Genomic DNA, 72,089 nt, shown 5'->3' on the forward strand with positions numbered 1-72,089 from the left:
CGTAACAAGAAACAAACTAAACAACATGACGAACCTAGACTAACATAATACATGAAAAGACAATACGTGACTAAGGCAAAATGAATAAACATAAAACATGGCAAGACAGACCTGAAACGTGACAGGACCCCCCCCTTAACGACCGACTCCTGGCGGTCCTTTGAATTTGTGAGGGTGGTCACGATGGAAGTCCTTAATGAGTGAATTGTCCAGAATGAGACTGGGAGTGACCCAGGAACGCTCCTCAGGACCATAACCCTCCCAGTCTACCAAGTATTGCACCCCACGGCCCCTCTTACAAATGTTCAAGAGTCTTTTAACAGGGTGGTTGTCAATAATGCGCGGGGGAGGTGGTGGGGGATCCGGGGGACATATGGGGTGAGAGGATACAGGCTTAATACAAGAAACATGGTGGGGTGAATCTTAAGGGAAGCAGGGAGTGACAATTTTACAGAGGAAGGGTTGATGATACTGTGGATCTTAAAGGGGCCAATAAAGCGGGGTTGCAGTTTGTGGGAAGTGGCTTGGAGGGGAATGTCCTTAGTGGACAGCCAGACGGAGTCACCTAGTTTGTAGGCAGGAGCTGGAGTGCGGTGGCGATCAGCAAAACGCAGATTACGGTCTGCCGTGCTTAACAGCGCGGCCTTGGCATCCCTCCAAACCTTGGCGCACCGTTTCATGTGGATGGCGAGGGAGGGAACAGCTTCCTGGTCAGGGAACAGTGGAGGTTGGTAGCCCAGGGAGACCTCAAAAGGCGATTTCCCGGTGGCGGCGCAGGGTAAGGTGTTGTGTGCGTATTCCACCCAGGTAAGCATCTTGCTCCAGGTGGCTGGATTTTTGGCCGATCCGCAGCGTAGAGCGGCCCCCAGGTCCTGATTGGCCCTCTCAGTTTGGCCATTGGACTGAGGGTGGTAGCCCGAAGAGAGGCTAGCTGTGGCCTCGAGGGCCTTCCAAACTTGAGAGATGAATTGGGGGCCGCGGTCTGAAACGATGTCTGAGGGAAGTCCGTGGATGCAGAAAACCTCTCTCACCAGAACATCAGCGGTCTCTTGGGCGGTGGGCAATCCAGCCAGGGGGATGAAGTGTGCCGCTTTGCTGAATCAGTCCACCACAGTCAGGATGGTGGTGTTACCCTCGGAAAGGGGAAGTCCCGTCACAAAGTCCACTCCGATGTGGCTCCAGGGTCGGCTGGGCACCGGCAGTGGTTGAAGCAGTCCAGCAGGGGCCTGGTGGAATGCCTTGCCTCTGGCGCATGTGGTGCAAGCCTTGATGAAGCATCTGGTGTCGGGGATCATGGAAACCCACCAGAATTTTCGCTTGAGCACCGCCAAGGTGCTGGTAAAGCCGGGATGGCAGGAAAGGAGGGATGAATGGGCCCATTGCAGCACCTGTGTCCGAGCGGCTGAGGGAACGTATAGGCATAATCCGGGGTTGGGCCTGGGATCGGGTTCCCTCCGTAGAACCTTCTGGATCACTGACTCGATTCTCCATGTGACGGACCCCATGGTGCAGGAGGCCGGAAAGGATGGTCTCAGGAACCTCACGCTCAGGACAGGTGTTAAATTGGCGAGACAGGGCGTCAGGCTTAACGTTCTTAGAACCCGGGCGGTAGGTGAGTGAAAAGTTGAACCTCCCGAAGAACAGTGCCCATCTGGCCTGTCGGGAATTCAGCCTCTCGACTGTCTGGAGGTATGCCAGGTTCTTGTGGTCGGTCCAAATGATGAACGGCTTCTTGGCCCCCTCCAGCCAATGTCTCCACTCCTCCAGCGCCAGTTTGACTGCCAGCAGTTCACGATTACCAACATCATAATTCCTCTCCACCGGGGACAGCTTCTTGGAGAAGAAGGCGCAGGGGTGTAGTCGGTTGTCCGCGGCCACCACCTGAGAGAGCACCGCTCCCACCCCCGTGTCGGAAGCATCTGTCTCAACCACAAACTGGCGGATAGGGTCGGGGTGTACCAGGATGGGAGCGGAAGAGAACAGTCTTTTGACCTTGGTGAAGGCCGTCTCAGCTTCGGGACTCCACCGGAATGGCACCACAGTGGACGTGAGCCTGGTTAGCGGAGAGACCACTTGACTGGAGGATCGGATGAACCTTCGGTAGAAGTTGGCGAATCCCAAGAAGCGCTGGAATTGCTTAAGTGAGGTGGGTGTGGGCCAGTCGGTGACTGCCAGAATCTTCTTGGGATCTGCCCTGATCCGTCCCCTCTCAAGGATGAATCCAAGGAACTCAACTGTGTCAGAGTGGAAGACCAAAGTGTCCGAGAGAGGTGTTGAAGGCGGTCTTCCATTCATCGCCCTCACGGATACGGACCAGGTGGTAAGCGTTGCGGAGATCTAACTTGGTGAAGATGGAGGCCTCGTGAAGAGGGTGGAACGCAGAGTCCATCAAGGGCAGAGGATACTTGTTCCTCACCGTCCTTCCATCCAGCGACCGCGCGTTCTCAGGGTGGGGTAGAGGGAGGGTGGGAATGTTCAGTTCAGACACCCAAACTTTGTCAATGAGGTTGGCGTCCGCTCCAGAATCCACCAACGCGTTAACCCGGGTTGTACGGTCGGGAAGAATGAACAGGGTGGTGAGCGGGGACAATGGTTGTCTCTATTAGAACCCTCATGTCTGTCGAAAGCTCTCACCTCCACTGGTCTCTTGGTCTTGAAGGGGCACTGAGCCTGGGTGTGACCCGGCCTCCCACAGTAGAAGCACAAACCGGTGGTTCTGCGGCGTGCTCGTTCCTCGGTAGAGATCCTCGTACCGGCCTGGGACAGGTCCATGGGTTCGGACCTCTCAGACTGCTGCTCCTCTAGTCGAGGACTTGGCCCCTGCCTGGGGTACGGGTTGCCGGGAAGGATCGGTCTCTCCGACTGACGTTGTCTGGCACGGTTGTCCAGGCGGATCGTGGTGCACACGAGCTGGTCGAACTGGGTGATGGGGTCCAGTCGCGCTAACTCGTCCTGGAGCGTCTCACTCAGGCTGGCCAGGAAGAGATTTGCCAACGCTGCATCGTTCCAGCTAGTAGTCGCCGCGAGGGTGCGGAAGTCGATGGAGTGGTCTGCCGCGGTCTTCCGTCCCTGGCGCAGAGTAATCAGTCTCTGGGATGGCTCCTGGTCGTTGGATGCGTGTTGGAAGACCTTCCGAACCTCATCGGCGAAGACTGGGTAACGAGGAGGGAATGAATCCCCGGACCACACCGCCGTAGCCCAGTCCAACGCCCTCTCCTTGAGTAGCCCCATTACATAGCCAATCCGACGGTCGTCGCTGTTGTAGGCCTGGGGCTGCTTGAACACGAAGTCGCATTGGAGTAGGAAAGCCTTGCACCTCTCAGGTTCTCCACCGAACCTCTCCAGGGGGGGGTTGTTGGGGCTCCCGGAATTGCCAGGTTTCCATGGGGTTGAACGCTGGGGATGCGGGTGGGTGGGTAGGCTCCTCCCATGGTTGTGGCAGGACTGCGACGGCGAGCCTCTTCATCTCCGCACACAGTTCACGAATCTCCAGGTGAAGCTCGGAGATTCCTTGTGAATGCTGCCAGACGATGGCTCCTTGTTCCTGGAGGGCGTGGAACATGGCAGTAGAGTCAGCACGGTCCATAGTGGCGAAATTGTTCTGAGACGGGTGCGTGGGGGTTGGACCCAAAATGCACGACTCAGAAAGAATAGTTAGATAAAGTCCCGTCAGGGCTTTATTCGGGACGAATTCCAGGAGCATAGTCAAAACAAGCAAAGTCCATACACGTAGATCCAGCCAAACAAACAATAAACAAACAAAAAGCATGGTGCCGAGGGAAGAGGCAGACTTGTAGTCGGTAGACGTGCAGGGAGGTCCGGTAGCAGGAGAGCTGTCAGCGGGGCAGAAGTACAGGCGGACGGCAGGCAGGGTCGTAGTCGAGGGCGATGCGGGAGTCGAAACCATAAAACAATCAGCGAGGCAAAGGTACAAAGACGGTAGGCGAGGACGTGGTCAAAAAAACAAACGATGGTCAATGAAACAGAAATCAATAAACAGTGGTCGGTAAACAGGCTTGGATCTTAACGAGTAATCAATGACAGTAATGCTCAAGAGTTGCTTTGACGTACAAGAGGCAGACAATTTCGCAACGAACAGTAGCGCGACTGGGCTATAAATGCAGGTGTAGACAGGTGTAGACAATTAGAGCACAGCAAGGAAATGGAAAACAGGTGCGATGGATGACAAGTTTAACAAGGTAATTAGTAATCATTAGTAATAAACCTATCCTGCCCTAGCATTAGTAAATTAGTAAATGACATGCACGAGAAACGTAAGGTAACATGAACACATGATTAGATTGTTAGTTCTACCCAATCCTGATCTAGCGTTAGTAGTTTTAGTAAATAGACAAATAGAAACAATTAGGGTGTGAATGACAGAAAGAGAGAGAGAGAAAGGCGGAACGCAAGGTTTGCGGAAAGACATGTAAAAGTGTATGTTTAACCAATGACCAGTCTTGCGTAACAATAAACATAAATCAAAACATAACACTAAATGAACTAAGACGATAACCACTCAACATAACAAGGTAAAATAATCGTAACTAAACATAACTAGACATGACAAGAAAATAAATCGTAACAAGAAACAAACTAAACAACATGACGAACCTAGACTAACATAATACATGAAAAGACAATATGTGACTAAGGCAAAATGAATAAACATAAAACATGGCAAGACAGACCTGAAACGTGACAGATTGACAATTTTCACCCATAAAAACGTCTACAGTGGTTGTGGACAAATGGCATCTTATTCAAGCTCTAAACCTGTCTGCTAATAGATATTAATTGGCTATGAGCGTTCAGTTGCCTACCACAGTGGAGACAATAATAAAACTGTCATAGCTTTCAGCTCGCCTTCAGTCATGACTTGACACAAAGAAAGAGCTGTTGACACCCCAGGTCAGCGTTCTGACATTCTGATTTAAGATCAAGGGCAGGGCTGGGACCCACTTATCTTCACTTTTCAAAGTAGTACATTGAGTTCTGCTGTGAGGACCCTTGGGGCTACCATGTGTCACTGAAATTAGTTCTTACATTCTGTCAAGCCACCTTAAGGTTATTACCGTTAGAGTGGCATTCTTTCAAGATTTTTGTAGTGATATATGTGATATATTTTTGTTGTGATATATGTGAAACCAGTGAAAGTAGTGGCGACTTTGGCTCAGGCAGTAAGAGCAGTCGTCTGGCAGTCGGAGGGTTGCCGGCTCGATCCCCGCCCGGGCTGTGTCGAAGTGTCCCTGAGCAAGACACCTAACCCCCAAATGCTCCTGACGAGCTGGTCGGGGCCTTGCATGGCAGCCAATCGCCGTTTGTGTGTGAGTGTGTGTATGAATGGGTGAATGGAGAAGCATCAATTGTACGGCGCTATATAAATGCCTGCCATTTACCATTTACCAGTTTGGTTGAAAACTGGAGGAAACAGAAAAACAAAAATTCCAAGTAAAGAGATTTAGCCATGTCATGCGTTGTATGTGTTTTTTTAATCAATATGGGCCTGTGCAATGCTAAGAATCTACAATACAACTCTGCAAAGCTGGTTTAAATGTGGAACACTGTGAACTAGTTAAATATTGTGCATTATGTTCACACTCATTCACACTATGTCAGCGCAGGTTGTAGCAATGACTTATTTTGCTGTCCTTTGCTGAGAGAAAACCTTAGTATGTGAACAAAACTTCAGTATTAGGTAAGGTAGGACCATTGTTTGCTCTGCAACTGCAAACTACATTACAGAGTTTTTGCTAGAAATATGGGAAACTTAAATAAGTAAGTGATTAATATTCTATGGAATATTTCATAGACTAATAATTTGTTCGCATCAGTCATCCATCAGCTGCTAGATGCTATAATGTTGCATTCTCTTTTTCCCTGGAATGCTGAGGAAGGTTTTCTCCATCCTTATGAAAAACATGAATTGGATTGACAAAATGAATGAGTAACCTCAATTAAAAGTATTTTAAACTGGCATTTAATAGCAAAATGAATGGCATAATCTGGTTCAAGGGACATCAAAAAAACTGAACAAATCTACATTTTGGGAACATTTACTCTATGTGCAGATTAAATTGCTAATTCATCTAGGAAAACAAGACAAAACATGTTCACATGCTCACACACTGTGTTCAACCTACACAGTGGCAAAACAACCATATTCAAGGCATAGTCTCAGTCACCGAGCACTCTATTAGGTATTTATTAGACTCATTAGACTTTTTAGACTTAGGATATTAACCAACCAATGAATACAATAAGAAGCATGATAAACAAAATACAACAAAAAGCAAAACCATTAATACATTGAGAAGATCTTAAGTAAATCTCATTACTGAACTCAACATTATTCACCCATTCATTTGCCTTTTGCAAATGTATTTTTGTCCTGCTAACAAACATTCACTATAATCCAATTGGCCTTTCTGAGGAAAGTAAATTCTTCCCTAAAATACATGCAAAGGCTGAGGATTGAGTCGTACATGCTTCGCCCTGATTTGTTTCATGTCCTAGGTCTTCAGGGTTTTACTTAAGCAGATTAATGACTTGCTTCTGAGAAGCCAACAATTCTATTCTATCTAATTAGTAAGGCCTTGGGAAACAAAGGTCTGTTTGAGTTCCACAGTAACTGCTGGAGGAGGGGGGGAGCACTAATGTGTGTGTGACTGCCGCACATGATAAGCCCTGCTGATGTGGCTTCATGAGACCAGAGCCAGCCTTAGGGTTTCGGTGGCTCCAAAGTGCTCCAACATAAATCAGACCCTCTATTTAACTTGAATTGTGTGGTTCAGAGATAGCTGTGGCCCTAAACGACTGCATGTCAGCAGCCCGCTCTCTATGAGATCTCAGTTGTGCCCAAGAGTCATTTATATGCTACTGTACATGACTGTCAGTTGGTGACTTTTTTTACTTGTCCAAGGCAAGCTATACCATCTCCATACTCCTGATAATACTGAACAGAAATGAATGAACCCTCAGTTTTTCAATAAGTCTCCAACACAAAATGTCAATTATCCAGTATTTTGTAATTATATGTTTGCATTGGTCATTGGTTGGCTCTTCCATTGAAAATAGCAAAATTTGAACCTCCATATCTTGCTTGTTTTTAAACCAATATCAATGCCATTTCGCAGGTTTACTACAATGGCAACGGGCTCACCAACTACTGATTTTTGTATGGCTATGTTTCTGTGTCAGGAATAACCCTAAAAAAAAAATAAACTCAATTTAAATCCAAGGAAACCCATCACAAGACCACTTATTCTGTCGGTAATTCAGAGGCATTATACATGCTTTTTCTAATTTAAATGATCTCTGCTTAAATCTAACTTGCATCTATTTTTAGCACTGTTTTCTCTTTGGTTTTTTTTTTCTTTTTTTTACTTTGAGATATTTATCAGCTTATTTTTTTATTTTTTTGCATTTGACTTGGTGCTATGTCTAGCAGCACTGTTTTTAGAGCTGTTTTAGTATTTTCTCCCTGTTTTCTATATAGCGTTCTGTTATTTGTTTGTTGGTTATAGTTTGGACAGTACATATTCCCACAATCAGTGTCATCTCACTTCAGGGAGGCACAGGGGAAATGCCCCAAAGTGTTTGTCTTGTCTTGTCATTTGTTTGTTGGTTGTTGTTTGGAATTACAGTACATTTTCCCACAATCAGTGTCATCCCACTTAAAGGACACACAGGGGAAAGGCCCCAAAGTAATTGTCTTGTCTTGTTGTTTGTTTGTTGTGTGGATATATTTCCACAATCACTGTGTTTATTATTTTATTTCTGTATTCTGTTATCTGAAATGTGTTGGCTTTATAATTATTTGTCATTGGAAAACGGAAATCTAATTTGCTGTTCTGCAATACATGCAGAACTGGCAAACTAAATGTGTAATTGTTTAGTAAATCAATACAAATTGGATTCATCCAGGTGTTGCTCACATAAACTATTAGCAATTTATTAAAATTATTCTGATCTGGGCCCAAGCAACACAATTCTTGTCCATTGGACACTTAACTTGATGTCATTTGCTCTGGCTTTTGAAACAAAAGACACTAGATTCAGGCAGTGTCAGAGTCACTTGGCTTGGAAAACACCACCTGTGTGCATGCGTCTATGGATGTCACACACTAATCTGAAAAGTTGTCATATCATACAAGTCTTGTCACTGCATGCCAGTCCTTGGCTCAGGCAGCCAAGCTCATGGCAACTTGTAACACATGGACATCTATTGAATATAGATGAATTAATAGAAGGTCACTGAAGAGGACTTATAAGAGGACACTGTTGGTCTGGTAATTCTTTGATGACTCAAACAGAGAAAGAGTGTCTTGTATGGTCTTTATTTGTAAGCAGTACAATGAAGGAAATTGGCAAATGAAAGGACAATGAAGAGAGCAACAATCATGCCTTAGCCAATAAGCATTAAGGGATTATTGCTGTTGGCATAAAACACATCTCATGTGCTAACAATAACGCCATGTAACACACAGTAATGGATATCCCATAGCAACTGTTGATTTATAAAAAATAAACATTCATAAACAACACCTTTTACCCTATCACATATGGTATGTTTGTCTCTTAAAAAAAGCTAAACAAAACTAAACAAACTCAGTGAAAATGAACAGTATTACATAGTACAACATGTACGTTCTAGCCAGCCATCTGGCCGACCTCATTTCTGAAGTGACGTCACAACATCAACTTTCTGAGATTCAGCTCTGCTGGATATAGGACCGCCTAATATGATGGGAATATTTCCTCAATGTGGTTTACCACATGCTTCCCTGTGGGGCTAGAAATGGCAAGACACCGATTGATGCAGTGATCTTATCTGTAATAATCCCAACTCAATTACAGTGCCTTCAAATAAGAGTTGATTCATGGTCAGTATCCAAGCTGGTTCCCAGCAGTCAGTCAGGTTACCACCCATGCTGATAGGTGCTAAATGTAGGGGGGGATTCAATATTATGTCAAGGATATTTGGTGATCCGCAATTTCACCTAGAGCAGCCGGTGCTTCAGCCTTGTCTGGTCAATATCTAAATGTTAACTGGCTACAAATTATTCAGATATTTTTTATATTTGACTTACATTAAAACTAAGAATAGGCATCTTTAAAAAAAGTGTAATGTAAACATTATTTTCTTGTTTAAATATTCCTGGAAGCAAAAAGAACCAATAGGTGCAGCATTTGAATGATAATAGATTATGCATTGTATTTAATCGGGTCAAATTAATTAAAAACATAATATACTGTAAATACTATCTAAGCAAGCCACAAGTTGTTTTCTCTCATGATTTATTACAACTCATGATCATTTTCAATTGGAACAGGGAGTATAGTTATTAAACTTCCAATCAAAACTTATAGTAGAAACAGTTTAAATGAAAAACTATGTGCTGTGTGGTCGATAGTTGTGTTCTTTGCCTTGGGTTACAGTATACTCATTCTGAATTAGAATTTTATATTGGTGGATGTGTGGCGGCACGGATGGTGCAGTGGGTAGCACTGCCGCCTCACAGCAAGGAGGTCCTGGGTTCGAATCCCCGTCGGCCGGGGCCTCTCTGTGCGGAGTTTGCATGTTCTCCCCGTGTCTGCGTGGGTTTTCTCCGGGTACTCTGGTTTCCTCCCACAGTCCAAAGACATGCATGTTAGGCTGATTGGAGAGTCTAAATTGCCCGTAGGTATGAGTGTGTGAGTGAATGGTGTGTGTGCCCTGCGATGGACTGGCGACCTGTCCAGGGTGTATTCCTGCCTTTCGCCCAATGTATGCTGGGATAGGCTCCAGCCCCCCTGCAACCCTGTTCAGGATAAGCGGGTTCAGATAATGGATGGATTGGTGGATGTGATGTGCCTTGGTGTTTTCTTTGTATTTATCTTAAAAATATGAACTCAGCTTTGTTCATATAAACAAAACATTGAATTGCATGGCTCACATTTTGGGCTATGTAGCATTCAGAGACTTACCGTATGGCCATTGAATACTGGAAATAACCTGATTAAACAAAAAATCGAACAGTAATACCTGGGTCATACTTCTCTAGAGACCTATAAAAGGTTTCAATTGATCAGGTGGAAGGGGAGACCAGGGATGGTTGTAACATTGGGTTAGTTCATCAATTTGACCAATCAATTGAAAAATAAAATTACAAAAAGTATATTATTTCAGCATCTGAAATCGGCACTGCTTTTTTCTTCAATGACAAAATAGTTGTTGCACAGTCAATAGGCTAATATGCCTTACACAGTGATGCCTCTGTGATTGAATATGCACTTGAACAGGTTGTTCAAACTGCATCTTGTTGTTCAACTCATCATTTTACTTCTGTTAGTGTAAAGGAAAAAACCAAAAATGCTATCTTTTTAACAATTAACACAGTCAGAATAGTCCTGATGTGAAAGCTACACCTTCTTTGTACCAATGTCACGTTGACAATACTTAATGTTTATTCCTGGAATGTGTAGTAATTACCATTAAGTGAACACTGAAAACCCTACAATTACAGGACTAAATAAGCCCATAGTTCTGTTCCTGAATGTGAACTGTGACATTTGACTGAAGCTAAAAGCTTCTCCAACTAAAAAAACAGAATTACAAGCAATAAAATTATAATAGATGTAATTGGAGTGTCAGTACAGTTTTAGGGAACTAATACGAAATGCCAAAGGGCCAGCTGGTCTACAGATAGATAAGGAGCAAGGCCATGTGAGGTGTAAATGTGTCTGTGTGTGTCTGTGTGTGTGTGTGTGTGTGTGTCAATGGGGGTGGCCTAGCAGACCTCCTGACATCCTTCTTTAAGACCCTAACTGATCTGGCTTTTAACTTTTTGATTTGAATTGGAAGTCAGCATCTAAGTCCTGCACCACGGTCTGATGTTATAGTTTTCAGCACTGGTCTTTTTGGAATTTTGACTGTCTTCAGGTACCTTGAGCATTTTTGGAGGAAACAAGCTGAGTTTGGTATTTTCATTCATCCATTTCCATTGTGTCTGTTACGTGTCTGTGTTTGTAACCTTCATCGTCTTAAGGTAGATGAACCACATCTGTAGATTAGACTTGCATATCTTTTGTACAAATAAAATCTCTTGAATTTGACCTGGTTGCAAGTTGTGCATTTTAATAAAGGTTGACCCAACAGGATCACTGAATTTGGTGATTCAATCGATAATTTATATATTTCATAATAATTACCAAATTAAATCAAATAAACATATTTTACATGTTTGTGAAGTGAGTGTTTTAACTGATGACACATTTGTGTTCGGTATTCAGAGTGCTGGATATTTAAACAAGGGTGTTGACCATTAAAACTGCTGGATTCATAAATTGCTGTTTTTAACACATTTTACATAATCCTCCCTTCCCCGATAGCCGTGTGAGTTAGTCAGCAGTAGTTTTTTCTTCTCCAAATAAAGTTGTAACCTACTCCTTTCACCATAAAATACAGGGGCAAACATCCTAGCTACAGTATGATCAAAATACAGAAAATATACAGTGCTAAAGCTAAACAAAGCATGTTATGTGTAGCAAACGAAACAGAAAGATGTGTGCTTCAGTTTGCTAGCTAATGAAGCAGGGAAGAAAATAATTTATTTCAACTAATTCTCTCCCAGCCTTCATAAGAGCCAGCACTGTTTTGATACCCTCGCTTTGTCTAAAAGGTTTTGCTTTTTAGGTAATTTTATTTGTAACAAGGCTAAACAAAGACACACACACACGTACACACACACAAACATGCAATGGGGTAATACATGCTTAATTACTTGGAATTAGAGATCATTTTAGCATAAAAGGATTTACAGTATATGTTATGTTACAGTACATTACTCACATTTTGGCAGATGCTCTTATCCAGAGTGACGTACAGTTGACTAGATTAAGCAGGAGACAATCCTCCCCTGGAGCAATGCAGGGTTATGGGCCCGGCTCAAGGGCCCAACGGCTGTGCGGATCTTATTGTGGCTACACCGGGGATCAAACCATTGACCTTGCGGGTCCCAGTCATGTACCTTAACTATGCTCTTAAAAGTGTTACAACCAAAGGGCATGTTGTGCTTTTGATATGGCATCTGATCATCACCAATATATCCAAATGCATTTGTTCAATCTGAGGATGTATGCTGAATACACCATTTCCAATTTCCTTATTGGTCTCATCCTGAAGCAGATTCTCCAGAGTTTCCTGTACTAATTTCAACGAAATAAGCTGACATGTGTTGGTTAGTATGAAGTATGAAGTTCATCCGTATGAAGAAAGAACTTATGAGTCTGCTTTCAAGAAAAACAGACAGAATGTACACTCGCTTATCACTTTATTAGGTTTACCTCAATGTGATTCTATAAATCTCACTCTCAGAATCGGTAGAGTGTGTCGCTCTCTTGGGACCACACCTATAGGGAGGTAAAGCGGAAGTCTCCCTGAATTGCATTTCTGGTATAGTATTGTGCTAGTAGATTATAGCATAGACGGCAACTACAACAGCTTCATATAAGCAAATGAAGCATTGAATCTACAAACACAAAAAAGGCTCCAGATCATCCGGAAATTATCGCTATGCAGCTTTCCGGTGCTTTTGAAAAATCTTTGTAGTTACAAATTTGTGTACCAAATGCAACTACAAAGATGACTATATCTATCCTGGGATGGCCAGTTTAACAGGACGTACCAACACATTCACACCCATGGGGTTTTGTTTGGGCAGAACTCCAAGCACTATGTCTAGCGAACACCAGGCATTGCTTATCACCTGGCTATTGCCATCCCTACAGTGAAGCATGATGTTGACAGCATCATGCTAGGGGGTGCTTATCAGTGGCAGGGACAGGGAGACTGGTCAGAATTGAGGGAAGGATGAATGCAGCCAAATACAGAGAGGTCCTTGAAGAACTTTGTGTAGCCCACTAAATGCAAAGAACATACAGTACAGTATATTGTTGTTCTGCGTTCTCGGTTATTTTGGCCCAACTCCCAATATATAAAACAAATGGAAGAGCCTTGGAGGTTATAAAGACAAAGATTTTGAGCCTGTGATGTCTCTGGGCAAGAAGCTTTCAGGATAAACAAAGTCAAAAAGAGAAGAATTTGAATCCTAGCCAAAGCTGAATTGCCATTGTTTCCTGAGACTATTTTATTTTGATTGCAAGGAATGAGCAACAGAGTTTCAGGATAGTATACATCGATAAGTCATCAGAGACTCAAGGCCAGGCCAAGAACGGCTCCAGGCACTACAGCAGGACCTTTCATGTACAGTATCTTTGCTCCATGCCTCCTCTCTGTGTCATACTCCAGGGACTATTCTCCACAGGCAAACACTACACAAACAAATCTCATCTAATTCCTTTTTTAAATTCAGTGCCTGGACCAAGAACTAGTTTGGATGATGTTATTCATTATGACATCATGATCCTATAGGATGATCACACTTTAGACATGAGTATGATCAATAGTGTAAGAATGTCCAGAAGGTAAAATTACAATCAGGTACTGAACCAGTTTCTTGCAAATCAATTTCTAAACTTCAGTATGTTTTGTCCTGCATATGTTCCTGTACCAGGAATAACACATAGCCCATGTTATGTAGAACGATATACACCCATCCATCCATCCATCCATTATCCTAACCCGCTTTATCCTTAACAGGGTCGCAGCATACATTGGGCGAAAGGCAGGAATACACCCCGGACAGGTCGCCAGTCCATCGCAGGGCACACACACCATTCACTCACACACTCATACCTACAGGGCAATTTAGACTCTCCAATCAGCCTAACCTGCATGTCTTTGGACTGTGGGAGGAAACCGGAGTACCCGGAGGAAACCCACGCAGACACGGGGAGAACATGCAAACTCCACACAGAGAGGCCCCGGCCGACGGGGATTCGAACCCAGGACCTCCTTGCTGTGAGGCGGCAGTGCTACCCACTGCACTATCCGTGCCACCCGATATACACCCATAGATTGATATTTTATCCTGTTGAACTCAATAGAAAAAGTATTCATGATAATTATTTTTGTATCTACTGCATATCCGGCAGCAGCATGGTGGTTTGATACCTTGGACCCTTGATGACTTAAATGCATTAACCCAACAAATATTTTCTATACTGTATCAGCCATGGGTGGTATTCAGCCATGGTTCTCCGCCAAAGGGTTCCCAGGAGCATGAGTGTATTACTTTACCAGGTCAATCCAGACAGAGGGGTCAGCCCATTTAAAGCTTGGTGGGCCTGAAGCAGGAATTTTCTGTCACTCCTGAATCTTACAGGGAGCTGTGCATAGCCTAGGGTTCCAGACTGTAAAGTATTGGGGTCAGGTGTTCCCTGGATCTGCTAGGTGTGTTAGTCCAGGCTGTAACATTATCTTAAAAGCATGGATGACAGTTTCAGAACCAGTAAAGGTGGTAGAGTATAATGAGTCCCTTTCTTTAGTCCATTGTAACACATATCAAAGGAAAGGGTAGGGCAATACATCACAGCAATACGATTGATGCCCAGGCTGAGGTTAACAGCTATATATATGCCCGATTCTTTATAACCCTCCTGTTATATTTGTGGATCAGTCACATCAGTTATGTTCCCTGGTTCATTTGAGCCAGTGTGTGGTTCAACCACCTCCTAGTTGTCATAACAGGTATGTTACCTGCCAGGTGTATTTTACCTTACTTACCACCAAGTCAGTCATCTACAACGATGAGATTGACAAGTTATTCATACTTTACAATCCACAAAGACCTTATTTATGATGACATAGCAATCATTTTCACAAAGCACACATTTTCCTCCATATTATTTAGCCCATTTGGCATAATGGTAGGATGCATCTGTTTTGTCTATCTCTTTTTAGCACTTTATTGGCTTGCCACATATATTGTTATTTGTATTTCATACACCCAACCTGCAGTCACATTTGGTTCTTTGTAATCACTGAACAGCACCAGTCTATGGATGGATGGTGGGGCTGTGTGTGTGTGTGTGTGTGTGTGTGTGTGTGTGTCTGTCTGTCTGTCTTTGCGTGTACGCATGTGTATATATGTGTTGGGAAGAAAGTCATTAATTTGATTTGTACACTGTTCTTGCACTCGCCTGCAATTATAACCATTCAGTACTGCCACGTCAAATTTGTACTGGAACTGTATCTGTGTGCCCAAATGGTGTATCAACTTTATAAAAACTTCGATTTGGTCATCATCGGGTTTACATCATCAGTTTTTGGGTCCCAAACACAGGCACCCAAGAACAAGGAGAATGGTGGCTGTGCGTTTCAGAAGTATATGAGATAACATGCTACAATTCAATTCTATACAATAATTACAGGTGGAAAAGAGGGAACATACGATTAATACAATTAGTAAAACCAAAAAAAAGGTGGTTGTTTTTTTGGTCAATTGCAAGAAACTATGATTGTTATTAATATTGAGTTATTGGGTAACATAGGATCTTTTTCATAACTATTATCATCATAAAGGTAGTAATGTTGTAATTACATAATTCGGGAAACTGATCCTGATAGGACTTTTGACTACAATCAACAGGCACCCAATCTACCAGCAGAGGTCAGTAGATGGCGATGAACGCTGAACCATATCCTGCTGAACTCTCCCATTCCATTCTCCCATTCAATGGCTAATTGCGCATTGCTCTCTGGAGCTACCAGCCACAGATACCACGGGCATCATGGTCCGGATTCGATCCAAGGCCATTTAGCATGTTGGTCATCCAGTAGCCCAACCGTAGTATTGTACATTCCTCAAAACATTCCCATGAGTCCTCATGCTCCATGCTTCAAGAAAGAGGAATTTACAGGACATATTAAGAGCTGTACAAAAGTGCATGTTAAATCTCTAGAAAAGTAATTTTTCTAAATAAAACTCTAAAAATTGTTTTCTCAAGAGACTATCTTCATTTTGTCTGTATAAAATTTTACAAAAGGTAAAAATATGATTTCCAGACCAACATCTCTGAATTACTAAAACTGTGACAGTTAATGAAGGGCCCATTTCACAGAAACAGATTAAGCTTAGTTCCAGGTCATAACAAACCGTATTGCTTTGGCAATTTATTTGCTAATTGTGCAGAGAAAAGTCAGATGCTTTGATCGAAATATCAAGTTGACACATGAATTTACAATTTTATTGAATTGTGCAGTTTAACAAATATGAATGCTAGCTGCATATTGCACTGTATCTAAGCGCAAAACAACTGTTTTATTTGAAACCGTAAACCTGAAATTCAGCTCAGCTGCACTTCCCTGTGGTGAGAACACATGAGATTCAATGTGACCAGTGTGTTTATCATGCAGGCCTTTCCAGCCTTCGAGCTGCTATTGGATAAAAGTAGGTCAATCCGGCCCCCTCACGTGACCTAGGTATCACTCCCGCTTCAAGTGCAAAGAGTGACAAACCTCTAGACCACAGATCTGCACATCAACTGGTATAGCTAGATTTTGGTCCACAGCTTTGGATATCTGCTCCATTTGGTTTACAGATATATGGTCTCGAGGTTTAAACTCCAGCTAAGCGCACTGCAATTTATCCATTTTAACTGTCTGTAAAAATAAAGAAAGTACATAAAGCTTATTTCGAAATGTATGTTTTAGCTCCTGAAAAATATGAAATGCCTGGAATTTTGACACACGAAGAAATTAAACGCATTTAACTGTGATTGAACCAGCCGTTGCACATAATTATAGTAGCCAAATGCCAGACACTTATTCTTTGATTAAAAGAGAAACTGGGCGAACCATTCTGACAACTTGCTGAATTCTGAAGCAATTTGCGACGAGTATTTAAATTGCATGAATAATAATAATTGCAATTGTAATAATGCTCAATCTAAATACGACTACAACTACTACTACTAATAATAATAATAATAATAATAATAAGAAGAAGAAGAAGAAGAAGAAGAAGAAGAAGAAAAAGAAGAAGAATACAACAACATATTAATACTACTTTATTATTAACTAATCAATTGATATTTCGTGACGCGTTGACGTTTTGTTCTATTTCCCAAACTCAGGGGGCGGTGTTTCAAGACTGCTCCCGCCCCTAGAATTTGACGTCAGGGCTGTCAGTACCCACACATGGAATTGCTAGCCCTTTCAGAATAGCTGCAGTCAAGATTGCTCTGTCTGAATAAGTAGTCGAAAGTAAATATCGTCATTAAAAAAAAATAGTAGTTTGAGGACAGTAATCTGATCGCGGGTTCAATCGCAGTCTAAGCAAAACCTTGTCGGTGATCATTCCCTTTTGTTTTTGGGGATTTTTATTTTTTTTTGCATTTATTTTTATGCCATTCGCTAATTCTTTCGAATACGAAGTTGTGCTGTAGAGAAGATGGCAAGACCTCTCCCCTTAAATCCAGCATTTTTACCTCCAACTCATGGCGTTCTTAAATCCTTGCTGGAAAATCCAGTGAAATTGCCACTTCACCACGAAGAAGGTAAGGAATAATGATGTGCATTAGCAAGGCAATCAATTCGCTGTCTGTTTAAAGTAAGTTAAGACAGCAAGCATCCGATGTGTCAAGAATATGTTTTCATCGGTAATCTTAGTACTAGCTCTAGTTACAGCTACTTCAAACAGCGTTTTACCCCTTTTATATTATGTACAACATAGTTTGGTTTATATAATTTATGTCGTTGCATGTCACTTAGTATATTGATGACTAGAATGCTGATTATATAGTGTCGGAAATGCATATTAAGCTAGGTCTATTCATTTTTTTTTGTTGTTGTGATTTTTACGTAATTGAAGTTTAAACTGTCAACAGCGCGAAGCACTCATCTACAGTAGCTATGACTGCCTTTTCAGGATTGTAGATGTCCAAAAGCGTTTGTGTCCTAGCTAGCTGTTCGACTGATTTGTACTTGAATTCGAGCATTTGTCTCTGATGGAACATAGGTATAGATTCGAACATTTGTATGTTGCCAACTCGCTTTATTGCTGTTTATTACGTTACACTTGAAAACATTTAATCATCTCAACTTGATAATAATTTAACTAGCTATTTGTTAAAAAAATGATTGCTGTTGCTGTGGTCTAAGGGTGTGAGGATCTTGAATCGCCAGCTGTGATTTGGTTATATTTATTTATTTAATGAGAAATTATAACAACAGGAACAAGTAGTCACTTATATGGAAGTAGCCTCTATAACAAACAAAAGAACAAAACAAGTAGTGGTTTCTGGATTGTCATGCAATTCCTTTGTGACAGGACTTTTAAATTTTTTAGGTTTTGGGAAAGAAAAAGAGAAGAAGTTAGATGATGATGGAAATGCACCACAGTCAGCTTTTCTGGGCCCAACACTGTGGGACAAGACTTTGCCTTACGATGAAGACAACTTTCAGTTGGAATACATGGACCTTGAGGAGTTTCTGTCTGAAAATGGAATCCCTTCGAGTCCCTCTCGGCATGACCAAAACCAGCACCAGCACCAACACCAGCACCAACACCAGCACCAGCAGCCATCCCTGCAGCAGGTGCCACCTCAAGCTGTCCCTTCCGTCATGGACCTCAGCAATCGTGCCACCACATCCGTTCACCCAGCCATGGTCGCTCAGAACTGTATGCACAACACAGGCCGATCAGGTAACCCACCCTTCTCAAACAAAACATTCCATTGCCTAGGAAGTCCCCTCAACAGTAACAACCAGGCAGATGCAGTGTCTTTGATTGTCCGGAGAAAAGCACACAAAACACATTGGAAAATGTATGCATAAACAGTAGATGTCTGTCCCAGGGGGCATGAATGCTGCATTAATTTGAGCATTTACTGTAAAATAATAGCTACTGCTTTAATAATGATGACTTGCAACTGTTGTCTGCCTGAAACAAGATTATGATTGATATAAATTCATATCCGGACATACCCTGTCCAGTGACACACAAAGAATTAGGCTACTGACACAAAGCATTTAATAAAGGAAAAATGGACTGCTGTGGTATTTTCTCGCATACATGCGCTGTCCAATATCATCTTGTTTGCTGAAGTGTAAAAATAATGTGTGTGCAGAAGTACATCTCCTTTAGGCAAAGGCAACATGTTGTGGCATGTAGTCTGAGAAAACGTTTGTTATGATTGATGCTGTGTTCAATTTAGAGGTTCACTGCTGATAAGTACAGTGAGAAAATGTGCTAACAGCCAGAGGTCTTCTTCCAAACTTGGCATGCATCAGACTTATTTTTGGCACAGCCTGACCTTTGCTTCCTGCTAATTATTTTCAAATTTAAAATAATTTTACAAAGGTCAGATATGAAAGAACACATGAACCTATATTTAATTTCTTATCATTAGAAAGTTGTATGGGACCCTTTTTTAGTTCATAGTACATACTTTATGGAAATTAATTTAATAGGATTATGTTGTTTTCACCGTAAATATTGCCATGCCTTTATGTTCATTTATGAAATTAATAACCAAGTCTCATGAAATTCAGTGCATGAATATAAGAAAGGAAACTGAGTGTGTGCTGGTGAACTGAATTGCATAGCTACCAATTGAGAATGTTCTGTAGCATGTCCTAATGAACAAGCAAAAATACTTCTCAATGCATATAGTTATATGTACGGTCATAACTTTACTGTGAAAACTCTGAGCGAGCTTGGCAGAGATGGGCAAGCAGGACTGGAGTTGTGTTGTGACAGATGCGTCTGCCTGCTCAGGGGTGTTTGTGTTCCCTGGTCTGGTGTAGCTTCGCGGCTCAGCCTCTCCTCCGTAGCACATTATTCCTCACGTGAATCAGGCTGGGGTTGTTTCAGCCTTCAGGAGCACGTGACAGACACATGGAGGCGCCGTGTGCAGCGCGCACAGCAGACTCTGCCTGTCTCAGCATGCGATCTCTGCTCTAGGTACATACTGTACTTTGGCAGGCGGTCACATTCCTGGTGCTCTCACGTGAATGCAGGGCTACTCCAGCAGCTTTAACTCCTGGCTATAGCTTACAAGTGCTCCATACGTGACACACACAGCGCTAGAATGACGTTACGGCACTGCAGTATGCAGTATGCGGTGTGCATGGAAGAGTATTGTACATTTAAAAAGTCATTGTTAACTATTACGTGTTATTTTACATTTAGCCAAGCTTTATTGGCTCTTTTGTGCCATTACTTACAATTATGGCACATTTCAGTCTTACGTTCAGGCAGGGGTGGATGTCAGGTTTTACTAAATATATCCTCGATAATTATCTACATTCTTGTAATTGCATGTATTTCTTCCTAATCATTTTTAAATGTTAAATATAGCCTACTCTTAGGTTTAGGGTGTGAGCATTCAGGCTATTTTTCCTGAAGGCTTTGCATTCCTTCACCTGGTACTCAGCGAGTGAGCTGAATATGGTTATAGGTCACGTTTTCAAGCACGCTGTGCAAAACATGTTTTGATCCATCTGCCTGGCTTCCGTCACATTTAAATGGGCGTGCAGTGGACTGACTTTCATTGGAGGGCCAGCCAATTTGACACCAGCTGGAGGGAGGAAAACAAATGTGTTTGGCTGTAGGGCTGCTCGCCAGTCACACTGAATATTCATGCTTAAAACCAGCTGACATTTAAATGAACAGCCATCTAGTCTCCTCTGAAGAAAATTGAATTACCAATTATTTGAATTGCATTCAGCTTTCCTTCAGTCCAACACAAAATAATAAAAAGTCAATGTTGGGTTATTGAGTGTTGTATTGTGTTGTGTTGTATATTTTAAGTTAAATAAAAATAGTACGTATTTTAATGGATTTTATTTTAAGTGTTTGCGAGAGACATAATTTCGACCTCTCATCCTAATTTTTGTTCATTTGCTTGAAATAGTTTACAAATATATGTACTATTATTGCGTGATATATGTCCGAATGGTTATTATTTAAAAGACTGTTTTAAAACAGATGACAATGGGTGCCGCAGAACAGTGACATGATGAATAGGCTTCACTGATAAATCCATGTGATAAAAGCAAAGACATTAACCTCCCGATTAAAATAAATCCTTTCCCTGGTATTTTGCTTGTCTGAAAACAAACGGAGACATTTGTGAGAGGGAGTTGCTATATTCACACACAACTATGCTTGTACAGACTAGCCAAATGTGTGGTTAATAGACTTATCCAACATACTGGCTTGTTTTCTGGCACAAGTTGGTTCACTTTTGTGTAGTTGCTGGAAACTTTCATGGTCTATTTGAGATTTCAAAAAGTGACATCATGCTTCTTGAGTCTAAATCAGTTTTCAGAGCAGGAACTAGCCTGAATGCCTTGAATATGTAAAGCTTCTCAAGGCTGGGTTTGGGAAAAATAATAGGGAGAAACACTATGATTTTGTAATGCCTTGTTATGCAATTAAAACTAATCTTCAATCTGCAGGGGAATTAAGTGTTTGGGAGGAATTTATGTTTTTTATTTTCTCACACAAACTGCAAACATATATACATTTGATCGTGTCTAATGATATAATTTGTATTCAATGGTAAAATGACTATAGTTATACTGTATTTTTTAGACCTCTGTGCAATGTTGTTGCGTGACCGATAATGAAAATCAACCACAGGGCTGAGATCTGAGAAGGGAACACAATGAGGAATGTGAAAAGTGCGCTAACGCCCTGAAAATGTTTGATTGAATCAGCTCAGTGGCTGAAAAACATTTCCTTGGATGAACCACCTCTGCTTTCAAGTAACCCTGTTGTGTATATTTAAGAGTGACATCATTTTGAACCAGTACAGCCTTTTTTTCAAGATCCTGTTTAAAAGTTCCTATGCCTGATTTAAATTTCATTTCAGACCTTAATACAGTTCTCTCTTATGCCCAAAAGTGATTCATAGCTGAGAATCTATGGATGTGCTTATACTGAGGTTCTGGTATGGAGTGAAATATAAATTAAAAATTCAAACATCAAGGGAAGAGGATGACTGATTATTCTTCTTCTTATTATTAATATTATGATGATGGTGATTGATTATTATTATTACTATAGTGGATTGTAGTTTGCGTGGCTGCTTATGTTGCGTGTGCTGCATGCAGCAGTAAAAATGAATGGGTTTGGCTGCACTGAATCCCACAGGAGGAAAGCTGGGTTTCCTGTTGGGAGTTCATGCACAGGTCACTCCTCAGTGCACACCAGAACCATATTGCCGGGCAGCACTGCAGATTGCTCAAAAGGAATTAATAAGCTCTTTAGGTCAGGTAACTAAGCCTTCTGTTGTAGCCTGTCGCATTCAGACTGCAACGCTTATAAGCACTGCCTCAGCCTACGCAATGCAAATGACTGAACTCCCACACTGGAGAAAAGAGGGAATATGATAGGATGATGTGTTTTTGATGTGTTTTTCTTTTTGAACAATTGGCCCCATTAGCTAAGGTGTAAATAAGGCCAGATAAATTAAATCCTTGTTAGTAAAAATCTAGTGGTGTTAGCTTGTCCTCGGTTCAGTTGACTGGGCCCTTTCGGAAACCGGGGTTGATTAGGCAGGAAGGAGGCACTTGAGCTCCCACGTAGCGGTAGCCTGTAGCGGGTCTGCGGTTTCCCCAGCGCTGCAGGTGGAGTGAGGCGAGGGGCCTCGACCCCTGGCAGCCTGCCCACTCCCTGCACTGCGTCAGCCTGTGGAGCTCTAGCGCTGAGGCGCCCTGCCCTGGGCCTCTCGCTCTGCGGCTCATCCTGCCTGCGCACCGGGGGTCAGCTTTGGCTTTTGGACATGTTGTTTTCTTCTGCGCTGTTCCCCCCTCAGTAACTGAGACACTTCTCCTCAGATTGCTCCTATCCTGCCCTAGTCCTCTGAGGGTCACCTATTTGTCATAAAAGCATAACCGTTGTGAGGTTTAGGCCAGGGACTCTGAGGAGTGCTAAACTTCTTCTGGAAGTTCAGTATGACTCCTACCTTGAATCATAAATTGAGTCTAAATTTCAGACCTTTTCTCTCTTAATGGATTATGCCTTTCAAAATGATACTGCAAGGATGTCTGCCTTTGGCTCACTGTGCCGACAGTGCCCATCAAACAAGAGCCACTCACAAAATGTTGCTTCCATGGAGACCGATTCATTTTATATGAAAGCCAGTCTACAAATCCATGACCTGAAGTTCTCCTTTTAATATTGAGCACTCACATTGTACTGTAGGTAATGTGAGTAATAACCTTTTTTATGCTGAATATGTTTGTTTTAGTTTTTGAGCTGGCTGGAGTTTTTCTGATATACACCAAGAGCTGGAGGCAGACAAGGGGTCGATCTGACTGTCTTCAGACTTCTTCCCTCAACTTGATTGATTTCTTTAAGAGAAATTGTTTTTTGGAAATGGCTAGAATGTGATTTTTTATGTAGCATTGGCACTTATTCACCTGTTATATTTGTTTGCACAAACCTTTCTTCTCAGATCTATTTGTCTGATATATTTCTGAAATAAGGCTTTTAAATGTGGCTGTATTCCAATGAGTGTACATACTATTCCTTCCCATCCAATATAATTTGACTCATTGTATATATATATTTTTTTTTTCATTATGAAGGGGGAATTGGAATTAGATCGGTCCAATGCAAATGCTGAAGTCTTGAAATATAATTAGTGAACATCTGTAAGGGATATCAAGGTTAAATAAAGCAGGCTTGTGCAAAATGCTCAGCACAATTTCTGTTAAAGCAATCATTGGCTTTGGCTCCCAGTGGAGCAGCAATAGAGAGGTTGGAGCAAAAACGGACATTATATTGAGTATTAACTGTGTGTAACTGTGATTAACTCGAGCAAACTGTATGGCCACCAATTAACATGAGAACAGGCAATTCAGCCCAGATATGTTTGCAGTTTCCTACCACTAATCTCTGTAATATACTTCTTAATCTCTGCGCAGAATTTATTTGATGTGTTGAGCAGCATACCAACCGCAGTGCATATCCTGGCACAGTTATCTCTGAATGATTGTCCTTGATTTGCATGGCAAAATTAATTATTGTATGTAACTCAAGATTTGGTTTCTTGAACACACATCATTCACAGAAACATTAATTGTCCTAAGTCTTTTTTTTTCACAGAACTATAAAGTAATCATATTTTTATAATCATAGTGAAATTAATTATCACTTTTAGGCTGCAAACAAATCTTCCAAATCTTCACCGGTCTCAGAAACAGTGCGGCCGTATTTTGCGCGTGTCTTGTGTGGCCTCTAGTGGACACTATTTTATTCAGCCTTCCCTGCTTGCGCCTGCCTCAGAACTCAGTTGAGTTTAGTGATGTTGTATTGCCCTGATGCACCTGACGAAACCTGACTCTGGACTTAATTAAACTCAATTGCTTAATTACTCAACCAATTCCGGACCAATCGTCATAACTGACAAAACGAGGTCTGTGGAGTCAGTATTGCCGGCAAGGAAGAAAATGTTAACTTTGAAAAAGAACAGCTCACAATCAGGAGATGGTAAACCCAGATGGAATAAGGGAAACGGCCCATAACCGGTGTGTTCATGTCTGCCCCTCCTGCAGTACTGCCATCATCTCGCAATACCCCCAGCCCCATCGACCCGGAGAGTATCCAGGTGGCGATGAGCTACGAGCCCGACCCGGCCGATCTGGCCCTGTCCAGCATCCCCGGGCAGGAGATGTTCGACCCCCGCAAGCGCAAGTTTTCCGAGGAGGAGCTGAAGCCTCAGCCCATGATCAAAAAGGCACGCAAGGTCTTCATCCCCGACGAAATGAAGGTAATTTGGAGCTGGTTATGACGCGTGCGAACGAATAAGGCACCTTATATAAACCTGATATGTATAATGTAATGTTCATTACCTGGCCCTTAGCTGGCAATGCATGAGCATTACTTTATTCAAAAGTTTGATTCATTTTAACGGCCAGACTTCAGATTTGTGTCTTTATCTGATTTAAAAAATGAATTATTCTTGGTGTGTGAAAGTGCATTCAATCCTAGCGAATTGATGATTACTCTGTTAATCAGAGGACTCACAACCATTTTCATTTTAAGTAAATGTATGGCATGGGAAATAGCTTCATCATAGGTTTATTACAGATAATGATCCTGATGGTCCTTATAAATATAATAATAACTGTAATGGCTTTAAAGATGAGTGCATAAAATTGTCAAAGTAAGAGATATTACTTTAAAAGAGAGCATGAAAAGTGTGAAATGTAACAGAACACCTCTCTATGTAACCAGCCTCCCTTCAGTTCCTCCATTGAGCCTGACCTGCTTTACACACTTTCCCATTGGCCAGAGAGGCCACGAGATAGGGCTAAGAGGCTTAAACCCAACCATTCATCTTCATTCTGACCATGTAACTCTCCCATTTCCTGCTATCGCTCCATTCTGCAGGCTCAGGGATTAAGGGATTTGCCATTACGGTTCGTTCAAATAAAGGTGAATTTATGCTGGGGTTTGTGGTGTAATACATTGCTCAGAGCTGATTAGGCTGCCGCCAACTGACGTGGGAAAATCAGCTAACAGTCGTGGGTAATAATTGCTGAAATAAATGGGGTCTAGATGTGAGTTACAGTAAGCTGTCCTGGAAAGCTTTTTTATTTATTTATTTGAACATTTGCAATAATAAGATTAAAATCAAAACAGCAATACATGGTAATGACAAGGCTGGGTACTGAAAATGCTACTCCAGAGTCAAAAACTGTGTACGATCGCTTGAAATAAACATGTTCTGCACTGGAAAGAAAAGATGGATTTTTTTAGACCTTTTTTGTGTTTGGCATGACGGTTGAGAAAGCTACTGAAGAGAGAGTGCCCCTATACTCGCATATTTTTCAGACCATCTACTGTGATCTAAAGTGGGAGGGGGGCTGATATTCTGAAAGGTCTGTGGGCTGAAACCATGGCAACATGATCATTCTCTGAGATGCTTGAGTGCAATTGAAGCTAAGCGTCACATACTTAATAGTTACTGTACAGTGAGCTGCATGCAATGCAAAGTTCATACAGTATACACCACAAATCCGCCAGCAAATGAATCACCCTATACAATTAACCATACCCGAAAACCACTGGAAATGGGAAATAAAAGCTGAATCTGGTAGCTTATTGAGGAGAAATCCAGCAAGTTACATGTTAAAAGGAATACATTTTAGGTAACACATCAAAAGAGCTAGAATATTGTCTCCCTCCCTAAATTTGTATTGATAGCAAGTTTGGATATTTCTCTCTGAAGGTGCTTCTCAGACATTCAGACTCATGGCTGTGAGTAAACCTTACAAAATATAATTGGGTACCATTTCCCTCCTCCCTCTTTTTTTCCCATTTGCAATTTTTGAGCAGGATGACAAATACTGGTCAAGACGCAGAAAGAACAACGTGGCCGCCAAGAGGTCGCGGGACGCCCGCAGGCTGAAAGAGAACCAGATCGCTATCCGCGCCAACTTCCTGGAGAAGGAGAACTCGGCCCTGCGCCAGGAGGTGGCGGATCTGAGGAAGGAGCTGAGCCGCTGCAAGAACGTCGTCGCCAAATACCAAGCTCAGCACGGGCCTCTGTGAGCGGGCAATCTCCCGTCCTCCTTCCCCTACCCCACCGGCACAGGCCTCTGTGAGCGGCCAATCTCCCACTCTCCTTCCCCTACCCTACCAGGTCAAGAGTTTGAAGGACAATTCAGTAGCACATCCCCACTCCCCACCCTAGCCTTCACCCCCCCTAATTCTATTTCTGTTTTCGGCACTTTACCAGAAGCAGAAAAGATGGCTGTCTATATATAGATATTATATTGGTGTTTCTTTTCTTTCAAGCAACCTGCTACCCCATCTCCAATCTTTGAAATGTATAGAAATGAAATTTCCTTTTCTCTTTACCTGTTCTGTACATATTATGAACTGTTGTACCATTTCTTTTCTCCCTTGTATATATTTAATTTTACTTTATTTGTCTTTTTTTAGTGTAGCTCTTGAACTGAATATACTACCTACTGCCCTATTGTCTTTGTTTGTTACTTCTTTATAAATAGGAACAGGATAGGCCTTTGGAAGAACAGTTCCTGTATCTCAGATACTTCAGTGTACATTGTCTTCATTTCTGTGTTACAACTGTTTTCTAACATTTTAATTGTGGAATTTTTTTTCTAGTACATTGAGTGCATCATTTTGAGCTTCCCTTGTGGAAGTCAATATTGTTTTGTTTAGTTAATTGTGATCTCATCTATTGTATCTATTAATTTTAAAGTGATGTCCGATAACACTAGCGTCTGTACTTGCTTTTAATTTAATGCACACTGAGGGATTAGCTCTTCACCTCCCACACAACTTGGTATAAATGATTACTTTAAATTAAAACACCAGAACATAAAGCAATAATACCAGCATTTGCAAGAATATCTTATAATGTATATCTTATGAAATTAATCCAATCTCCCTCCTTGGTTCCAGCAGAACTAGCTAGCAGGTTTCATAGCACGGGTTAATAGTTAATTGCTATTAACAGAGAAAAAGGCCATTATTTACAGAACAGTCACTTTCCAGAGAGACTCCTAAACCTAAAATGGCTACCTGAGAGAAACCTTTTCAGTTTCCCTTCTGTTCAGCCTAAATTCATGTATGTTTTGAACTTGATTTATTATTACTATTACTCTGATTTGTATTGATAATGGAATCAATTTGAGAACCAGTGCTTTATCATTTTTTTGACCATGATCAATTATTTTGTCATATTTTGGTCATATTTTATAGGTATATGTTTGACTTGTATGTCAGGCATGAAATGAATGTAAAAGATGTTCAACAGAAAGGTGGATGGTGTTGTCCTAAACTGTGGTTACCTAAATCAACTTATTAATGTTTACTGCTGACCAAAATCTATAATACATGAGATATAATGCTTATAAGAGTTTTAATGTTTATACAAAACTGTAAGTTGTTCTTGTACAGTATTTTTCTTCCTCTACAGATTCTAAGAGTGTATTTTAAGTGGCACAATAACATTTACATGCACAAACACGCACACACACACACACACACACATACACACACAGGCATCAAGAGTTGGGCTTTACATGTAATTTATAATGATGTATAATTCAACTCACAGGACTGCTGTTGCATTTATTGCACATTACTGTTTTTGTCCAAAAACAAAAGTGTTCCAGCACACAGAATGTTGTGGGCATCATTATGACATTTTTTCTACCACATAGACAAAACGACATGAGAATAGCCTGCAGCCCCAGACACACCAAAACCTGAGTATTATGAAAAAATGCACCAAATAAACTACACATACATGATATAGGGTAATATCAAGGAATAGCAATACATACATGTATGCATACAATCACTGCCATAATTTCAGTTTTAGAAACACCTGGCTGAAAAAAGAGATGATATTATTGTAATCTTCAGCTAAATGTTGGCTTTCACTGACGTAGTGAATGGTTACAACTTCTTACCTATCAGTTGTTTTTACGTTGCTTTCTTCTATCTGTTGTTTCAGGAAGCATGGATAACATTGTGGAGATAGTTGATTTGATTTAATTGCTGAACATTATCATTGGCACACAGAGCTTTCATGGTTAAACATGTTCTGAACATACTGTAAATGAGGTTTAGTTCTATGTACAATACAACATGTTATATTGTACTGGTTCAGATACTATTGGAAGAGAAGAATTTGATATACATGTAAATATATTTTATAAATAATGATTATTTGCGGATATTGTATGTGCAGATATTTGTTGGGAGTATGATGGCTAAGAAATTTCCTCATTTCGGAAACTTTAAGACAGGCAGCCAGACCAGGAATAATGTTAACTAATACTGGTGTTAAAACAGGCTAAAGGCGCCTCTGGTCTTGCTGTACTGTTGTGGGCTTACATTTACAAGGTATTCCTTTCAGATTTCTCACGGTTGTTTTTCTTTTCTGGTTTTGTGTTTCTTGCTGGGGTACATAATGAATGGGATCTGAGGTTTTACTAAACCCAACCTTTTAACGGAATTTCCACCTCCCACTTACTGAGCTCTTTTGCTACTAGAAAAAAAAATGCAAGAACTCAGGATAAAGCCAGAATGAATACAATTTACCCTCATCCAGTGTGTATATATCTACCTCATATAAAGGAAAATAACTATGATTTTGAGTCTGTTCAAGTGCCTTGACTACATGCTGGTTGTACCACAGTCACTCAACAATCAGTTCACAGTGCGTTCCTGAGTCTTCACAAGCCCACTTGGAAAGGCTCAGAACTGCACAGAAGGGCTGTCCAGTCCACCATTTTATTAGAGCATTATTGATTCTGATGCTACAGTGGGATGGATACATGGTATTTCTGGCAACACCAGCAGGCTGTTTCTCTGAGGGTACATTAATACAAATAAAATGATATATATATATCTTGTTTGTCATGGAATGGATAATGTTACATATGCTGTTCAGCCCAGCTCCTTTTTCTGTATGTAATTCTTAATGTTAAATAAAGTCTTTACAATTTCTTCCCTGTACTGAAATATTGTCATTTTTCATGTTATTCATTGTCACATATATCACAGCACATATTACTATTATATTAAATTTCCATTCATTGTTAAGTTAAAGGAAAATTAACAGGACAAAATACTGTGAATCCTTTTCCACTGTTGGAATTACCAACTGTACCATGTACTCATTGTAACTTAGCACTTCAAGTATGCTCAAACATGCATGCTAGGAAGTCCCAGTCTGTGCCAATTGCCAGGACTCAATAAACCAAGTGCAACCAGGAAGTACACAGACTATATATGTTTATGCAGCTGCGGGCAGATGAAACAGGCAGGGGTCAATCGCTGGCAGACAGAAACGGATAATCAGAGGCGTGGTCAATGTCACAAGCGAGAGTCCAAACACAGTAAGGCAGATCGATGCTGGCTACTGGATTTGCCCCGGGCCCACTCCAGACGGGCGGTGACAAAGTCACGTTTCATAGACTGCCACCAGAAGCAACGGGACATGAGATCCAGTGTGTGGGCAACCTCTGGATGGCAGGAGAAGGGGGAGGCGTGGAGGCATGGAATGATTGTTGCTGCCAGAGTATCTCAGAAACTGCTGATATCCTAGGATTTCCACACACAACAGTCTCTACATTTTGTTGAAAATGGTGCGAAAAAATTAGTGCGTTGTTAATAAGTGAAGTCAGAGGAGAAGGGCCAGACTGGTCGAAGCTGACAGGAAGGTGACAGTAACGCAAATAACCATGCATTACAACAGTGCTATGCAGAAGAGCATTTCTGTGTCAAACCTCTAAGTGGATAGGCTACAGCAGCAGAAGACCAATAAGTCAAAAAAATAAGTCTAATAACTATGTAGTAAATTGCTCACTGAGTGTAGTTCCATTTAACGTGGGTGCACTGCCTGGCCACAAGAGGGTGCACTATTATTATTATCCATCCATCCATCCATCCATCCATTATCTGAAGCCGCTTATCCTGAACAGGGTCGCAGGGGGGCTGGAGCCTATCCCAGCATACATTGGGCGAAAGGCAGGAATACACCCTGGACAGGTCGCCAGTCCATCGCAGGGCACACACACCATTCACTCACACTCATACCTACGGGCAATTTAGACTCTCCAATCAGCCTAACATGCATGTCTTTGGACTGTGGGAGGAAACCGGAGTACCCGGAGGAAACCCACGCAGACACGGGGAGAACATGCAAACTCCGCACAGAGAGGCCCCGGCCGACGGGGATTCGAACCCAGGACCTCCCGCGCGGAAGCCGCGGATAGTTAAGCTTAACTTTCCTTAACTTTTCCCATTCATTCTCAACGGAAGTTCTTATCACTTCGGATGCGATATATTCTTGGCCGCACGTTGATATCGCGGCGCTGTTCCGAGAAAAACCAATGACTTCCTTACAGTGCGGATTCCTTAACTTTTCCCATTCATTTTCAACGGAAGTTCTTATCCATGGGGTCCTTTTGGTAAGTCTTATTTAGATAATTATTTTGTCATTAACGGGTCCTCGAATGATATTCATGTTTTGAGGTATTCCCGATGTATTATTGCTATTTTGAATGTTCCAATTGTTCGTTTTTTTATGTGGGAAAATTACAGGTAAACGGGATAATGTCTCTGCATGTCTGCTTCTCAACGTCGTAGCCAGCTACATTAACATGCTATCACATTACGGTTTTAAAATATCACCGTCATTAATAGTGTTGACAATTTGTATACACGTTTGATTCGTGAAGGTTTAGACATAAAATGTATTATTGTTGCTCGTATTTCACTGGCAATTGTTTATTGACATTGGCCTAACTTACTGTCATTCAGACATCTTGGTATATGTTCCTTTATTTTCCATTAATATATTATTATTATTGTTGTTGTTGTTGTTGTTAACTTGCCCATATTATGTAGTTGCCCAGCTAAGTACTTAAATAATAGAGCAGTTTCCACAATTATTATATTATACAATATTTACACCCATGTTACCTTAAATTATATGAATGTACAGTAAATACATATACTTATTGTTCTGTTTTTTCTTTGTTTAGTACAATAATGACTGTAATGCCAGGCATTACAGTATAATTAGGCACACAGTATAATTAGGTCAGGTCTTGGTTACTTTCATACATTTCATAACTAATGTTACTTTGATCAGCATGTGGAGGCATGTATATTTTCTCCCAGGTAGGCTACAGATATACTTCCGAAGAGGTCTGTGAAGTCCTTGGCAAAATCGGAACAATACCAGTACTTCAGGAGACCCAGCCTTCACCTTCCCTCCTGCCCTGGCTATTCCAACTGCCCCAGTCCCAAGCCCAGTCTCCTTTAATACCTATGCATATCCACCATGCTAATATTGTTACAAACAACAATATAGTTATTCATTGATATTTTTGTTGCTGTTGTTGTGTTTATATGTTCATAAGAATTGTAATATGCAATGCCCTCCGTAATCCTTGGGACAAAAACATTAATTTAGCTCAGTACACCACAATTTTATATTCATAAACAAACGATTCAAAGTGCAAGTTCTCATATTTTATTAAAGGGTATTTTTATGCATTCTGGTTTCACCATGTAGACATGACAGCACTTTTTATACATAATCCCCCATTTCAGGGCACCATAATGTTTGGGACATATTTATGTGATGTAAATTACAGTCATGTTTACTGCATATTTTCTGTATGCATGACTGGTTGAAGTCTGTGACCCACTGAGACATGACTGTGGTCTGCTGTGGACAGTAGTCTCTGACACATCCACACCTGCCTCCCGAAGGGTGTTTCTGATCGGTTGGACACATGTTCGGGGATTTTTCTTCATTATGATGAGAATTCTTCAGCTATCAGCTGTAGAGGTCTTACTTGGCTTGCCATGCCCTATGCCCCATTACATGTTCTCTCTCCTTAATGCTGTTCCAAACAGTTGATTTTGTTACACCTAAGGTTTGGCATAACAAAATAGACGTCTCATAATGGCTTCCTTGACATTCAGTGGAACAACTCTGGCCCTCATGTTTAATGACAATAATACAAACCAAAGGCAAGAAAAAGCCTAGAAAAATATTATGTTTATTGTTACTATATATAAAACACACTTTAATTTCAATATGGTGAAACCAAAGTCTGTAAACATGCCCTTCATGCATTTTTTATTACAAATCTAAAATTGTGGAGAACAGAGCCAAAAAAAAAAATGTCTTTGTCCTAAACATTACAGATGGCACTGTATATAACATTGTAATCTTTTTTTGTGTATGTAATAAATTGCAATAATTGATCTAATGTCAGTAGTGATGTAATGTCAGTTCTACATCTAAGTAGGTGTACAGGTGTTCCTAATAAAGTTCTCAGTGAGTGGATATTTTGGCAATTGTCTGTATCTGTGTGCATGGATAGTAGACAAGTTGTAAATATTGTTCTCCTTCAGTTGCCATAAAAACTTTTACCCAACATCCAACCAGCTGCCTACCTTTCATTTTATTTCCTGCTTGATATTATTATGTACTTCATTATCGGTCACGACCTGGCTCATTGGCCGTGACAAAGAGGGAGACGCACACTGACGCATTTAAAAAACAAGGTCAAATTTATTTGAAATAACCAGTTAACAAAAATGTGTAGTGTGAAAGTCAGTTGCATCAGTAGTGTGAGTGAGTGGATGTGTGAAAAGTATGCTGAAGCAATGTTGTCTCATGCAAACCCAAAAAGAACCAACAGGTACGTGGGAAGAGAGTTCCCTCCTTCAGGCAAGAGTCAGGTACATTTTAACATCTGGTCACAGGTGCTCCCAATTGCGCAAATGACCTGGTACTCCGCCAACAAGGCACCTGTGAAGTAACGCCAGAATAAGTAGCACAGAGCAGGGGGCCGTAACATATCCCTAATTTTAACAATTTGAAACAATAAAATTAAAAAATGTAAAAAACATTCTCAGAGTTACAATAACAGCCATTAAAAACAATGTACTTTAAACAAATTGCATATCCCATATTGTTCAGAGTGAACAGTGGGGGACAGAGCCAAATACCTTAATTGTATTTGAGGTAACTATTAAGTAGAATGATGGCAGAAAGGATTTCCTATCCATAGTGAAATGGAGCTGGAGATCTAATGACACGACAAACATGATTATGGGACAATTCTACAAGGAAATAGTTTCCATTATTTATGTCATGGTTTGGCAAAGGGCGGATTCGAGCCGTGGTGACCATCGTAGGGCTCTACACCTACACACGGCTGGCCCCTTGCTGTGAGGCGGCAGTGCTACCCACTGCACCATCCGTGCCGCCATTTTTTATTATTATTATTATTATTATTATTATTATTGTTATTGTTGTTGTTGTTGTTGTTGTTGTTGTTGTTGTTAGTAATGTATTGAAATATTGTGTTTTTTCCATCAAGCACCTGCTTCCCAAAAGTTCATATTGAGGTCTGTCATCAAAATTTCTTAAAGAAACTGAAAAAAATATAATTCGTAACTGTTACTTTCACTGACTATTTCTTCACTTAGGTATACATACTCCATTTAACAGCATTTTTTCATAACCATACCAATTTATATTGTTACAATGTTACGCTAGGTTCAGTCATATGAAAACAAAAGACAGATTTTCTTCATTAGCAGTTTTTACTATTCTAGCCTACATTGACCCATAATTGCATAGCTTATTTATCTACTCAATACTCAAGAAATTTACAGAAACTGTCCAACATATTATATTATATATTTATTGAAAGCTTACACAGAATTATCAAAAGAAAAGATTACAATGAATATAATGCATATAATGGTCACTAGAGAGCGCTCTCTATTCTCAAATATCAAAGCTTCCTCATGAAAGCATTTTGTAAACTGTTGTACGCTGTACAATTGCTAATTCCCGAGATGGTGCGATGGTCGCTGACAGTGTGTGTAAATGATAAAGCTGATGATAATTTAGCTCTGCTTTTTCAAAATAAGCTCTCAGGGTTCACTGTGTTTATCCCCCCTGTGTTGTCGCTGTCTTTTAGAACTATTATTCATCTCGAGAAGAGCTCTCCGTTGTTCGCCTGGCCGTAATGAAAAAAGCCTCCGTCGCTGTCTGCTGGGAGTGCCCTCTCAGTTCCACACTGAGAGGGGGCTCTTGAATAGCTTCCTGCACGGATTTCTGCAGCATTTATCAAATGGACTCGGTTATATAAAGCCATTTGTTCACACAAGGGAACAGATTGCCATCTCTTGTTAATCCTAGTTCTTCCCCCTCTGGCCGCAATCAGACAGTGGGGGCTGAAACATCAGATGAATTACGGGCCGAGCGCTGCTCCCATCCGCTGGCTCCTGGCCTCCTACTTCCTGTCTGTGTGCTTCAAAAGGAAGACGGCCGGCAGCCTCTCACACACACTGGCAGGCAGGCACGCACACAGGTCCACAGAAGCTGCACACACTCAAATGAAATCACTTTCAAGGGACTAATCACTTTCAGTCGGATGAGTTGTCTAGCTAATGCGTAAAACAGACCACAGAAAAGCTTCCATTGAATTTCAGAGCTAATTTCTTTTCTCGAAACATGAATACATTATTACAGATAACCAAATAGTTTTGGTTTTGGGAGTAGCATTACAGGAATCGGATAATAAGTCACAGATAAGTCAACATGAATAATTCAAAGACTGTGTGGGGTGATTCAGGTGAATAATATGCTCAATGAAAGTAAAACGCTTTTGACAAAGAGACAATACTCTCAGGCACTCTTAATTGCAACTAATTAAAATACACGTGAAAAAATTCAGTGCCTTTTGTTTTGTCATTGCACAGCGCAAAAGATGCACACATTTATGAAATTCAATATTCAAAACCTGAAAAAGAAAGCTGCCATTGCTTTCAAAGTAAGCATTCGTCTGCACAAATAAAATGTGATTCAACTTGTTATGGAAACTGTGCTTTTTAAGGTTTTTTAATGTTGCTAATGTCATGTTGGAAAATGTTCTCATTATAGTGGCGATCATGAGGAAATGTATTCACAGTGAGTGTTAAACCAGTTCATAAACCTGAATGAGGGGAAAGGTCATAAACAAACTGAGGTAACAGGAGACACAAGTTCCGTCCTATGTGTAGTCTTTTACAGCACAGACTTGTCTTTAAAATCAATTTAGGTTCTTAGTATGAAAACGCCAGGCTAGGAGGAAAATGAACACAGACTGTGTTGAAAGAAACACAAGATGTGCTGCCTGAACTAGACATGGACGTGTGTTAATAAATGACACATCATAGTTTCAACACATCTGTTTCAGTAGAAAATTCACTGAAGTATTGAAAACGTACTGCAATGATGTTACTGCCTTGCATAAGAGGATTTGGTTTCATTAGTATCTGTACTAGTAACACACCTCTGTTTATTTATATACTATATAATATATATTATATTTTAAGTCATATATTTCTGTTAGCGTCACACAAAGCTGTGGTGTATAAGTCTGGGCTCAACAGGGGGGGTTTCTGGAAGATTTAAAGGGAGCCCTAATCCAGCCCACTCTCCCCTTCCATTAGTGCTTATGTTATGCAACTTTGTTTGGGCTTAAAACTTCACCTTTAGATGAGGTTTTAGTTCTAAACTTTCTAACCTGATCTGAACCCACTTTGCTGAGATATTCAAAATACTGCTATAATCTTATGACATTCAGAATTGCTTTTTAATGTTTTCTTTTTGTTATGTAACACAGTTCCTGTAAATAAACTTCCAGACTTTTGAAGGGTGCATAACATGTACTGTATTTGATCTGTATATTTGTATTCGAAGGAATTTATTTCCACATTAAATTGACTTTTTTTAGGTCATTTGACAACATATAATGAAAATCCAATTTTATCATTGTAATACACATTTTATGTACATAACATCCTTTGTTTCATTATTGACTGACCTGTTCTTGTCCAGAAGTGGGGGGAAATGCAGACCATTAAAAAACATAACAAGAGGTCAAATATAGTTATATGTTATTGAGACAGATATGAGAAAGATAATTACAAACATAATTTAGTGGAGGCACATGCACAGTCAATGACAAACACAGTTCATGCCATGCCTCTGGTAAACCAAATGGTAAATCAATCATGTGCTGTCACTGTTGCAAGATCTCTTGGTTTCCATTGAAGCTCCTAGGAATTGGCTGTTTGTGTTGCCACAGAGTCTGAACAGGAAAAAATTAATACATATCATGTAACTGTGTACGCCTCACAGCAAGGAGGTCCTGGGTTCGAATCCCCGTCGGCCGGGGCCTCTCTGTGTGGAGTTTGCATGTTCTCCCCGTGTCTGCGTGGGTTTCCTCCGGGTACTCCGGTTTCCTCCCACAGTCCAAAGACATGCATGTTAGGCTGATTGGAGAGTCTAAATTGCCCGTAGGTATGAGTGTGTGAGTGAATGGTGTGTGTGCCCTGTGATGGACTGGCGACCCGTCCAGGGTGTATTCCTGCCTTTCGCCCAATGTATGCTGGCATAGGCTCCAGCCCCCCTGCGACCCTGTTCAGGATAAGCGGGTTCAGATAATGGATGGATGGATGGATGTAACTGTGTAGCATCGGTATACGGCAGCTTAGTTTCAGACTTGATCACATCCCTTACAGGGGTCCTGTGGAGGTATGTCCAGTTGGCGTAGATGCACACTGACATACCCAGTGCCTCTGACTTTGGTTAGACAGCGGGGCGAATGGGGTGACTCCTTAACATTAAGAAAGTACTCAGACACAGAAGATCTGTCCTCCACATGTTGTCAGTGTTGATCTGGAAAAGATGGAGAAAAATTATAGTAAATGTTTACAATAATGCAGTTACAAAGGACTGCCAAGCTGAAAATGCCGAAATCTTTACCTGAAATATGAATTCAAATATGAATTTAAAGGTATATGAGTTTGAAGGCTCATTTGCACAAGCAAACCAGAGGGTACCCTGATTGTTCTATGCTCTATACTCACATCTGATATTGTGATGGAGTGTTCTCTAGCAACAACCTGGAAGTAAAAAAAAAGAGAATGCAAGAGGAAAACCCGCAAGAGGCAGTCAGTGGCAGTTTGCAGGTTGCATCAGAAATGTAGCAAGAGCTATCTCGCAGGAGAAAAATATGCTGAAACCACTGTCCAGTTGCAGCATTAATGGTAAAAAAAGCTTCTTTTCAGAGTACATTATCCTTGGTGCTGTTTGTCAAGTCAGTGAGATGTATTTGATACATAGGTATAATGTAAATATAAGATACCTCTGAATTGTATAAGGTACAAATCGGCATAATTGTATAAGGTACAATTCTGTCATGATATACCAGTCAGCAGGATAACCCAGGATCTAGGGTGATGTGTCAGGGGGTTAAACATATATTATCTAATGGGTTCTAATGGACTTACTGTTGGCAAGCAAAAGTTGTGGGGGAAGGGGAAAGACCTGGAGAGCACATTGTGTATGTTGTGGCAGCATTCCAACTGTTACTCTACTCCATACCGCCCTCTGCATGGGATGGGTTTGACATTATTAACTGGCCTTATGGATGGCGTGTGTGCGTGTGTGTGTGTGTGCGTGTGCGTGTGTGTGTGTGTATGTGTGTGTGTGTGTGTGTGTATGTGTGTGTGTGTGTGTGTGTGTGTATATGTGTGTGTGCATGCGTGTGTGTATGAGCTGCGGGAGGGGCTAGCGATTGTGGTGCAGTGGTGGTTGGGTATGCCTGTGCCTGGAAGAAGCCTGTGATTGGCAGTAATTTCCATATCTGCCTGTGGAAATATTATTTCACTGCAACCTTAGAATCTTTTTCTGTAAATCAACTCGGGATTAGGCACACAGGAATGAGAACGGAAATTTTGCTGTAAAAATGTCTTCATTCCACATGATTTAATGATTTGTTCCTGCATTATCATTTATATTTCCTTTTCTCCCATTCAGTTTTCTCATTCTGATGTGTTAACAATCTGGCTGTGTTATTAGTTTATCACATGTTAATGTTTTTTATTTGCATAGCATACATTGTGTATATTTCTGGAGATTTAAATATGTGACTAGAAACCCATTTAGATTTAAACAATACTGATTGTTATTGGGTTTATAATTAGTTGCTTGATGTTATCCAAAACATGGAAAAACTGGCAGGATAGAAAAGAGTGTGGTTATTTGTCCATGTCTTGTGTGATGAGTCCTCGGTAAATTAGTCTTAATGTGAGCATAGTGATGACCTGGTCTATGATGTAATGCAAGTGGAGAAGTGAAGAGTGTGAGAACATTCTGGAAGGGCCAGCAGGGATGTTGATAATGGATAATGGAGTTCTTATTAAAATGTTAAACAAACATTGATCCAAGATTATTATCAGACAGATGCAGAACAGAAATACTTATTTTGATGCTCTGCAAATTCAATAATTTGACTCTTTGACTCAAGCAAAGCCAAGTGTTAATTCAAACCTGACCTTTGGCAATGGAACAGTAGGATCGCATAAAAAATAAAAATAAATTCTGTTTTTGATTTTCTTTGCTGCATTTAATTCTTCTTGACATGACAGGACAGCCCATTTCATGTCACAAATGTAATCTACAGTAGAAGCTGCATTACAGCATAGCATGACTGTGAGCTGACAGATTTGCCAAACAGCTGAGTGTTGCATGCCTGGGAAATAGTGCATAGTGCGTAGTCACACTTAACTGGGGGCAGACAAGTCACTGGAATAGTTTCCACTGAGCAGTGTGGGAGGCCTCCTGGGCCCCTGGGTTATGACACGCAGTAACCTGCTCAGCCTCTGCACAGACAGCACAGACCTTCTCCAGAGTACACTTCAGAAAGACCACCTGCAGATTTTGCCTATTTAAAAACCAAGGGAAGTATGGTGGTGAGCAGTTGTGCACTGGGGTGGACCACCAATGCAGTTGTGTAATTTTTGAAAGCAATGTTTTGTGGCCTTTTCTCATTTTATTAACAAACTATCCACATTATAAGGACACACTTTTCTTGTTTAAATAATCCACCAAGTGTGTATATCATTATAATTACAACACACACGCCTGGAGTCTCAAGATTAGGGCATCCATTTTTTGGCACATCTATTCATAGAGCCAGTGCTAACTATATAGCTGTCTCTCAAACGGTGAGCAGACAGCTAACTGTTGAGTCTTTCCTTATGTTGATGCCCATAGTGAGGGAGAAACGTCATTCAAATGAGCTGCTGACATTTCAGTCCATGATCATATTTCAGCTCCATGCCAGGATATTCAAGCCTAAGTCCTGGTCTTAGTTCTGAAAATCAGCAAGCTTCCACTGTGGTGGAAGCTGATGTTTTTGGAACAGTGATGACAATAATTAAAACCATTTAGAAAGCCACCAGAAGACAGAACTTTGGGTCCAGGCAGTGTTGTGTCTTAGCAGAGGCAATAAAACAGTAGCCTCCCTGGAACACATGACACATGAGCAGCTCAGAGAGTAAATGGAGCAGTGAAAGAGCCAGCCACTCAAAACTAAAGCATCCAGTTAAGCATTTCTAAGGATATTGGACTAAGATGGCTGTTTACTTGGTTATAGTGCAACCAATTTGCAGATTGTATGAAAAGCTGTTAACACTTTTTTGTATTATCATAATATGCAAGACAAAAATGTTTTTTAGGAAGAGTTGCTTTTGCAAATTATACATTAAAGAATTCAGTAAATGAATTCAAACTAAATTCAATTGGTAACAACCTGCGCTGTTATGAGAAATCCTTTAATATGTGCAGCAATTACATTTGCATTTTCAATAATGGCAATACTGCCATTATACATCTAATATTATTCACTACAATGAAACTAATGTGTTATTGCTGTCTCAAGTACTTGTGGCCAAATTGTTCAGTTACCCCAAGTTCCCAGATGAGTTATATTTACTTGTAAGGAAAGAGGCATACCATGGTCATTTCCATGTATGATTAAGCACTTATAGATTGCTTGGTAGAAATATTTTGGAGTTTGAATTGGCTTTAATGGTCCAACAGCTTTATACCAGAGCCCTATTGATATCACTGACACAAACACACATAAACAGTGCCAAAATGTTCCATGAAAATGTTTAACAAATTTAACAAATAGTAGCCATGTCCTGGTTCAGTATGCAAGCTTTACTGTGCTGTAATACTGGCCTCTATCTACCCATACACACTTATTGTGAATACAGCTCTCCATTGGAGGCTGTGTGTGGTCTGTTTCTGTAATTATGTTTCAAGTGTCAGTGCTTGTTCATCCCCTCCAGAGCCTGAGCCTTTAGTCTTCTCATCAGACAAGCTGCTCTGTTTCTACTACTGAAACCCAAAGGCACTGATTACAGGAAACACATCTTAATGTATCTTGCTATGTGTAGCTACCTTTAATATATCATGTATTATTCTTCATTAATAATGTGACATTAAACAATACAGAAATAAATTTTTGGGGAAAACAGTATTGGCAGCTGTATTTTCAGATATAGCATTTCAGAGGTAAAATTAGGATCGAACAGAAGTAGAAGAAGAAAATGCCGACATCCAGCATGCCATTCCTTCGGGGTATAGCCTGTTAAATTATCTTTTAAGTTATCTCTCTTGAATCATATGATTGTTTCCCTTGTTTGACAATTCTGGATTTGTTCAGTATTATACAACTGAACAAATTCAATACAAATAAAATATGTGTAGTTCACTTACTGAAATGCATGTATTGAAAGATGAACACGTGAAATTCAGTATGCCAGTTTTGATTAGTAATTGATATGATTGGCAGAGTTCCAATGCAGTACAGTAAAGAAAGTAATTATGTTTTGCTTGTTGAAAGTGTTCAAAATTAATCTATTGCCTCTGGAAAGAAATAGATTACCAAAGGGTGGCCATATAGCTATTATTAAAAAATGCTTAACTTCATTAATGGGAAATAGCACTAGAAATGCCATTGGCTTACAGACTCTGTATTACATTGCTAACACCTAAATACACTAAGATGGATATCACTAAAGGGAGATATTAGACTATGGAACATGCACTGCAAGAAAAGTCATAGGATATGCATGATGCATTATTTTCATAAGAGCAAGGCTTCTTAGGCATAATATTGGGCCATGCATTACCCAGCATTGGAACCAGGAGCCAACCGCTGTACTTACTGTCTATTTCTACTTCAATGAGTCAGGGCATAAGGCCAGGGACAACACAGCCAGAGATTGCATTTCTGTAGCAGTCCATCCATCACCAACTGTTACAGTAACTCCTACATGGGAGATGCCCAGAAGGACAACACCACAATTCTCAGCTTTGGGCAATTCTCCAAGGAGCGATACTTAGGGCTTTATGAGGTGCATAAAATCAACAAAGGCAATAAACTTGCTTGACACACACAGTGACTTGTTAAAGTCCAGTCCTAGAGAGCCACAGTGTCTGCAGGTACTTGTGGTTTCCTTTCAAACAGCAGATAAAGAAGGCCTTGAACTACTGTTGGTTTTCAGTCAGTTTCAGTGTCTGTGATTTAGCACCCTTTATGTTGTTGACCAGTTAAAGAGTCCATGCAATTAGGCCTCTATTATTTCACAGACATGTCTACCCTGTGAATCCAGCTGAGCTTCACGAGGGTACATCTGCACACAACTCAACAATGTTCAACTCACGGGCCAGAAGGCAAATGCACACTGCTGGCTGCAGCTTACCTTCTCAGTGCAGTCTCCGAAGGGAGTGGTGAAAACATTGTCCAAAAATGTGTGCACTGTAAAAGTCAAAAGTTGATGGCGTAGTTTGTCCAGTTGCTGTCTGCGAGCACAGCTCAAAGGAGACCTGCTCACCCACCGCTTCAGACCAACGTGCTCCTCTTCTCCCGGACATCGGCGGCTGGCGTCTCATACGGCGTGACCAGGTTGTTCTGGTCCCAGTGGGCCGAGGCAGGGGAGCCCTGCATGACCACCAGTCTTATGGGGGATTGGGTGGGGGCGGCAGGAGGCTCTGACGTGTACTCCTTGGTGGGATCTTTGCCCCTGCAGTCATACAGTATGCACGATATCAGGAAGACCAAAAGCAGGATGACGTAGCTGGCGATCAGGATGATGAGGTTTAGTGTGACAGGGTCAATCTCCAGGTAAAACTCCATGAAACCCATGGCGCCTCTTCACATTCCCGTGCTGTCCAGGCATGGGGGGAGAGTGGCCACGCGTTGCCTTCGGCGAAGGAGGAATCGGAGGAGGCAGAAAGCGACAGCAGGGCTCTGTGCCGCAGATCAGAGTGGATGGTGGCTTTGTGGTAAAAATACTTTAATCCGCACTACTGCTCCAACCTTGAATTCCAGTAGCCAATGATTAAAGCAGCTTGGATTAATAACTTAAGCCGCCATTTTAATTTTGCCAACCGCACAGAGTAGAATTGATTTAGCCTGTGTGATAGTAGAAAAAAGGAAAGACTAATTAACCGCCAAGGACCAGTAAACATCTTGCCGGACAGTATGTTTTGGTTTTGCTGTATTTAGAGAAAATCAGCTGCTCTGTTGTTCTGTGTTCATATACAGTACTGTGCAAACGTTTTAGGCACCTGTATGACATAAATAATTGAATGAAATGTCCAAAATAAACGTACTATACATTTTACATTACATTTTCGTAATTTGGCAGAATAGAATAGAATAAAAACTGAATCAAATCAATATTTTTTGTGACCAGCCTTCGGCGTTAAAACTGCATCACTTCTCTGAGATAGCCAACGCTGTCCCGTTTTTCTAAGAATGTTGGAGAACTTGCCACAGTTCTTCTGCAGACTTTGGTTGGCTCCTTGCTTCTGATCTCAGACAGCCTTGATGTAAAAAGTTTTTATGTAAAAAGTAGTCAATTCCTTACTTTTTTTCAATTAAATGCAAAAATATCTCTGAAAAATTTTTATCTTTTGGAAAATGAATATTTGAAAATCTCAAATGTGTACGAACACACACAAAGAAATAAACATATATATAATAAAGTCTAGGGTGTCTATGACTTCTGCACCGTACTGTATCACACCATTGTGTCTAGTAGCCATAGTAGCAAACCGTACCTACCGTACTGTCTGCCCGTGGTTTGCAACAGGATGTTCAACATGCCACCGTTTACGTTTAAATAAACGTTTTGCCATGTCTTGTCAGGGCTGAACGTGACCCTGTTGTAAAACGTCATACACCGTTGGAAGGAAACATATTGTTCAACCTGGAAATCATAGCAAAACATTTTTTACATACACTCAGTGAGCACTTTATTAGGTATTTATTAGACCTATTTTTTTACTTATTGGTCTTCTGCTGCTGTAGCCTATCCCCTTAGAGGTATGTTCAGAGATGCTCTTCTGCATACCACTGTTGTAATGTGTGGTCATTTGCGTTACTGTCACCTTCCTGTCAGCTTCGACCAGTCTGGCCCTTCTCCTCTGACTTCACTCATTAACAACCTGTTTTGCCCACAGAACTGCAGCTCTCTCGATGTTTTTTGCACCATTCTCTGCAAGCTATAGAGACTGTTGTACGTGAAAATCCGAGGAGCAGTTTCTCAGCTAATACTCTGTATCACCACTCTGGCTGGCACCAACAATCATTCTATGGTCAAAGTCACTTAAATCACATTTCTTCCCAATTCTGACATTTGGCCTGAGCAGCAGCTGAACCTCTTGACCATGTCTACATGCTTTTATGCATTTAGTTGCTGCCACATGATTGGCTGATTAAATATTTGCATTAACAAGCTGGAGTACATATCTACCTAATACATTGCTTGAGTGTATATCAGGTAGCTTGTTTTGGTTCTTATAATAGAACTGAATTTTTAACTTTTTTTATTCAATACTGAAAACACTTTCTTTCTGTAAGGCTGGAGATCAGCACATTATAAATCAGCAGACTACAAAGCCTCCCAGACAGCTTTTGTCGTAATATCGTTTGATACGTGTTTGCTTTTAATAAGTGCAGGATATTGTTTAGTGAAGTGCATTTTCCCAGTGCATGTGGATTTAATAAGCAGAAAAGCAGAGCTGGGACAGTAATCTCCCCCGGGAGCATGTGCCCCTGCATGTCACTGCTGTGGATGTGCTGCTGCTTTTGTGTGTGATGTAATGTTAATCTTAATTGTGAGTGCACTTTGGGACTGGACCATCTGGCTAAATCAATTTGAGAGATTTGGGTAGTAATCTATGAAGGGGTGGTTTGCAAACGGGGGGGGGGGGGGGGGAGTCTGATTCATTGGGGTTCATCGGGGTTAGAGGTAACACAACATGTCTATTGAAAGGCTGGAGAAAGGCAGCTATGGGTGGACGTACTCATTATTTTTTAAATGCTTTCTGAGTTTCTATGGGTGAGAGCTGTAGTCAAGTGTAGGTATTCATCTGTGAATTCCAACTGAAAAGCCTGTATAAAGTAACCCACAGTATGTGACTAATACTTTTAAGAATTAGGTGACATCCATCTGCTCTTTTGAGAGTATCCCAGCCACTGGTCTTTGTGGTCTCCCTGTCTCAGAAGGCCAATGGAAATGATCAGTTCTCAGAAAAGCAATCATAAATAGGGGCCCATAAGAATTGGCAGACATCCCCGGAGGTCACATGTTTGAGATTTTAGGCAATCAGTAATTAGATGCAGATAAATTATGTGCAATACTTCAAAGGACGGCTCCCTGAACTACAAACTACAAAAACGAAATATCGCTGACCACTAGTTTTGTGTATAGATACAAACATTTCTAGACATCATCTAAGGATAGTATACTGTAGTGTAAACTTTAAACATTGCCACTCCAGATTAGTCAGATTGCAGCCGCATATCCTCTGCAACTAACTCTCACTTACAGCTCCAGCCAACTTTTTTTAATCTCTTGAAAAATGAATCACATGCAATCATTTTTTATTATTTTATTTTATTATATTATTTACAAAATGCTAAGAAACATCACTGGCCTCTGCACCAGTGTTCATGGAATGTGTCATTAATGAGACTTTGGCTGCCCTTTATTATATACTCACACGTGACCCCCCTGCTTACTTCCCTCCACTGGCTGCCTGTCATGGCTCGCATCAAATTCAAAACATTGGTGCTAGCCTTCCAAGCAGTTAAAGGGTCTTCCCCAGCTTATCTGCAAAAAATCATCAGTCCCTACACCCCTGCCAGACCTCTTCGTTCAGCCTCCACAGGCCGCTTGGCACCTCCCCCTCTCAGAACCTCCACCTCACGCTCACGACTACTGTCTGTTCTGGCTCCACGGTGGTGGAACGAACTCCCTGTTGAGGTCAGAACTATAGAATCTCTCCCCACCTTCAAGCGCAAGCTGAAGACGCACCTCTTCAAGCAGCACCTCTCCCCATCCCTCCCTACCTCCCTGTGAACCTTAATTGTTGTCTCTGTGACTTGCTTTGTGTATCGGTATTTTTAGTTGGCTAGGTAAGCAGTGTTTGGATAGTTAACTTTGGTGACTTTTGCTCTGTTTGTTTGTTCAAAAAAAAAAAAAAAAAAAAAAAGCCCCTTGTCCTTATCTTTGTTGTACAGGTAGCAGTTGAAATTGTACTTACCTCTAGGGTCTTTCAGCGAACTTATCCCTGGTTATGGGTATGCACTTTGTTGTACGTCGCTCTGGATAAGAGCGTCTGCCAAATGCCAATAATGTAATGTAATGTAATGTATTAAGTGTGATGATTTGAAGTTTTTTAAGTTTAACCTTAGTCACTGGTAGTAAAATGAATAATACTGGTAGTAAAATTTAAAATAATTCCTGCAATGTTATAGGTATTAATCAGGAGTTAGGAAGTCTGAAAGAACACTTGTAAATGTGTAACATTCTTAATGTAACATGTAGCAGTAGAGGGCAGTCATCACTAGCAAAATATCTTTCCCTAAAGACACATTGAAACACAAGAAATCATGATATTATACAGCGCCACCTAAAGGATAACATTTGAACAATATATTCCACTGCCTCGATTAAGCCTCTATAAGAGTATCAAATTGTGACGCATCATGTTTAAAAACATGACATTATGTGTGAAATATATGCAATGTATTGATTCAATCTATTCAATCTATGCAATGTGCATAGCTTGAATAGTTTGTTGTTTATTCCAAAAATGCTTTTCAGGTTTCATGACAGTGATCAATGTTGATTTCCCAGCTGTTGCCAAAAAAAAAAAAGAGGAAGTTATTAAGATGTAACTGTCGCTTATTCTATTAATCATATTGTGATTTCACGTGTTCCATGAATTTTTCACAATAAAGGATAATGTTATTTTTCACATACTGTCATTTCCATTGTGGCTAATCGTGTATGGTATTTATGGGAGCAGTGTCTGATGTTTCTGCAAATCAATCACACATGAATTCTGTCAGACTATATTAATGTCAGTAAGGCATTACTGTGTCTCACGCCATTGTTTTCTTTTAGGGTTGGTGCTCATATGAAATGGACTGACGTGGAGATCAGATGCCAAAGCTATGCAGTAACAGAAGTTCAATGCTGTTAGTATGGCTTCCATGTCTACAGATGTGAATTTAACAGCATGTATTCATACCCCAAAACAGTCCCTCTGTTCTCATAATCTTCATCCAGATTCTGATGATGAATATATTTTTTCTATAAACATGCAGTTTGTGGTTAGAGCTGTTTCATTGTTTATACTGGCCAAGCATTTAAGACATTTGATGAAGTTCAATGTACACACAGCTAATGTCAGAGATTGTATGGGTTTGTCTAAACCACACCACGCCTTCCTGTCATTTCTGACCCATACCTAAAACCAGATGCTTAACTCAGTCTCTAGAGTGAAATCAAAGACAGTCATGAAATATGTCATGAAAGGCTCTCTTAAGAGAGATCCCAGCTTGAAATGAACCTGTGTTCAATATTTTCATGTTCCTTTGTAGTCAATTCATCTGGTCTGCTTCCAGACTGCTTTACATGAAAATGAACCAGACTGCCTTTGTGATATAACTTTTCTGTTGAATGGGATCACTGTAAAACCTGCAGTATTTTGTTATAAAGAATATGTATACCTGTGCACTATGATATTTATGCTGATTTTTAAGAAATGTATGCTTTGAGCTGCTGTTAATGTTACATTGTATGTGCTTAATCCACAAGGAACTGACCACAGGCTTAATGACAAGCCTCTTGTTTTACCAGTCAGTTACTGTCTCCTGGTCCCAATGTTCATTCGATCTGCAGCAGATCGGTAATAATAATTACATATAAATACTTAAAAAATAGATCCAACATTTTTTGATTAATTAGCTGTTTTTGTAGAGGTATTAGTCAGTTTTAATTCTGTTTAAACAGTATCCAAAGCTAGTTACTGTCACCATTTATTCAGCACATATAATATAGTTCAGCAGATTAACTAAAGCTTTTTCAGTCAGAGTCAGAGACATAGCTATAACTTAAGACACAACTTCAGAATTCCTCAATTAACTGTCTGAATGAAAAACATTCTGTTATGAGAATGGCTTCCACAGTTTGATTTTCTTACAGAGCCACACGTGAACTTTGACCCCAAGTTTAACCTAGTTTAAAACATCTTGTTTACTGACTCTTTTTTCAGTTCAGACACAATGTAACTTCCCCAGTTTCCGGCATTGCCAACCCCACCCGGCTGGTGCGCCCACATGACTCCCACTATTACTATCACAACACTTACCAGTCCAGAAACATCTGATGTGGAGCCTTTCAATTCTTTGTCACTCAGAAAAGAAAAGGAAAGAACCTCGGTAAGTTAGTGAAAGGGAAAAGCCCTTTCCTGCCAATGGAACATTTTATTGTCACTATTCCATTGTTGTGCTTGCACTCGGCACCCTTATAAGGTAATTAATGGATATATCAGATCTGTCTGTGGCATGTCTATAGGTGGGGCCTCTCCTGTTTATATCTCTGCTGCTGATCTTTCCCACCGCAGACCTGGTGCCAGGGAGTCCCATAAACCATGGACTGGAAGTCGGCTATAGACAGAAGGGCGAAAAAAGGGACGGGAGGATATGGGTAGAGTGAGCAGGAGGGCTCAGGGCTCGGCGGTCTGGTTCCCGGGCAGCTTGAGGATGTGAGGGGGGTCTGGGCTGCTACAAAGTCTTTCTCGCCCTGGTTAGATCGCCCTGAAACGCAGCAGGGTCCAGAGAAGTGACTCCTGTGTGTTTGTTTATTTTCAGGGTGATATCGTTCCCCTGCGCCAAAAAACGTGAGCCCCTCCTTTGCAAACATCCTGCCCCCCCCAAACCTCAACAAGCACAGTCACGCAAAAAGAGGGCCGCCACAAAACAGTACTTGGTTTGCCTTCTAACTCACTAGCAGAAAAATATTTTTTTTCTTTTTTACTCTTTTGGTGCTTTTGTTAATACCAATATGTCCAAAGTTCTGAGCCCCGATGAAGGCACCAGCTTATAGACTCTTAATTTTCATTCTGACCCTAAGTGTGTAAGAAATATTCTTTTGATATTTTTTATGCATTACACTGCTGCCACAGCTTTCCTGTCTCTTGACCCTCATCAGTGGCCTTGATTTAATGAAGCCTGAGCATTATCCATTTATATTCCTGGCCCTCATTCTTCACAGAATGATGGATCCAGTTCAGCTGGGAAGCATCAGTGGTGTGTATACTGTAGTGCTTGAGGAAGGGCTGCTCACAATCTAAACATCCTTTTTGTAAAACAGGCTAGTGAAGGCATAGAAATAATGCCAAAAGAAAAAACGACTTAAGGACTGTTAGCCAAATAATTAATTCAAGAAATTGTCAGTAATTGCATTCATTTTTAAAAGATGTTTTGCAACTTCTTGGAGTTGTGAAATTGGAACAAATGCTTCCAGTAGAAATGGTGCCTAACAGCAAGGGATATCAAATACAGAGCCTGAGATGTTGAAGCATTTTCAAGCAAGCAAGCCAAAAATGAAATCCACCTCTTTGCTAAGAAGTTCCAGTAAAACACAGAAAAAGTGTTTCCTATCTGATTTAAAGCACAGGAACTGATTCTGATTGGAGCTGAAGTTTGGAAGTTTAGGAAAAAATGGTTCAGGATTTCAATGTCTGGATTTAATTTCTCGTTGTGTATTCTGTGTATTGTTTATAATAATTCTTCCAGTCAGTTAACATGATTTTACATTAGCCATATAAAATTCATTCATACGGCCTTGGTGGCCTGGCATCAGTCCTATACAAATATACTGTAAAGTGTGCTGTGTACCATAAACATTTATTCCGATACTATAATTAGATCTATTAATCATTTTAACATTTCTGAAACATAGCTGAGAATGTTCCTGACACATTGGCACTCCTGGATTGTCATTGTCAGTGATTCAAAATGAGCATTGTTCTGGGTGTATGCGTACAGAAGTATTTGGCCAACAAAGACAGGAACACTCCGCCATCCAAACCAAGCTGCATTCCTTCAGCCCATAGATCTATTATCCTCAGTTAAGAGCTCTCTCAGATGGTGACTTGCATTATATCAAGCTGCATACACATTCATAGCATAACAGCACCATGACATTGTATCTAAATCATATTCAAAAGCATTCAGAATGCTCTAGGTATGTAATTGCAATGTTATGCTTGGGTAAATGCATTGCACATGTTTTTTGGAGTTAATTTCAGTTAATATTCAATTACTTTTCAAAATGATCTTTCGGTGATATACTGGTGATTGCTGCTGGGCTCTGATGATGAAGACAGAAATTAAATGGTGGCTGTGTGCCTTGTATATTGCAAGTTCTGAGTGCTCATCAGGTAAACTGAAACTTTATAAAGGGTTACACTGATATCCAAGTTCTAACCTGTATAAAAAAACATCATGGCAATATACATGGTATGGACTGTCTGTTTAGTGTAAACGTACAGTAGAAACAAAGGAGAAAATGATTGGTAATGAAGGCAGATACACACATTTTGAGGATAAATCATTTTATTCAAATAATAAAATATTTCTGGTAAAAAACTTTCTTTGATTAAATATACTTGGTGAGATATAATTTTTTTTTTTTTATAAATATTTAATATATTTATTAGATATAATATAATAAATATATTATATTTGATTAAATATATTGATGAGGCAGAAGCACATACTGCATCACAGCTGTCAGCTGAGAGAATATTGTAGCAAGACCCTTCTGTCTGTATTAACATTCAGCCAACTAAGGGTCAAACCATATAATCAATCATGGTTGAGCGGCATGTTATGGTATATTTATTGCTGGTGCGTATATGCCATGCTGATTTAATGCTGTAGAAAGTATTATTAGCAGTAGAGCTACTTTTAGTTTCCCGACTCGTCAATTCCCTCAGAAGACCTATAAAAGTAAAGGATTTCATTTCCTGGAAATTGCCAGCCTTTTATGTCTGCTGGTGTTGTGCAGGTCCCCCATGGAGTTGAAGCAGTAGCAACTATATTTTAAATTTCCTGTGACAAGAAGCGACTGTTGCCATAGCTCTTGATCAAATTTAACAAATCCTCCATTCATCCAAGATTACGCCATACGTGCTACGGAAGTTTTCTTAATTTTTTAAATTTATTTTGTCTTTAGGTTTCATTTATGTATTGTGCATCTGGAGATAAAATCAACCTTGCTCAAGCTTCAACAAGATTGGTATGATGGCAATACTCACAATTAAACAGGAAGTAAGTAATGTGACTGAAAACAAAACAGAGCCACCTGCTTCAAATGGGATAGGATATGTGTGTCCTTTGGGAGTAAGAAGGGTGCTAACAGTATGCCGAAACACAAAAAACACACATGGATTCCGGCTTTTGTGTCTCAGGAGCGCACCTCCAGAGATGTTCCGTGAGGTAAGCAGGAGGGATGTTATGCAATCACGAGACAGCTGGTAGGAGCTCCTGTTCTGCTGAATGGCTTTGGAATCTTCGGAGACTCTGCAGAGGGAAGCTGGGTCCACACAGGACTGGTGTAGGCTGGAGTTGGAGTTAGAAGAAGCATTGAGAGGACATGCCCTTTAAAGTACAGTATGTTCAATTTCAACACATGTACAGCTTAGTGTGAATAGATGGAACAATGTCTACAAGGTCTACTGCATAAGTACATCTGTGGCCATGGTTACATCTTCAGTAAAACACATAAAATTGAGCTAAATAACATTACTGTAAACTATAATTGTCCTCTGTAGTTCCAGAGTGGATTGTGAGTATGACTATATCACAAGCTAAAGTATGTAAACTTACACTGCACCTAAGCTCAAACCACAACCATAGTCAGGCACATCATCAACATCAGAAGAACATTATACATGAAAGTGCAGTCACTGAATGTTTGTGGTGTTCGTAATGGATTCATTAGCAGTGAATCTGGCAACGTTTAATTTTCCCAAACTGACTGTTAAGAAGTGTGGTGAGAAGCAGAAAACAGAAGAGGCAGCCTCAACTAACCAGTGTAATTACGGTTCTCATAAAATAAAAATAAAATCATTTTTTCCCTTTCTGGGCAGAATATTAATCTCCCAAAAAGAGAGATGCCCTGCCTGATATTTCTTGCCAGACATATGTGTGATATCTCCTGTGATATCTCTGACCTCTCGGATCAACTGAACAACAGGGAAAATTCTAAATGTATGTAATTCCAAGTTAGTGCGTTAGTGTGCGCAACATGGGTGGGATGGTTTGTACTGTATTCCATCTCTGACAGTAGAAGGAGACTGCTTGCCTTTAGACAGATCTGATAAGGCCTGACAGAAGCCCTTTCCTTCCTGAGTCCTGGACTGTTTGTGTTAGGCTGCGTAGTCTTCAGGCTCTTCTTCAGGGTGTGGGAATCAGCTAGTTCCTAGTACCCCTGCACCCCTCTCAGCTTCTGACTTCCTCTGTTCCTACATAGTTGCATTTGTCATATCACAGTCAGCAGTGTCTGAAGCCCAGCAAACATCAAGGGTTGCCACAAAGCAACTAGAACCAGCTGTTTTTATTAACAGTCTTCACTTTGATCCACAAAGATAAATTATCTTGACAATGGTGTGAACGTGATGTTAGAACATTTGGCCTCGCTGTCAGGTCTGAGTTATTTGATTGGCAGTTGCTTGCATATCCTAACTTTGAAGCAGGAAAGGCTTAACGAGCAGTGCATACCTTCAGGTTTCGCAGATTTCTCCATTATTGCTTTATTTCTCTCTGCTTCCAAAAGGCCTTTAAACAAATCTCTGGTATTTATCTGCCGTCCAAGTGAAACTGAAAAATGAATGCATGAACCAAAGCCTTTTCAACCTGATTTAATTACAGGTTTGGATCCAGCAAATCCCAGGAAGTCAATTCATTTCACAGCAAGTGAATTTAGCAGGGGTATTTATTATCCCGGTGACATGTTCTTGGACATTCTTTCAGAGATACATTTCAGATAAAAATGTATGACTGTTTCTCACCTTTACAAACACTAACATGAAATATCCACAGGATACAGACTGTTCTGGTGTTTTACTTGTTTATCATCCCCAGTGGGTTGACAAGAGAGGGCAGTCCTATACTGTATATGGCTTTGCACTCTTCCCAAGGGAACACTCAAAGGATGTCTATCACTGATTGAAGTTTGCTTGCTAATACCTTAAGCTGGTTTAAACAGTTTAAGATCATGATCATGAGTACTTAAGAGCTTTAAAAAATATGCAGGAAAACTATGCCTATGCCTTTTTCTCATCAGTTCCTGCTCATCATTTACGGTGTTTCCTGAAGGGTGTTTCCTAAAAATATATATACCTAAGAACCTCACCTTGCCTAGTTGTTATGTATCATGTATGAAATTAAAAAGACTCCAGGCCTTATCCCATCTATATGAAAACAGCAGTAGTGCTCTGATCAAAGGAAATAGACGCAGTGAAGAAGTTACTTCCCATGACATCATTGTTAAATGTTAAGTGACCTCTGCTGCATTGTCTGACACACCCCCTTATTTCCTCACTAAACAATTCAAATTCTTTACCATTTTTTTGGTCTGTTTCTTTTGCCGGCTTTTGCTTGCCAAAATGTAGGTTGGCATATGGTAGGAAGAGGAACTCATTAGAGATGAATACACTGCTATCGCCTCCTTGCTCTGTCCCTGGGCTGCTTGTCATCAAGACAGCAAATAGATTATGATAGCGGAACTAAAATGAATCATGCAGATGGCTGGAGTTCGCAGAGGTGCTTTTAAGAGGGCAAACACCATTCATCTTAGCTGAGTAAGAAGAGGAAGAACTGTAGTGGAATACTGCCACATGCCTTCCAAAAGAATATTTAGTTTTCAGGAGTTTTAGCTGTCACATAGTCTTAATTACCAAGAGCTGATGGCGATGTAATTGGAGGGGAAAATAACTGGATATAAATTCTCTGCTGTTGGAATACTAGATTGCTCCCTGAAATTTGATCTTTTATTCACAGCCATGCCACTGGCCTTCAGAAATCATGAATTGAAACACAAGCCTTTTAATTAAAGATGGAAATGTTGAATCAAATTCCAACCAATCCCGTTCCCCGTTCCCTAAACCCTGACACCCACGTTTCCAGCAGTGCTGTGTGTATATGGTGCTAACAAACTGTATCTCTGTCGTTCCCAGGCTTGATGTGATACTGTAGGTCACAGCTGCTAACACAGACCCTCCATTCCACCAGCAATAACAATTTTACAAAGAGCATTCTGCATTTGTGCCCACACAGTGCTAAAGAAACAGGCCCACCTTTACCAACCACCATACCATCACCCTCATCCCAAACAACAACAACAACAACAACAACAATAATAATAATAATAATAATAATAATAATAATAATAATAATAATAATAATAATAATAATAATAATGTGTGTCTGTAGAAATAATTGAACTATCAACAGTTCAATTAATGTTTCCCTATTATGTTGGGAATTATCAGGGAGGAAATTGTGGCTTATAAACTGATTTCCTGAATCAGTTTTTATAAGCAGAGCGGAAGGCAGTTTTTCCCCTGGTGACAGAGATTGACATTAAACAGCACTTTCACTCTCAGGTCATGATAGGCAGGATTGTTCTTGTGTTTGTATAGTGAATGCTGTAATTAGATTACGCATCCTGAGAATTCATTACAGAAAAAAATTAGAGCTGGTTGGCTGTTATTCAGATTTTTTTCCTGTTCATTGTGTGGTAGTATAATGCACAATCATGCCATTAATCATGCTTGCTCAATTTGTTTTAACAAAAACAACCGAAATGTCAGATTTATGATAGTGTTGTCAAACTGGCACACCATTGCTTCCATGACGGTCATTAATGTATTGCCAAATCTTTAGCCATGGATGATAACTGAAGACAGATGCGTCTTAGGTGATGCCCTGAAGCTGATCTCTTTGTGCGCAGTGTGTATCTATGAGCATTTTGCAATGTAGTACACATCTAATAACACATTTTCTTTTCTTTTACATTTATAGTTTCTATTGTCATTTGTTGCCACGAGAGTGAAGTGAAAACAATGTGGCCACTGAAAGGATGTGAATTTGTGGTTTCCCTTTGTGTGCTTTTGACGTCTTTCCCTACATGGTTCTGGGTGGGAATCATGCTTTTTCCCAGCAGCTGGTCAGTAACCTGTGAGGGTTTAGAGAATTGAAGAAAAATTCAGAAAGAGCAGGACACAAATAGTCGAATAGTAAACATCACACACCTGGGTTTTAGTAGGAAGCAAAGCAAAGTAAGTGTGTGTGTGTGTGTGTGTGTGTGTGTGTGTGTGTGTGTGTGTGTGTAGGCCAGCCACTGAAGACAATCATCTCAGTGACAGTCCTGCTTGTGTGTTTCTAGAATCAACAATTAAGATGGTTAATGCTTTTGCAAAACATTGCATAGAGTGAACTACAACTGTCATCAGAATTTTTTGTATTGTGAAAAAAAGGAAAGCATAGAAGTGCAAAACATTGATACTAGCACATAGTACCTTAAATCATTTGAGTAAATTCAATGAACTGCCCACAAAGGAATAGTTGTAAATAACAAAGACAGACATACGTATACCAGCATTGCACCAGTGTAACAAAAGCTGGGAATGACAAGATTCTACAGTAAATTACATTTATATAAGCAATTAACATGTTAAGCCTGTATTCATTTCTGTATCTTTTTTAGGTACAGCAGATGATACCCCTGAATGTAGTGTAGGTGCAAGCAAGCAATGCTAAAAACCAGATGTGCTATTAAGAAGGAGTAAGGAAACCACACAGGGATAAATAAAATTATATTTATAATAAATAAAATATCATGTTGCAAAATTGGGAAGCCAGCTTATTGTATATATCATACATAACTGACCTTCCTACATATTACAATATTTTATATGATGTCTGACGTTGACCATGTGCAAATAGCTGAGGAAGAGGAGCATACTATTTATGTTTAAACTCCAGTTACTAAAATACATAATTTTTATACGTAATGTCCAAGACTGTTTAAATTGGAATGAAGTCGTATTGCTTTAAAATGAATAATACAGGAATGATGGTACAGCTATCCACCCACGCCTGAGACTGCTGTCTAGTTTGATGTGATGCAAAACAGAAACGCATACCTTTCAACTCAACAGTAACCAAACTAGAGAGATTCACAGTGAGAAATCAGTGAAACCTGCACAGAGATCCGAGGGAGAGAATGTTTACTTTTCCACTTTGCTTCCCGTTTCTATGCATTTGTATTTCAGATGGTGGGATCCTTGTGAGATTAATTAATCTTTTCTGTGCGGGGGGAGAGAGGTTCAAACTCAAAACTCCCCCTCCTTGGCTACACCTCTGTTCCACACCCATCTTTAAATCTAAAATCTTTTTCTCAGGTGACCCGTCAAACTGTTCATGGCTCTGAGATGCAGGCGTCTCATGGGCAAATCACGGGACTTGGCAGGTATGGAAATGGAGGAAACAGCCTGGACAGATTGTTTGCGCCTGCTGAGCTCATACAGTATGAAAAACGGGCCTGCTGCTCTGACTGTACAGTATCAGTGTAAAGTACGCACAGTGACTTCGCAGTAAAAAGGCCAGTCAGAACAGTCCGTGCCCGTTGCCTTTGAACTGAACTGTGGATCCAGTAAAGGGTTTTTTGAGACGTCCAGGAAGGGCTTTCCACACAGTGTGCATGTGAATGAGGACAGACTGGCCGGGCTGTGCCCTGTGGGGAGAGAGCGGGCTGCAGTTCAGGCTGCACCCTAAGAGAAGTTGGCAGAGAATGAAAGACAGCCCGCTGATGAGAAGAGCTGCGGTGAGAAACATTCAGACAGCGCCAGACCGAAGGGGAGGAAGATACAGTCTTCCTCCCAAAGAGCATTGACCCGACTCACCCCGACACGCTGGGAACCCAGAGAGGCCCTCACGCAGGGGTCCATAAAATCCTCATCATTCACATGGACGTGTGAAGCTAATTGAATTGAATTGATTTTGGTTTAAGAAATATATTTTTCAGAAGTAAAGGATCCTCAAAATGACTTCAGCCTTATCGTCAGATATCCATGAAACAGAAACTCTCAGCACCCGCAATCCTTATAGCCTGTATGCAGTAGTTGCCTGTTCCTAGTCACAGTCAAACAAGACAGAAAATGATTTGGGGGATTTCTGAAAATGCCTGCCATGCAACCATTCAGATTTGAGTGCTTCTTATGTGCTAAACAAAACGAGACATTTAATAGTGAAAGAGCTGCAAAACAGAAAAGCGGATAAGACAAGTACAGACCACAGTCCACAACTACAGCACACACCTACAGTACTCATAAAGCCACAGAAGAATTAGTTGTCGTTGAATGGGGGCCAAGAAGACACATGCTTCTAGAAGAAAGAGAAGGGGAGTCTGCCTTTGATTACAAAATAGCCTTTGAACACTTTCCTTCAGAGAAAACCCACAAATATGATGTTTTGTCTTACTCAATAGAACCAGTATTCATATACATTATATACAGTATATGAATCCACCCTCAGCTTAGATAGAATCTCCATGGTTTTAAATGTAACATCCACAAAACCACCTATTGTCGGTAAATGCTAGCCCTGACTACAATTTCCTTTATCTAGATATATGATCCTTGTGTATTTATTGAATGACTTCTACCATGACAGCTCTTTTAAAGTCTTGGCGGAATTTATTTAAAGCCATTAATTGCCTGTCAGAGGTCTTTCAAAGCCTCCCCTGCTCCCTCTTCCAGAATAAAATAATCTTGGGTCTTCCTAGGCCCTGTTAAACAATGATTGATTCTGCTTTGTCAGTTTCCCTTGCAGATGGTTTTAGAAGTTGCATACTTTTAAAATGACTTCTCCCCCTCACTTTTATTTACTCCAGTCAAGTTCATCACTAAAGCACTTACACCAGAAAGAAGCTATACAATTCATGCTTTATTTTAATCTACATATTTTCTTTAGTAATAAGAATGACATCATACAGCATGTCTTTGTGCAGACAGTATATACATATCCTCGGTTTTGTTTTCAAAACAAAAAAATTGATGAATAAGTTATGTACTCTTTGATCTGCGTCTATAAACCATGTGAGAATTGCAAATCTGAAAGGCAGCATTATCAAATGTTAGCTTAGCCTGGGTTACTTAACAGTAATATGCAGAAGTCTGTGTCCTTTTTTATAATGCAGTCTCTCTATTGTTTTAGGGCGGCACGGAGCCCACCCATATGATGTTGCGGACCATCAGGTCGATGTGCGACGATAACGTTCGGCCCTCCTCCTGTTCAGGAATGAGAGGGTCAGGGCCACTGACACCCGCCAGTATCCTGCTGCCTATTATTTCCTACAGCAGTTGGCCTGGCCCCAGCACTCCGGCTGACAGGTGGATGCAGTTCACCAGGAAACAATGACATGGGCTGCTTTTCCAGGGAGGGAGAAAAAATGTGTTCAGAGGCTGCCGCCTTAAGCGGAGACTGTGAACCGCCTAACTGCGCAGTCTGTGTGTGTGTGTGTGTGTGTGTGTGTGTGTATGTGCACCTATGTGTGTGCATGTGCGTGCGTGTGTGTGTATATGTGTGTGTGTGTGTGCACGTGTGTGTGTATGTGTGTGTGTGTACGTGTATGTGCATGTATGTGTGTGTGTGTGTTCACGTGTGTGTTTGCACATGTGTATGTGTGTGCACGTGTGTGTGTTTGTGTGTGTGTGTGTGTGAGAGAGAGAGAGAGAGAGAGAGAGAGAGAGAGAGAGAGAGAGAGAGAGCAAGAGTGCAATGTGCAATTAGTGAATGGTAGCGGTTAATGGTTTATGGTTAAAATTGTACAACAAAGGTATGGAACCTTTTAAATTGACTTATTGCCACACCTATTAATTTGTTCCACAAGAGAAATTTTCATGATGTCCAAGCTATCAATAAAATCATAAATTGCCCTTGAGTAATGAACAGATTTGATGCTTTCTCTGGACCTTCAAGACACCATCACCATACCTGTCCCTCCTTGTTCCCATTGTGCCTTGGTGATATTTGGAATCTGTTTCTTTAGTCAGACCCTGCCCTGCCAGTCATGAGATTCATAAGTCTGGCTGTGTAGCATAGCTCCAGGTTTACAGGTAACTTGAACAGGCTTTTCCTGAATCTGAGCAAGTGTTAGGCATTATTAAATCATGCAGAATGGCGGTAGAAAGGCATTAGTAAACAGCATTTATTAGAATTTTCCTTTATTTATTCATTAAATTCAGCAGCCAACATTTGTCACATGATCGCTGCCGACTCACTTCGCATTTAAATTACATTTACAGAGTCAAGCATGCATATTAAAGTCTCCTGGCCTTAGTCTGGCTTGCTATGCACTGTTGAACATGAATACAATTCTGGACATGAAGCCAATAACCTACAAGCATGGTGGTTCTTCTTTTTTTTTGGGGGGGGGAAGGGGGGGGGGGTTTGCATGAATTATTTTGCCTCTGTAAATATGCTTATATGCAAAGGGGTTCAACCCAGGACACAGGGATCAGTGTATACATTGGACACAGTTCTCTCTGAAAAGTGGATCTTGATTCCACAGAGGCAAACGTCTGTATGTCCTTTATATGCAGCTTGTGAAGATTTATTGGTATTGATGTACTTTGAAAACATTGACCCCCAAATACTTTTGTTTTGTATTTGTAAATAAGACAATGAAACTTTGCAAAATCAACTTGAATAAAAACTTTAACTATTGTATGCCAACAAGCAGGTTACTGGGTAGAAAGTGATATAGAGGGATTATCTACAAGTGATTGTCTGGACATTTATCTGTAGGTTCAAATCACAAAACAAATCACATTATTTCCATTTTATTCAAGAAAGTGTTCAGGAGGAATAACCTATTCATTTCGTTTATTTTGTTATATGACAGCGTACCAAAAATGTCCTATTTTTTGTTTAGTATACTCTGAAAATGTATAATCCACATGAATCTGCTCATTTTGTATTTATAGTGTTGCAGTTACAGGCCAAGGCAATATTGATCACCTTAACATTCAATAAACAGAAATGAAATTAAAAAAACAATATAATCAATATAATCCATTTTTACATTTGCTACCAAACCTACCATCCCAGACAAGGAACAACATATTTTCATACAGTATGGAGTATAAGGGGCACCTTTTCTCAATTACTTGAATACCTATTAAAATAAAATCAGAATGTTTCTTTCTAAGTTTCCCAGTAGACATCATAAATAAAACTTTCGTTAAGGATATTGTAAGCCCTGCCTCCTCTTTGAGAATTTGACAAATAGCATTGTGGGAGTGAACCATAGAGAAAGCCTCCTGAGTAAGATCAGTCTGGAACCAGGGACTTCAGCCATAGCCAAATAACAGATGAGCCATATAACTGACAGTGAGCAGTTATTTTAAATCAAACTGAAAGCTGCATTGTGATTCATTGCATATCATGTTTATGCAAATAAAAAATGTTAAAACCGAATGCTTTGACAAGTGTCCTCTAGGATCCATTGTAAGCATTGCTTAAAGCTGCACTAAAAGAAACTGTAGAAACTGCACATGTGTACATGCTTCCTGTTATAACTGTTTTAATAGATCCAGGTTGCCTTTTCCCCTTCTATTCCTCAAATTGTTGACTGTACAAGCATAGTCTAAAGAGACTCAAAGTCTACTTTCATTGCTACTAGTTCCCAGAGCAAATACAACATTAAAACAGGGCAAATATTATAGTGTTTCAATAAAATTTAGAGTGACATTTATTCAGATATTTTATTGGGAGACAAATATAGACAAACAGATAATACCTGAGAACCAGTTTCTATGGCATTATTGAGGCAGACTATACTCATACCATATTTCTATGACAGAAACTGTACATATATATTTTAAAGAAGACAGGAATATCAACCACCCATTCAGGCAAAAAAAGACAAGTTCAGTTAACGTTAAAATGTGTGTTTGCATTACCTGCACCAAGGTCTCGTGTTAAAAGCAACAGATTGGCTTACAGATGAAGAGGAATCCAATATCCTGAGATGATTTGGGTTACCAAGGTCTGTGATTACTTGCAACTAGTTTCTCCAGTCACATATTCTCCAGTCATGACATTTATTGCAGACAATATAAGTAAAACATAAAAATATTGCTGGCCTACACCCAGAATTTACTGTAAGTCACCTCTATGTTTTCAGTTCTGTCTTTTACTGAATCTTATATCTATTTGTTATTTTGTATTTTTTCCTGTGAAATTTATATAGGATGCTTTCAAATGTAAATTAATTATTTTACAACTGTCAGCAGTAACGGAACACTCCAGGAGGTCAGTGTACAATGAATCTGGTCTTAGTTTGCCTGCTACATTGGCCTCCAGTGGGATTTAAAGCATTGCAGTGGAATGGGGTTGAGCGAGGAGCTGAGTTCAGAAAGAGTTTATGGCATGTGGACAGCACCTGTTTAATTATTTATCAAGTCACCTCTTTTTCCATCTTCGCTTCAGCTTAATTGCCGCTGGTGTCCCATTATTTGGAAAGAAGATAGCTTGTGCTTGAATAACCTCTTATTAGGCGAAGGTGATCAACATTAGATCCTGGATTTGGCTGTCAGAATGACGTGGCAGTATCTCCCTATAGCCTGCTTCCTTCCGGCAGTGATAAACTTAGTCTGCAAAAAGTGACAAAGTGTGTTGCCGGTGCCCCTCTGACGCAAGTAAATAATTTTATTATCGTGTCTGGTGTCACAGGGATGCGTAGCAACCCAAATGCTGCCTATAAATATAACCTCTAGATCCACAGACCATTCTATTTAAAACTAAAGTGTTATATATTTGCTAGCCAAAGTCTGCCATGAATGTTTTCCTATACTCATACAGTGTGTAATTATAAAATTGTACTTGATATGCTTAAATAGAGAACATTTAATCACCTATTAAACTGTTAGCTTAAAACATTAAAGTTTGCTTTGTTTAACAAAGCCTTTTATTGTGCAGGTGGAGGTCTGGGAACAAAAACATTTTTCTGTATTAATAAAAAAAAGGATTTACTGAAGCAGAATCGTAATTACTCATCCAGTGATTCTTGCCTAATGTTGTGTCAAATATGTTTCCTTTAATTAGAAAATCATTTTTAAAACAATTCTGCACAATGGACACAGTTTTTATTTAAATTTAGTTTATTTGAAACCATAATGGCCTGTCAACACTCTATATAAATGATATATAGTAAGTCTAAATTATGACAATGTTATAAATATAAAACATATCCAGAACATTAATTTACTCCAGAATACTCATGCACAGAATTATCTCAATGTGTAACTCACTTACTCTAGAGAATAAGAGGTCCTGGCAATGCTGTGATAAGGTGCCAACAATAAAAAATACAAATCCTGTCATATTTACACTGGAGACGTCTAACATACCTGTATGTATCAAAAGTGCATAGATTCACACCTTGTATGTTTATGCAAATTGTGTTATTATTTTCTCAATATATATATATATATATATATATATATATATATATATATATATATATATTACATATAGCTTACAGTATTCCATTGTTTCTGATCAACATGACTGTTTTGCTCTAATGAAGCAAATATAAATATATTTAACTTGCCTGAAGTGATTCATTTTGCTTATCATAATATAGAAAAAAATATATCATTTTGAATCTGCAATTTCATAATATGCAATAACAGTAAGATTATGCAATTACTATATATAATAACTAAAATTTTAAGTACCTTATTTCCATAATTAAATGAATAATTAAGTCACTGTGAAATTGAGAGAGCAGTCTCATTATCAGAGAGGTGTACACTAAACAATGGCAACAAAGAATGTTTCACTGTTCTCGTCATGCTTTTTTTCTTCCCTTCTGTTAACTTAATATTCATTTCGTCGGTTGAATCATAGAAAATACAGCAATAAATTAATGGGATACTTCCCATTTTCCAGTTAGTAGCTATTAATCTTAACACTGATACATTCGAGTTGGCTATCTTCCAAGTTACCCAGGTGCAGCCAATCTATTTCAGTGGAAAAAAGCAACATCTTCAAATGTGGGTTTCAACACTTGATAGTCTGCGAAATTCCAGGGTCAGTTATTGCTGCTGGTGTGAGGCCGCTCTGGTCACTGCTGTGTTGTAGCAACGGCAGTCAGCAACGAAACATCTGGACGCAGTATGCATATCTTCCTCAAAAAGAATCGCAGACTGAGCCTTCTCCCTAACACAGTCCTGTTACTGCCAACATTTTCATTCAACTTTAGCTCACTTTAACTCAGGCAAAGCTGTTCCTCTGACTGGCCATCAATGCGGTCTGACTCTCCCTCCGGCGATCCTTCTTCTTCTCTAGCCTTACCTTCCAGCAGGCAATGCTGGAACCCAGGAGCAGCAGTCCGGTGGAGAGGAGCACTAGCCCCAGTACTGAGATGGTGGACCCATGCGAATTGAAACTGTAAGCTACAGCAGTGACCACAGTCCCGGCGATTAGGATGACCACACCGAATGGCACTACACAGCGGTAGCAGGAGAGTTCTGTGCCTCCCGTAGCAGCGGCCAGCTGGACCTCATTGATCAGGGGGATGGCCGTCACCACACAATCATTGTTGTTGGTCTTTTCCATATGCACTCTTTCTGGGGCGGAGGGCACTCTCATTGTTTCTTTGTTGGAGTCTTCAGGCATCGCAAGGTGGTGCACCAAATATCACTTGCACTGAACTGATGCGTTCTTATTTCCAGTGGACGTCTGGGCCTGGTTCATCAGTGTATCCGAATCTACAGAGACAGATTTGAAGTTTTAAGAAACATTGTGATACACATGCAGCTTATTATGTACTTGGCAAACACGGAAATAGGCTACCTGTGTCTGCTGTGTCGGGAGGGCATTTAGAAAAAAAAAACGTTATAATGACTGACGGAACAGCCATCCAAAACTTCCTGAGCTTCTGAAGGCAGATCCACTCTGCATAGCATGAGCTGTCGCATTCCCTGGAGAGCGACGGATGACATTACAAACAGCTCCATGAAACACGAGCCATCTGATGATAAGCAATTTCGCAGTGACGTCGAAATGTAGCTACCTTCGAAATAATATTGATAAACAATCACATTGACACCACTAATGGTAGTCTCTAGCTATGGTATGATTTACACACTCGTCTCCTAACTGATCGGGGAACAGGGTAAAAACATGTATAGACAATTTAGGAATGCGTGATCTTAAAGAAAATCAGTAATGTAGCCTAATAATGAATAGACAACAATGGACGACTTGCCTGAAGTTAGACGCTTTCTCGTCATTTGGTAAAACTACGAAGCGATTTACATCCAGCTAAGACATGGTCATATGACTCCTTAAATATTAATGAAAATTAATACAGAGAAAATTGGACACTCTTAAAATTAGGAACGCGCTTTGCTGTGGGTTTGTTTATCATTTGTTTGCAATCGAACCTACTCAGATAAAAGATGTTTATTGGGACATGATTGAATTGTACAAGGTAAAGAAAATGTTCAGCAACTCACCTTAACCGTATATTCTCCATTCCCGTCCAGTCTGCCTGTGTTCATGTCCTATGTCTGTCCTTTAGCTCACTGTAATTAGACAGAAGACTAACGTAAATGATGCCGCCCTTTATCGAAAAAGGTGACTAAGTGTCCCAAAACCAGCTTTCTTTGTTGGTTTCTGAATACCGAGGGAAAGTATCCTTAACTCTGAATAAAGTACAACACAAAGTAGCTTGCCTCTTGCAACCCCTTCTCTTCAGAGTTCTCGTCCAGCTGCTTTGAATAATGTTGATCTCCCGGCACTCGTTGTGGGAACTCGAGTCTCATTCATCGGATGTCCCCCTATAAGCCTCCCTATGTGTAAGGAAGAGCTAGTTTGAATGCAATCAACTCGGGAAAGAAAGGACGTTGGAAATGTATCAATGGCTCAAGGGGGAGTTTCTGAGTCGCGAACAGCACGTTTTTTCTTTGGCTCCCACTAAGCGGACAAGGAAACTTTTAACCCTGTAGACGCCCTCCACCAATGCTCCTCAAGGGGAGAACAACCTTAACACAACGTTAATGAGAGATGTATATTGATCTAACACTCTACAAATGACTGACAAATTTCACAAAGCACAACTGGAAACCTATTTGTGCACTATAATTACATTAATAATCCTTGTAGTACATTTAAGAACCAATACAGTTATAATATGCACCAACATAATTTAGACAAAATTAGAGTATTACTTTAGTTTACTACAATGTCTGGCATTCATATACAGGCCTACAAATACAGCCATATCAACAGAGCTCAACACGCTCTACCACTGCTATAGCATTCACATTCAACTGTGCCACATAAAGCTAAAAAAGTAATGCATGCACACCTTTTTTGCATTCAGCCGTTTAGCCAATGGATTGAATAGGCTAATATGCCATCTGATCAGATTGAAGGTCTTTCACAGCATGGGGAATAATAAGTGTGTTGCCTTCAAATTACTTTTTTTAAGTCTAGCCAGTTTCAGGTAACCTCAAAGGACAGCCTTTCTCACAGGTCTACTTGATGTCCCTCTCTGTTATTCTTTTTCATCAATGAAGTGACACATGGTTTGTAACATTGTTTTTTGGCATTCATATTTCACCACAGCTAACCAAAGTTGTCCACTCAGAGTTATCCATTTCATGCAAAATGAAACCACCAGGGATTGCATTTGGATACATTTATTTAGGGGCCACCCTTTATTTATGTGCCATCAAACAAGTCCTCACATAGCCTACAATTGTATTTTTTAACTCTCTATTTCAAAGTGAAATTTTCTGACACTTAGTCATTTGATATAGGGTGTTGTCTTGACCTTTTTCCTTCCTGCACCAGATCCCTTCCCAAAAGAGACACAAGGTTTCCATGCTGGGAGGAGAGAGCAGGGCTCCTCCAAACATACTCTGTTGCAGACATTTTGATCTGTAGTGAAATACCAGACAGCCGTAACTCACGACTGCCTGTCATCATATTGCACTCATATTTAATTGAATATCCCAATACACTTGGGAACAGAATTTGAGAGGAATAGATTATGATTATGATACATTCATTTGTATAGGGTCAACTTTGCATCTCATTCAGGGTCATGACTACAGCACCGAAATGACCTCCATTTCTCAGCTGGGATATTCTTCAGGTATTGCAGAGTATTGTACCGGGGACAGGTTCAATACAGTAGGTTTCAAGTAACTGTTTTGATCAGGAGCATATCAAACAAAAACAATTCAAGGTAGAAATAATACATCTTACTGTGTAGTTTTATTGATAAAACAAGAACATTTCAACATTTTACCTTTCAGATATCATGATATCATGCTATTATACATTTACTGTACATCTTAGAACAACACAATACGCCAAAATGTTGTCAAATGGTGGGGAAACAGTTTCAGAACATCTTCACAATGCACTGGGATGTCACCTCCATTTTTAAGGTAGAGTAAAGCACTTTATTAGGAACATTCTGATGGTTGATGTGAACATTAACTGAAGCTCCTGACCCATATCTGTATGATTTGAATTGCACTGTTGCCACACGATTGGCTAATTAGAAAATCACATGAATAAGTAGGTGTACAGGTTTTCCTAATAAAAGCAAGTGTATATTGTGAAAGTGATGAAACTCATCTTCACTATGTATCGTACATTTTTCTTGCATGCATGATATTTTTTTTATGTTCTCCAGATAAACATCTGACTGCTAATGCAGTACCTTATATTTATTTAGAATCTTTACTTTAGTTATTTAGTTATTTGTGTTTACTGAAGACAAGACATGCAACTGTATAACCAATTAGATGATTCAGTTGTGTCCTGTCCTTAATATGTGTGTTGCCTTGTTTACAGGAAGGCATTTACATTTCAAATAGTAATCTACATTTTTATAGATAGAGATATAGATGACAGTGATAGAGCCTAAACTCACTCACTTAGAACCAAAGATGCGATCTCTTTTAATATTACATGAATAGACAATATTAAAAGAAAACACTACAGGGATAATGCAAAACCTTACTTCATACAAAAATAGCAGATTTGGAGGTTACAGCAGAATATATCATGTGTTTGTATGGTTAAATGTTTTTTTTTAGAATGGTTTAAACAAACAATCCCCCTAGAATATTTTGTTTTCCCTTTGGACTCAATTTCTTTGACTCAGAAGTTTAAAATTGGTTGATTTATACCCATGACAGGAGTGTTTTTGCTTCTCAGTGGTTCAGACAAAACCTTTTGATGCATCATGGCGATTTACTGGGAGGTGAAATACCCTCTTCCTTTGTCCAACAGAGACATATCCTTTTCCTATTATAGCTCAGTTCCTGCACTAATAGAGAGATCTCTAAAATGAGAACTGCTGGAATCCTTCTGCACTTCTGTTCTCCCCCAGGGTTTGCACAGTGAAGGATCACTTAGTGTCCAACAATGCCTGAGATTTCCCTCAATTTATATACACTCACCTAGCACTTTATTAGGAACATTTTTACTTATTACACCTACATATTCATGCGATTATCTAATCAGCCAATTGTGTGGCAGCAGTGCAATGCATAGAATCATGTAGATATGGGTCAGGAGCTTAATGTTCATATCATATATCAGTTAATGTTCATATCAACCATCAGAATGGGGAAAAAATGTGATCTAAGTGACTTTGACCGGAGAATGATTGTTGGTGTCAGACAGGGTGGTTTCAGTATCTCAGAAACTGCTGATCTCCTGGGATTTCCATGGACACTAGTCTCTAGAGTTCACAAAGAATGTGCAAAGAGTGTAAAAACAAAAAACAAAATCCAGTGAGCAGAAGTTCAGACAGAAATGCCTTGTTAATGAGAAACGTCATAGGAGAATGGCCAGACTGGTCAAAGCTGACAGGAAGGTGACAGTAACACAAATAACCACACATTACAAGAGTGGTATGCATAAAAGCATCTCTGAACACACAAAGCATCATAACTCTAAGTGGATAGGCTACAGCAGTAGAAGTCTAAAAAATAAGTCTAATAAATACCTAATAAAGTGCTCACTGAGTGTATATTGTGCTTTCCTGAGATAGGACCACAGCTGTTATTGATCGGCAACATTCTAGTGTAGGTAATCCAATTAAAGAAGAATGTTTTTTTGATGGCTGCAATATACCGTGATTGCATCTTCTGAAGGGTTCATATGTAGTCACCAGAACGGGGAGAGTGGCATGCACAACACGGACTTGACCGCTTCCAGCAAAAGAAGGTTAGCAAAGCTCAGCCAGGAAGAGTGACAGGTCCTCTCAATACAGGGTTAAAAGTCACCCAAAACAAAGATTAATCTATCACTCAAGGCTCTCTCTGTTTACATATACGATCGTTTGCTTTTCTTACCGCCTGCTTTCTCAGAGAACAATCACTGCGCAAACACATGGAGGAATGTGCATGCTGTGATTGGTTATCGAAAGGGATGGAGAGCGTCTCACGCAAAGCAAGCCAGACTTTCCACAATGTCTTCAGATTATTATATGGCCTGAGTGTTCCACAGGGTAAACATTCGTGAGACTGACAGAGTGCATTTCATCAACACTAAATAGACGAAACAAGAAACTCACAAACTAATTTAAATTGAGATCATTCTGACAAACACATTTCTACTAATTCTCTATTCTGTTTTCATGTTAAATCTTCACGTGTGAGAGAGCAAACAAATACAAAAATTCTCAATGTTTCAAGGTCTTGACAAATTTGATGACCAAAACAGTATATTATTGCAATGATCTTCCCTACAAGGCAAGGATAGATATTAATAAATAAAGCAAATGGATTGGTGTGTAGTTAATTGGAAAATACTCATTTAGGCTGTAAATTTTGTTTTTGTTGTTGCTATCTCCCAGTATCGATGGTAATAACTGATTTTAGATGCATGGTCTAACTGAAAATGCTTATATCTCTCGTTTGTTTCTAGTTCTAATGATGGCCCAGCCTGACTGTAGGCAGGCATAACTTTAAACAGCTGTAATAGCTTACCATTTGCAGCAGAAAAATCGTAATAATTTGTATTAATTCTGTATAAGTTTTTTACATTTTTCAAATTTTTACAATTTTCTCCCAATTTGGTAGGCAATTGTACCCTATCTATTCTATTCCAATTATCGCTGTTAGCTGAGGATGCACCATCAATGACCCTGTCCCTCTGTGGCCCGAATGGATCTAGTGATCCTGAGAACGACACGCCTTCTTCAAGCCGTATCGTCTCGCTCGTGACCGTGATTCCGAGGCGCCCAGGGCACTATCGTGCATAGCGGTCCTACTAACCCCTGCCGAGTCCCTCCCTCTGTGCGGCGAGCCAGTAATGCCGCCGCACGAGAGCCGGGTAAACTCGGCTGTTTAAGTTTTTTAACTGAATTGCTTATTTGGTCTTTTTGATGTTGCCTCGGTTTGGAAGGGAAGGAAGGGTGGGATCAGACAGCTGTTCGGTCCACGCATCTGTAACATTTTAGCAAACTCCAGCCCTCCCAGACAGCAATTAAATTTGTATTTATTTTTTTGTTACTGTGATGTTGGTCATGCAAGTTTGATACTGGAAGAAATCTTAAGAAGAACCCGCAACACCCCCCACCCCCCCTCGCTTTTGAGCTTACGAGAACTGTGCGGTAAAAAAAGAAGACCAACCAGTGCAGTCTTCAGAGGGACAGAGACAGTTCCCATCAGCCAGGGAGCAGGGAGCAAAACAAAGCCTTGGCTTGCAGCTGGGAAGCCTGTGTGTCTCTGCGACCCCCCTCCTCGCCCCGGGGCCAGCCAGCGTCGGGCGTGCCCGCGGGGCTCCCAGCGCACCGCTAATGGCAGACAGATGTTTCACACCACTCCCCTTTCATCTGGGCTCCAGTCCACCCAGCTGGGCGTAGAGCTCCTGCCAGCTTCCCTGCGTCAGCGCGCCGTCCACCTAAAGCAGGTGTCTGTGCTTCCTCCAGACGGAGCTGTACCTCAATCACTCAGCGCTAATTATTTTATCATATCGGGGCCTTTTTGTAGGAGGGAACTAGTGAACTGAACTGTGTGAATCGTTAATAGGTTCCTTTACAACCTGTCACAAAATAAATGCTGTGGCTGTACTTTTAATGTTAAATAAACGGAAATTCCAGAATGTATCCCTTGGTTTTCAAAAACACAGCTTATGTTTCATAATGTACCCTGCTCCTGCTAAATGGCTGGAGTTAAGCAAATGTGGGCTTGGTTAGTACTTGGATGGGAGACCTCCTGGGAAGTTGCTGATGGAAGTGGTGTTGGTGGGCTAGTAAGGGGCAGTCTTCTCTTATTAGATTATCCCCAATGCCTCAGCGCAGTGATTGGGACACTGTGCTGTAGGAGATTCTATCTTTTGGATGAGACGTTAAGGTCCGTACTCACTTTGGTCATAAAAGATCCCATGACAGTAAGTTCCCCTGTGCCCAGGCTAAATTCCCAAGCTGGCTCTTTTATCCTGCCACCAAAATCATCCCAATTTAATACACTGTTCTTTCCCTCTCCACCTTAGCTAATGTGTAGTGAGTGTTCTGGTGCAGAATTGCAGCGGTGCATTTCCCAGGTGGGTGCTACCTACACATTGGTGGTGGTTGAGGCGAGCTTTCCCTCATCACTGTAAAGCGCTTTAATGTCTAGAAAATTCAATGTAAAGAAATCTACAGGTTCAGGTTAAGGCCACATTTAGCAATGTATTTTTAGAAATAACCGCAATACACAAATAGAAATAACAAGTACACGTTTTAGCCACAAATGGTACATGTATTGCTTATTTCAGAGATTCATACAGTAAGAAATCATAAAAAACTGCTTGGCTCCATGGGACTAGATTTCTCAATTAATTTTTCAGCAGTGTGCTTTTAGCCCTCAAAACTTATTACCAGGACTGGAAAAAGTATATACTGATTAATTTTACAAATATCCTTTACTAGGCTTTGATAAACATTTAACATAGAACTGGTGTGTTTAATTTAAATTTGTCAGAAATATCCATGTATATACTGTATGCATATGTGTAATAACGCACTTCAAATTACAGTTTCAGAGAAACTGCCAAAAAATGTTGTATTGTTTGTGAAGCATCAAACACTTTTGATTTATTTACTGAAACATCTCTGAAGCACTGTTGCAGCATGGCTGTCACATAATAGCTGTGTACTTGGCAAGTAGTATTTCATGATTGGAACAATATAACGGATTGCACTGTTTGACAGCAAGCTCTAACTCTTAAATGAACACTGATCCTCATATTGCAACTGGAACACGCAAATTAAATCATTTAAAAAGACCCGATGGCATGGATTACAAAGTGGCTTCACCGAGCTTGATTAATGAGGCGACTCGATAGTCCTCCAGCTTGTCATGTGCCCCTGACCTCGGAGCAGCAGACAGCTGAATCGCAGCTGGATCACTGGCCATGAGCGCCGCAAATCAGCAAAGTCCACAACCAAGCATGGGTGTCCCGGCGATTCGCCAAGAGCGCGGCTTCAATCTGACTGCGTCGCGGTCAGAGATCACAGCTGTCTCCGTGTTCAACGTGGAAGCGTGTTCAGGTTTCTATTTTACTAAATGTACTCGGGGAGTATTCGCTATCTGCATATCTGGAGGTTAGCCTATAGTAAAATACATAGTGACACGATACAAAAGAATGCAGTCAGCCCTCATTTTGTATTTTCCCTTTTATTCAGACAGGAGGGAAAGCAGAGAGAGTTACAGATAGGGATAACATCACAGTTCAGAAAGTTACATGGTGGGAAAGGGAAGACCTGGTCACATGGTGGCCACACCTGGCCACAAAGGCTCCTTACACCTGGCAAATTAAACTCAGCAAAGCTAAATGCAAAGTTATAATGTGAGATAGCTGACTATCAGGCCAAAGTATACACATTGTGCTGTAGTAGTAAGACAGACCAACAGGGTTGAGTTCTGTCAGAAAATAAGTGGAAATGAGTAGAAGGTGGATCTTGCACAAATATGGGCAAATATTTGTCCCACAGGGGGTTGTGTAAATGCACTGAACAGCTGGGCAGGTCATGCAGTAATAAGCAGAGACCAAAGCGTGATGTTGCTGGTTACTCAGTGCTTATATCTAACAATGGTGCCAAGTTTCAGTGTGGTTGCCCAAGGCAGAAAAAGAGGGTAGTTCCAGCCTCAATGTTTTCAATTTTAATTAATTGATACCTCAAGTTTAATCATCTGTTGCTGGCCAATTACATGACAACTAAACAGAACTGTTGCTTTGAATGAATGTCTTTCAGACACTAAAAAGAATGGCTCGAAATAGCTCTGGCTCATCATTTCCCTAAACAGCTACATCGTGACAGAAATAAAAAAGACAAATGAAACTCACAAAACCA

General features: G+C 40.4%; 3 protein-coding genes across 7 annotated transcripts; 1 reads left to right on the forward strand and 2 right to left on the reverse strand.

Annotated features, from left to right (window-relative positions):
- Nucleotides 1–17,097: 17,097 nt before the first annotated feature.
- hlfb (HLF transcription factor, PAR bZIP family member b) lies at nucleotides 17,098–29,393 on the forward strand. Of its 4 annotated transcripts, none has more exons than XM_061233144.1 (4): nucleotides 17,098–17,442; nucleotides 18,216–18,590; nucleotides 24,455–24,669; nucleotides 26,238–29,393. In XM_061233144.1, the coding sequence occupies exons 1-4, from the start codon at nucleotides 17,337–17,339 to the stop codon at nucleotides 26,454–26,456; spliced, it is 915 nt and encodes a 304-aa protein (XP_061089128.1). In that variant the 5' UTR covers nucleotides 17,098–17,336; the 3' UTR covers nucleotides 26,457–29,393. The 4 variants fall into 4 exon arrangements, with proteins under 4 accessions (XP_061089128.1, XP_061089129.1, XP_061089130.1 ...); XM_061233145.1 differs by having other exon boundaries at nucleotides 26,241–29,393; XM_061233146.1 differs by having other exon boundaries at nucleotides 18,234–18,590.
- A 12,782-nt stretch (nucleotides 29,394–42,175) lies between these two features.
- On the reverse strand, nucleotides 42,176–42,478 carry si:ch73-256g18.2 (small integral membrane protein 36). The gene has a single exon (XM_061224484.1). The coding sequence runs from the start codon at nucleotides 42,476–42,478 to the stop codon at nucleotides 42,176–42,178; it is 303 nt and encodes a 100-aa protein (XP_061080468.1).
- A 19,376-nt stretch (nucleotides 42,479–61,854) lies between these two features.
- On the reverse strand, nucleotides 61,855–64,597 carry LOC133122511 (transmembrane protein 100-like). 2 transcript variants are annotated; one of them, XM_061232515.1, is made up of 3 exons: nucleotides 64,237–64,597; nucleotides 63,572–63,699; nucleotides 61,855–63,486 (listed from the first exon to the last, which is right to left on the reverse strand). In XM_061232515.1, exon 3 carries the CDS (start codon nucleotides 63,392–63,394, stop codon nucleotides 62,990–62,992), a length of 405 nt encoding a protein of 134 aa, XP_061088499.1. In that variant the 5' UTR covers nucleotides 63,395–63,486; nucleotides 63,572–63,699; nucleotides 64,237–64,597; the 3' UTR covers nucleotides 61,855–62,989. The 2 variants fall into 2 exon arrangements, with proteins under 2 accessions (XP_061088499.1, XP_061088498.1); XM_061232514.1 differs by lacking the exon at nucleotides 63,572–63,699.
- Between the last annotated feature and the right edge of the window lie 7,492 nt (nucleotides 64,598–72,089).

The sequence above is a fragment of the Conger conger genome, chromosome 2, assembly GCF_963514075.1.
Source record: "Conger conger chromosome 2, fConCon1.1, whole genome shotgun sequence".
In the NCBI taxonomy this organism is placed as follows: Eukaryota; Metazoa; Chordata; class Actinopteri; order Anguilliformes; family Congridae; genus Conger; species Conger conger.

Bases quoted from the DNA above. Each gene is read 5' to 3' on its own strand.
- hlfb (XM_061233144.1), top strand. From the start codon at position 17,337: ATGGCAAGACCTCTCCCCTTAAATCCAGCATTTTTACCTCCAACTCAT. The intron at 18,591-24,454 runs GTAACCCACCCT...CCCCTCCTGCAG, and splicing joins GCACAACACAGGCCGATCAG to TACTGCCATCATCTCGCAAT. The intron at 24,670-26,237 runs GTAATTTGGAGC...GCAATTTTTGAG, and splicing joins TCATCCCCGACGAAATGAAG to CAGGATGACAAATACTGGTC.
- si:ch73-256g18.2 (XM_061224484.1), bottom strand. From the start codon at position 42,478: ATGGGTTTCATGGAGTTTTACCTGGAGATTGACCCTGTCACACTAAAC.
- LOC133122511 (XM_061232514.1), bottom strand. From the start codon at position 63,394: ATGCCTGAAGACTCCAACAAAGAAACAATGAGAGTGCCCTCCGCCCCA.